A 72,089-nucleotide genomic window follows, 5' to 3' on the forward strand; every position below is an offset into this window, starting at 1 on the left:
AGAGTGTTTTTCTTCTGAGCATTAACTTCCAAATAAGCTTTCCTAATCCAAAGGAGTTAGGTAGAGCTGCTATTATCATCTCCACTTTACAGACGAGATAATGGAGACCGAGATTTCACGATGTCTCTTTCATCATTCCCAGTGCAAATGTTTTACATAAGTGAGTCATGGATCAGTGATGTACGTACGTGACTGAGATCGAGGTGAAACCATTCAAGCTTTTGTCATGGCATTTTATAATCTCAAGGCAAAAAGAAAATGCTTTTAGAGTTTTCTTTGGCTGTTGAAAGAGTGTCCCTTTGGAATCTTTTTAGGATGTTTTGTCGACCTCAAATTTGAAGATGGCCTGTGCTGAAACTGACATACGTTTGAGGAAATGTAGTTATAAAACCATAGTGGTGTACACAGTATCATTCTGAAAAATAATGTTAAAAAGTACATTACGATTTATCTGACCCATGTCACCTATGGCAGCAGTCCCCAACCTATGGTGAGTTGTGTAATTATTTCATTATATATTATGATGTAATAATAATAGAAATAAAAAGTGCATGATAAATGTAATGTCTTGAAACATCCTGAAACCATCCTCCACCTCCCCAGTCCGTGGAAAAATTGTCTTCCATGAAAACGGTCCCTGGTGCCAAAATTGTTAAGGACTACTGACTTCTAGGGAGCAGCTGATTGTCGCAGTTCACTTACTGTGCATTTTCAAAAATAATGGGAGACTTATTACTTCAAAGCTCAGTCACATATTATTTTCTCACCAGAAGGATCATATTCAAAAACTGTCTCATGAATCGTAGGTATGGTAAGAATTGCCACAAAGGATCACGGCACCGACAGGCTGCTGTCTGAGTGACGGCATTTGCAATCTCGACGCCACCCCCCAAAACTGGGCGACTGTTACTATTATCTACGACTTTTCCTTAGTGACTCATTGAAGTCCTATTACCCATAATTGTGGATCTTAAAGTATTTGGAGTCATTTTAGGAAAATCAACATATTATGCCTATCTACATAATTTGTGTTTTTTATGCTTTTCAGTTATGTCTTTCTTTTCTTCCTCATCTTTTACACCTTAGGCATTTATTTTTATTTTTTTATAGAAAAATGAGATCGTTTCCTCTTGGCATAAATAAGGAAGCTTGTCGGCTGGAGGGAGGGACGGCCTTATTGGGAGCATGCAGCGTGCTCTGGGCTGGGTCAGCCCTGCAGGCAGCAGAGAAGAGAAAGGGGGAAAAACCCTAGTCTTGAAGTTCATGCCCGGTTCCAGCCCTGCTTCAGTCTAATCTCCTCTAGACTCCCCAGTCATCTAAGGCACAAATTCCATTTGCCATCATGGAGACAACAGCAAAGGGGCAGCAGCCACAAATTTTCCTGGTTTTATGTAAAACTGGTACTATTCCAGCTTGTTAAAGCTGAGTCTGAAATGAGTTTTTATAGAAGGACTAGTACCATTTTATTTTTCTGGTGCATCTTTTATGAAGTCTAGCACTTCATGAACTGGGTTTTTTTATTTATTTATTTTTTTTATTTTTTGCCTGCAGTTATAGCTAAACATTATCTTTTAAAAACAGGCTACAGTGATTCCTATATTTTTTTATGACAGGCCAAAGCCCATATATTTTGGATTATTTTTCGTAGTTGTTGACTGTATTCTACATTTGGAGAAGACAAAAAGTAAAACCTAAATCAAAATTTGTGTTCTAGTCTTATTGGGGAAGGCCACAAAATAATTCAATTACACACACACACACACACACACACACACATATCAATGTTGATGGTCAAAATGATATTAGTAGGATTATTAGTAATATCAAGGATTGAATGCTTAAGCTGATAATGCAGTGGCACTCAGCATTCTGAAATTGTGGGTGCTCATTTCTCTGTGATCACTTGCTAACAGGTTCCATCACCTAAACAGTGTCCTGGGACCAAGCCCCCCACCTGGGGAGGAAAAGTTCCGTGATTGGCATGTCCATATCTCCAGGTAACTTCACCCAGAAGTTATAAAGCCAATGATTCATCACTGGCCACTCCTTCCTCTCAAGCTGTTCCCTACACAGACACTCCCTGAATTAATAGGGAAGGAAAACAAAAACATCATTCATAAGTTTAGCAGTAGTAGAATATATACTTGTGTATACAAACAAAAAACTTATTAGACAAAGAACATAACTAGAACTTCTTTTGAAAAGAAAATAATTTCAAAATACCACCACCATAACAAATTTCTGCCTATATTCGATCACAGTTTTCCATGGTTGTTATCCTAGAAGAAATGTAAATTTTATATTCTGTGTTCAAAATAGCGTTATATTATGCAATTTCTCCTGGCTGCTAGGTGATGTGTAGGCAGGACAGGAGGGAGTGAGGGTTAGCAGCTGAGAGGCTGGGGTGTAGGTCTAGACCACCTGAGTTCAAAGCTACCTCTGCAGTTTACCAACTGCGTGACCTTAGGCCAATTGCCTAATGTCTCAGCTCCTCAGGAACTCATGTGTAACATGAAATCTTTAAAAATCTTCCCTTTAGAGATGTGCTTAAACCAAATGGTTCATAGCAGATGCAAAAACCCTATATCATCATTTATCTTGTTACATGATATTGGTATTCATTGGTTGGTGAATTCTATGAGGAAGAATTAGAAGTTGGCGAGAGTTGCAACTTCAACCAAATTGTTTCAGCAGATTCTGATGGTTCTGATGAAGTGAAATGTCCCATGAACAAATTATTTATGGAGTCTGGTGGCATAGTTTTGAGAGCCTACTGGTTCAAAGTAGGTAAAAGGAAAGTTTAACGCAGTGCACCTGGTAATATAGAGTGGAAAAAAGTACTAAATAAATTAATTTTCTATCAATGTGTCAAAAAGGATCGTTGAGTGAATAATATAAGGCAATTACATAGTACCTAACTAAATGTTCTAGGAATGTTGGCTATTATTATATTTTGTCATATGTACTAATTACATTTTATATAATAAATATAAATGTATTTTATAATTTAATGTATATATTAATATAATTTTTTAAAGTATACTTGAAGATATATACTTGATGATATATTACGTATGGAGTCAATGGCAAAGCCTATGCAAATTATATTCAAATCATAATCAAATATAGCTATGTCCTCCTGTACCTGGAGGACAGTGGTAGTAGATACTATTGTTTTAACAATGAGGAGCATGAAGGTGTCAGAGATGGTCCCTAGAATGTAGCTGGGATTCATTATGGATCCAGAGGGAAGAACGCCACCTACTGAACATCAAATTTCAAAGTTTATCTCTTGATCATGAGAACTTAATGATCATAATAAACTTAATAAGATTTAACACTTTATAATCATTAATTAGTTAATCTGCAGAACATCTTTGTGAAGTAGAAAAGGGTCATTACCCTATAATTATTTATTATGGGATTCTTAGATAAAACCCTTGAGACTTAGGCCATGTCTATGCAACAACAAATGTCCGACTTCCTTGGGTGACTCAGGGAAAATTTCACCTGGTAATAAAGATTGGAATTCAATGTTTGTGATGAAGTCCTTCAGACCCTCACGATATTTCACGTTCACTGATTCTGTCTACCTTAGAGATCTGTAGAGCCACTCATCTCAGTTCCTATCTGGTTCCTCCATTCAGTGCTTACCAAGATAAACACGACACTACAGGAGAAATGACTTTCCTCTCTACTGTTTGCATGGAAAATCCAAGAAATCATGGATGTCTTTGGATGGTTTCTGTATACATTCTCCCATCTGTAAGAAGGTAATACACCTTCCTACTGCTCCTTCCTGAAGGTAAAAGAATTTGATTAACTTCCAAATTCCTTGATATTTTGCCAAAATTCACTGTCATAAAACAGGTTTACCCTAGATTGCTTTACTTTGTATTTCAGGTGTGTTCTCCTCTAACAGGTTTAATGTAGAGGACTTAAAATACTCGTTCCTATTGCTGCTGTCTTCATGTATGCCCTTGCCTGCCGCAGTAAATACAGAAACATCGGACCCCACATTATTGCACTAACATTGGTATCAGTAGATCAGTGGGTAAAATTTACTTTATAGCAGCTGATCTGACACAAACTCTGCTTTCTCAGAACTGTTTTTAAGTCCAAATTTTAAAGCAATTTTTACATGTACCAAAATCAAAGCAGAAATATTTAGAGACAGTGTATTTGGTAAGTTTAAGATAGCCTGGTTTGTCTTCGTTTAGTCTTTTGTCAATAAACATATATTAAAGGCCTTGGTACCTGGATATGTACCAAATATGAAAAGATAAAATAGTAAGTTCAGCTTATAAACACTTCCAGAAGGGTAAGGATGGATGGAGCAGAGTAGTGGTTGAGAAGATTGGTTTAAGGCTCATGGCAGTCTAAGTTCAAATCTCCACTTTGCTATATACATGTGTGATGTTATAAAAGTTGCTTTGTCTTCCTGAGCTAATATTCGTCGTCGTAAATTCTCTGTCATGCTGTTTTTGGGAGGGTTAAATAAAATAACAGAGGTAAAGGCATTAATGTATTGTTTAAAACACTGCAGAATAATGATGGCTGGCTGTTTTATAAAATAAGGGATTCCCTTTGGATTGAATTTATAGCACTTGGAAACACACCTGTTAACCTGACCTGGTATATCTTCAAGCCAAGATCTTCGAGCTCCCTCTCTACCTATGTCTAAACAAAATTTTCTGAAAAGAGTTTGTTCAGTGTTGATTAGACAGTAGCCCGAGACCCAGAGCTGTCTGCTTTCTCTTCTCTTGCTCATTCAGCCTCATAAGTTTTCCTTTTCCCTATCAAGCCTACGCCAGGGGATGCCATGCAGTTCTTGAACCCTGCCACACACAGAAGGGACTCGCCTGACACAATACCTCCACGTTCCATATCCTCATGGATTTCTTTCTAGTTTGCCAAGATTCCTAATGGGAATGACATCACAACTGGCAGCAATCCTGGGGCCACCCCACCCCATTGCAGATTTTACTATTAGAGCATTTCCTTCTGTCCTTCTAGGAATACTAATAATTTAAAAAGCAACTCACTCGCTATTATCATTCCCAAATGTTCAGTAAAATTAAAAGTGTTTTTTTTTCTCACGGTTGATTGATTCATAATTGATAGAGCCTTTTGATTAAAAGAATGCAAATAATTTAGTAAACTTAGAAATGTAGCCTACTCTTAGTTCTGTTATTCCTATAGCAATGCGGTAACTTGTTTTTGCCTTCTTATCATTATGAGAAAAATGAAGAGCTTGATTCTAATCAAGTTTACTATTTTGTCAGAAGACATTTATCACAGATTTGTCTATTTTGTGTTATAAAGTTAAAAACAGTAATCCCTCTAACTTGATGAAATATTTTTATTATGTGTATATGTTTCCTTAGTAGATCATGAGAGACGGTGTAGCACAGTCTAAAGAGCGTAGGCCCTGGAGCAACAATGTATAGATTTTAATCTTGTCTTCACCAGTTCCTAGCTGCATGAACTCTGCCGAGGCACTTAATCTCTTCTTACCTCACTTTCCACATCTATAAAACGGGGATAAAACAGCTCTGAGAATTAAGTAAAATACGTCAAAGTGCCTGAAATCGATTCATAATGGGGCAATTTTCGGTTGTGAGATCCATGTAGGAAACCTGTAAGACAAACTGCATAAATGTGTTGCATGGCAGAGTACCCGGTCGAATTTCTGTGGGTGGTGGCCCTTGCTATTGCCTGTATCCAGTAACAGTATTGGAAAAACTGGAGTTTATTGTAGCAGGACATTTCTGGATATTTTCTGGCGTAACCTGTCCTGTTGTCGAGGCTGTTCTAAAAAACGATTAGTTTAACATCTCTGTAGGCTCAAGTGGTAGCAGCAGAATACAGACCCCTGAGTATATTTCATTATTCCATCATTTCATTGACAAGGAAAGTAGGATGCAGGTGGGGACTTGCTGGTTACTGGTTCGGGCCCCCGCACTGACTTTCGCCATCCATTCAGGTTCCGTGAGCGTTTTCTTATCTAGGGCAGCAATCTCATCCGTCATTTTGCAATACCCAAGGGTGTTTCCCTCTATCCTTAGGGGCGTGGTAGAGTTTTCAATTGTATCAAAATGAAGTTACTTTGTATTCATTCCAGTTTCCCAGTGAAGCTATATATGGCATATATTTAAAAGGGTAGAAATAAAGCAGTTTCTCATGCTTGGCTTGGTAATGAGAAGGTACAGCTCACGAGGTGGACAATTATTGATTGAAAAGCTCATACTTCAACTCAGTGGAATGAGCTCCGTTCCTGGGTCAGGGTTTTGAAAAGTCTCTGCATCTGAACACTACTTTGTATGTAGTTACTGAATAGACTAATACAATGTAGTTTTCATGCTTTTCATGCTATCTGACCTTGTACTTATACTTTTCTCCCCTAACTTCATCCTTTTTTCATACATACAGTGGATGGGTAAAAGATGGACTAAATGACTTACGTTACTGTCTGGACCTCTTTTGAGTAATTGCGTTCAATTGTTGTTTTTGGTGGATTTCTCAATTTTTAATTTTTTTAGTGACAGAAGCTCTGAATATGTTATATATTTCAGTGAAATTGCATTGAATGTTCTTTTTATGGAAATAGTTTGGTGAAGTAAATGATATTAAGTAACTTGCTTTACTATTTTAGATGCTCTTAGGAAAACAAAAGCAGCAAACATAGTGATTTTTCTGCAAAAGGAAGTTTAGCATATTTATTTGTTTTTGGTCTATTCAAGCTCCTTGTAATGTAGTATTATCCTAAGCAGGCATGATCTTATTTATTTTTAATTTTATTTTCCATGGAAACTGTCTGTGCTTAGAAACAATTTGGCAGTTAATGCCACGTTTTTTTCCTGCTACTCTCAGACATGTAAAATCATGATAGAGGAAAAGAGGGAAATTTGTATGATAGTCTCTGCAATGTTAACTGGTTGCTGAGCAGAGAATTAGATCTGTACTGAGTTTCTGTAAGCTTTCAGGGAGTGTTTCGCTAAGCTGTAAGGAGGTTGCAGTTGGAATTCCATTCCATTGCTGTCTAAGGCTAATTGGCTTTATATTATCACAGAGCTATATGTTCACAACTGAAGCCACTTAGGAAAGGGTGGCACACACAATGCTGCAAAGAACTCTATATAATTTATTAGGGATAAGATCTAAGTGCCAACTCCATAGTACTTCTAAATTCTCTTCTAGATTGATTGAGGATTGAATCTCTTAATTTTTCTTACTAATTGATGGACTTAGCTTAATTGTTATAAGTTTAGATTTTGTGCAGGAGGCAGGAGTCCTTAAGGCAATGTACGTGTCATAAATCAATCATGCACGTAAATCAGTGTGACATTTTTGAGCAGCCTGCGTTCCCATGATGGCCTTGGGTTTGGCAGTCTCATTCTGTGTTCCCAGTTCTTGGTGGGAAGAATGGCTGAAGAATGACCAGACACACCAAAGTAAGACAAGCGCAAGGTGAAATCTATTGGTGGGGGGCAAGATAGGATTATAAAGCAAGAGCAAGATATGGATGGACCACTGGACCTCTTGTAGCAAAAAAAGAGAGCTTGGTTATGGTCTGTATTTATACTGTCTGGATTGGGACCCTCCTCGTGGCTCAGATGTCACCATGGAACCACTTTGATTGGACAGTTGGGAGTTACATGACCTGAGTCTTGCTATGCGTGTGGATCTCCCAGGAGCCGCTCTGAAAGCCGGTTGTTCTAGGTCGCTTTTCCAGACTGTATCGTACCTGTGCTGCTTGGCCCGTGCACTAGAGAGTCCTCTGCATTCTTTTGCAGTTGATGCGCTAAGTTCAGGTTGCAGATTCATGGGGTGTTCCCTCCTCCTCCAGGTGTGGCAGGCAGTCACTGGGGACAGGATTAAGACCCACTTTCGTCCCTAGGGGACCTGGAATCCCTTGGTATCTACCTAACAATGGCACTTCACCTGGGCCATCAAAATAAAGTGACATCAGAGGAACAGTTCATTTATTCTCTCCCAAGAAAGATCCCTTGTCTTAAAAAGTGATTGAATCAGAGGCAAATCTGTGCCCACTCAAGACCATTTCTTCTGCTTTTTCATCTTTTTAAAAAAATTGTTTTAACCTTGCATGGCAAGTTTTGGGCAATGTTCATAAATCTTGTCCTATTTTCTCCTTGGCACATGGCCATGGAAATGGAGAAAGGCTTTATTGTGGAGAGCCATCAGGCTTTGAGTTCAGAAGCAATAAAATTCCCTTTCCCGAGTTAGGTCTGGGACTCCATCAGCGCTTCCTGCTCTGTGGATGCCAGCACCATCCGCAGTGCGGCACTCCACATGTGATCCTAAAAGGCCGTGCAGGACACCAGGAGATACCTGGGCGGAATGGCCCGTGCAAGGTAGATCAGAACAATTCCCAGGACGGCAGGGCCCGTGGTGGATCAGAGCTGAAGTATCCCGCTGCATCTGCTGCCGGCAGCGTGGAGGGGACGGGCCTGGTCCTTCCGAGGCAGGCTTCGCAGACGGAAGCAGAAAGACACGGAGCAGTTAGCTCTCCTCTTTCTCCCTCTTCCTCCTGGCTCCAAGTCACTCTCCTCCCCAAGAAGAAGCTAACAATGCTGGGAGACATTGTACTGGGGCACTTTTTCTATCATTCAAAAGCAAAGAGGGAAACAGAACCTCCAAAGCTGGAAAATGTTTTTAATTCTAATGGTCATTGTGGTTCACGTGCCACTAAGGACACATCCTGTTGCCATTTGGGGTCATCTGGAAAGGAGAGAAAAGTACCTTGCATAGAATAGAAGCTTAATCGGTATAGCTGATCGAGTGACACTATTTTTACTCCACTCCTTTAGCTTGCTGAAGCCACGAGAATGTGACTTGGGTTTAGGGAAGGTAAGTTCCCAAGATAATTTAGCAAAAATAACTTCCTCAGTGATACTAACCTATGAAATGAACATTCTCTTACCCCTTACGAAAGTGCTAAGTATTTCGGTGTACAGTGCTATGAGTTTTAGCGCATGCATAGACTCTTGTAACTACCACCACAGCCAGGATACCAGACAATTCCCACCACCCCCATTCCCTCATGATGACCTTTTGTAGATAGATGCTTCCTCCCCTCTTTCATCTTTGGTTTTGGCAAAGAGGTGTTAGATACGGCACCGGAAACACAGTGCATAAAAGAAAAACAATTGATAAGTTGCATGTCATCACAGTTAAAAAGTTTGCTTCTTGAAGAACAGAGTGGAGAGAATGAAAGTGCAAGCCACAGACTAGGTGAAAACATTTGCCAATGTTCAAGGCTGTCTGAGCGAGAGAAAACTGAATAAGGCATGATCCTTTTCCACAACAAGCTGTAGTTGAATACAGGTAGAAATCAACGTGTCAGTGTGTGATAAAGAATATATGAAGGAGAATGGGGTTGATGCTAAAATAACAGTAGTCTACCAGGGGTGCAGCAGCCTGGCTTGCGGGGTGCACCTTATTCTAGCTTGTGGAATCCAGGGTGGTGCTGTGGGGCGTAGAAACAGGTGCAAAAGGGAGTTGCAGAGGAGGAAAGCCCTGTAAGAAAGGCCACAGAAGCGGGAGAATGCTGGGCATACACGGTAACGCTAGAAGTCTACCTGGTGAGCTCCGAGTATCACCTCTGCATCACCGATGGCAAGATGAGAAAGAATATATATCTTCTCATATAAGCACGAACTCACATCTCAATATTTGTACCTTCTAAGGGCTGGAAGGAAAAATAGCACTTATTAGTAAGTGAAGATTATCTCCAAGAATGGACTCATTGGTGGTGCTGAGATGTAGAAAACCATTAAGGATCATTTAAAACCCACTGAAACGTCAGGATGGTCCATTGGAAATGCAAATGATAACTGCAAGCACAATAAACAAAACAATGAAACCAATTAGGAAAGTACTTTTGAGAACTTCAGGCTTTGATTAGTTACAAAGGCAGAGAAAAAAGACCAGATTGTTTGATCTTGTTTATCTGTAGGTGGAGTCAATAATCTGAATAGTTTTGAATGGTCCTAAATGTTTTGGGGCACTTAGACTCCTGCCTGGACTCATTTGTCCTTAGGCAACCTGCAAGTGGACCGGGTCTCCACAGTCATTTTTCTTATGTACAAATGAAACATTGGTGTCCATAATTCTTAATCATCTTTTCTTCTGGGCAAAATTCCTGAAAGAACAAATTCTTTTGCTGTTGGTCAACTGCTGAAATTGGTGTAAGATCAGCATATAAACGATATTTAACAATTAAGAGAGTCAGAATATAAACGTATGCCACTTTCCTTCTTATAGACACTTGCCAGGGTTAAAGATTGCTTTTTTTATTCAGTTTTATAGTTTCTTTTATGAAAATAAGATTTTATGCATGGGAAAGCTTTGATTCATGTCAACGACATACAGTCGTCCCCCACCCCCCATCCCGTCATATTAGTAGAGGTGAAAGAGATTTTCTTAAGAATTGACATTCACAATTTTTGGTGTGTAATTCAATATATCTTAACAAGTGCATAGATTCTCGTAACTACCAACGCAACCAGAATAGATCGAACCCCAACACTCCAGGTCCCTCATTCTAACCCTTCATAGATTAGCCCTGTTAAATTAAGTTTAGACTAAAGCTGCCTCCTTATATGTTTTAAGTTTAGCCTAAAGGTTTCTCTGTACATAGTGAATTATATAATCTAACTAGATGTGTAAACAGGCTGTAACCTACTCTTGTGCTAATCACCGAGTCTTAGCCAATCAAAGGCGTCCAGCTATTCAAACCGCGTTCAAATAAGGCAAACACCGAGCTGTAACCAATCCAGCTGTTTCGTACCGCACTTTGTTTTCTGTAAGTCACTTTACTTTTTCAATCTGTAAACCGTCTTCAACCATGTGGCAGAGCTGGAGTCTCTCTGAACCTACCTGGTTGTGGGGTTCCGTTATTCGAGAATTGTTCTTTGCGCAATTAAACTCTGTTACATTTAATTTGTCTAAAGTTTTTCTTTTAACAGCGCTCTCACCATAAAGGAAAAATCGACAAGTTGGATTTCATCAAAGTTAAAAAAATGTTTGCTCTTTGAAGAATGCACTTAGGAAGCTGAAAATGAAGCTACAGAGAGCGAGCACGCCCAGAGAAGCAGGTGCAAGCACAGTAAGGTCGTATGACGCAGCCTTGGATATTTCACAGTGTCATCTGCTCACTGCCGTTGTGCCCCAGTTTTCCTTTAAAACAGTGACATGCCCCTACTGTTGTGGGTAGGGGACATAGATCCCACCTCTTTATTGCGGTAAGTGTCGAAGAAGTAGTGGTCATGTTTTAGAGCTCCTGCCACGCCACAGCTGCACCTTTCTCCAACATCTGCATCTCACCACCCAGATCTGTGTCTCTAGCCTTGACTTTTCCCCCGAATGCTGGACTCACAATTCACGTGTCTCATAAACGTTTTACTGGGATGCACCAGCATCGAAACTGAACAGAAACAGACCCACCCAGAATACTATTTCTGAACATCTGAGCACCTTAAGAAGAGTACAAGAATTTATCCAATACAAAGTGATTTGCAATAGCAAAAAATTACAAGCAAGTGAAATGCCCAGCAATAAAATAAATGGTTAAGTCAGAGCACATCCACTGGGTGGGGTGGAAGGCATCAATGAAAAATACTAGGTGTGAAGGTTATACAGCAGTGTCTTCAAAACAGCACATGACGAGGAGAACAAAGCATGTGCTGTGCATTTGTACTGTGATTGTAAGCAAAAAGATGTGTATAAAAATACTGGAAGAAAAAAATTGAGGATAATTGTGCTGAAATGGTGACATTATGGATACTTTATTACCCCTTCCTCTTCTCCTCTCAACTTTCTTTTATATTACTTTAATAACAATAAATATATAAAAATTATATAACATTTAAAATAACATATGATATATAGACATATATTAACACATACATTTTACATAGTGTATGTTAATGTTATATAAAATGACTAATAAATATAGTAAAATATACATTTATTTATATTGCTTTAATAACCTAAAAATGTATTTAAAAAAATCAAAAACAAAGCAAACTGTACCAAACTGAACTTGTCATTTCACGCCTCCTGCTTCTCCTTTGTTTATTTTCTTTCTTCCTTGGACTCTCAGGTAAACATGGTGGCATCCTCTTAGTGGCCCAGACTAGAAACTTTAGAGTGGTCATTCTGCCTTCTTTTTTTTTTTTCCCAAATAGTCTTTCTATACAATTAACTTTTTTTTTTTTTTTTTTTTTGAGACAGAGTCTCACTCTTGCCCGGGCTAGAGTGTCGTGGCATCAGCCTTGCTCGCAGCAACCTCAAACTCCTGGGCTCAAGCGATCCTCCTGCCTCAGCCTCCCGAGCAGCTGGGACTACAGGCATGCGCCACCATGCCCGGCTAATTTTATATATATATATATTTTTAGTTGTCCAGATAATTTCTTTCTATTTTTAGTAGAGATGGGGTCTCGCTCTTGCTCAGGCTGGTCTTGAACTCCTGACCTTGAGCAATCCTCCCAAACTCAGCCTCCCAGAGTGCTAGGATTACAGGTGTGAGCCACTGCACCCGGCCTACAATTAACTTTGAACGCCCTAAATTCTACTTTTCCAGTATCTCTGCAATCAGTCATTGTTAAATAAGTAATTAAATGGATGTAAAATTACCTTTAAAATTACATAGAACTATACCGATATCTAGCAGGTTCCATTCTTTCTCTACTGTACCATTTATTACCTGAGTGAGCTTGGGCAAGTGTCCCAATCATTCTGGACATCAGTGTCCTCGTATGCAGTGTGAGGACAGCACACTTGCCTTGGGTATGATTTTGTGAGGATTAAATTGTACCGTATATGTAATCCCTTGTGCAGTACCTGGAAAATAGCAGCCACTTAATAAATGCTAGTTACTATGTGGAATGTAAGAATCTTTGGATGAAGCCATTGATACTCATATGTTGTTCTAGAACTTCAATGAGAAAAACAAAACACAAAGAAACACATATTTAAAAGCAGGATTCTGTGTTGAAATATTGGAATCTAAATATATTCTCGCTGCTGTCCAAGGAAATGGCAAACCATCCAACCAACCCCAGATGGCTGCAGAACAAGTTCACAATCAGAAATAAGAGGCAGAGAAAAATCAATGGCTTTGTGTTCAATATTAATCTCCCTTCAATAGAGGCCGGTATCTTTGGCTCTTTATGGTAATTGCCTCAGTGATCTGCTTAAAGTGCTTAAAGTGCTTAGAGGGCCCTGCTGATAGCGTCTTATCAGGGCTTGGAGAAGCTGTGTCGGGGAGCACCCAGGTGTCCGGGCTGGTTCTGCCAAATGTCCTGTTTAATTTGACGAAGGGTCCTCGGGTATTGCAGACACGAGGCTGCGATGGCCAGTGGCTTTGCCATTGGGTCTGTCCTCCCTCCCTGCTATCTCCGATGAGGGGAGCTATCTTCTCCTCCTCCGAGGCTTTAAGGCTTCAGTGAAATAAAATAGGCCTGGGTCGCTCACCACTTAAGCCGGTGTCCTAAGGAATTTCATCGCAGGTGCTCTGGAAGGCCTTTTGACAATACACAAATTACTCCGCTGGCAGCAAAATAGAGCACTCTTCTCCTCGGAGGTCTGTTACTATGCACGGTTAGAGCTTATTGGCATAGAGGGCCGTGGTCCAAATAGCCCAATTTCACTTCCAATAAAAGCCCATTCTTCCTGTAGAAATTTTACTTCTAGCAAGTGACTTGCGTTGTTCTCCAAATTAACGTCGAGTTAATCATGTAGATCACTCCCAGTGGGTTAATATTGGCTCAAGATGCTTTGCAGAGCATGAAGACATGGCTTGCAAGGGTCAATAGATTGTCCCTTTAGTTCCCTGTCCTTCTCTTACAGCCAACCCCCCCCCCACCCCAGGACCATCTGTGGCACTTGGGAAGCTATTAGCATCCTTCCTGCTATGGATGCTTTCCATAATAAAGAAGTACATTTATTTTTGAAGCCAAGAACCCATGTGAGGCATCTGTAATTGAACAGCAGGTCCCCAAGTTGAGCACACATGTGCACGAACACTGGTGTGAGAATTTAATGTCAACGCATGTGTTCATTTTCAAAATTGTCCTTCCAACTTTGTACGGGCAGAGTAATTCAGAAATTTACAAAACACCTCACTTTCCATCACGCCTATAGTCTATTCCAGTTGGTCGACCCCATCCCTTTTCATATTTTACCCTAAACCTTCCCAAGTGGCACATGCTGTTTGAAATCATAATGACAGACATCACTTTGATGTTACTTTTTATTCTTAGCCATCATTCACAGCTGCATCCGTTTCAATTGAACAGGCACATGGGAAAAAAAAAGATATTATATAAATTAAATTTTCATTGCTCTGTAACGTATCAAAAGATTGCACCATTTCTGATTTACTGTTAGGATTGGAAATTAACTTCAAAAGACAAGCAATGGAAAAGTGAAGGCATGTTCTTTCATGGCTTATTACTGAAAAGGGAGAAGTGATGTAATGATAACAAAAAAGGTTTCTCTTGAACAAAAGAAGGAATATCCTTTCCTCTTGTACCTGTGAGTTTATATTCATTTATAAGCTTTGTCTACCACTTAGCCCTTTGGACTCATAACTGTTATGCAAGCGACCCCTATATAGTGATTAATAGGCACCGCTGATAGAACCAGGCAGTGACAGCCATTAGGGCTTGGAGATTTATCAAGGGCTTGAAAGTATACTGTCTCTTGCTTCTAGGCAAACGCAGGATTCATGGAACCATTCTGGATGTGACACATTTCAGAGAATTCATCTGTCCAAAGTACACCTGGTGAGTGGAAAAGGAAAGCTAGAACTAAGTCATCTACCTTTCAGTTTTGTTCTCTTCCTGGTATTGCACGAGGACCTAATTTTGCAATATCTGTGTGTGAGAGGGCTCGTTGGGAAATACCGGATTTGGTGTCCCCAATTTCGAGACATTCTAGATGCCTTGTTTATATTTCATGACTACTTTGGTAGAAAGATGAATCTAATCTTTCATCCTAAAAGGTTTTTGTCCCCCTCTGATTTTAACCCTTTGGACTCATAACTATTATGTAAATAACCCTAATATTGCACTGATGATAGAACCATGGCGTGACAGAAATTAGAGCTTGAAGACAGATCAAGGGACAGAAAGAAAATATCCAGCCTGTTGCTTTTAGGTGAACATAGTAGTAATGGAACCATTTCTGGAATGGGACACATTTAAAGGGATTAAAACATTTTTCCTGGACCCCTAAAATTGTTGTAGGCAGTAGGCTCTGTGCCTACCTGATAAGTCGGTGCTGAGGTCAAGCCGCAGAAAGGTGCAGGTTTGACCCTGTTCAGAATTAACTTTAACTGGGTTTTAGGAAGCAGCCTGGCAACCACTGTTGCCTTCTCCATTCTCTGTGTGCGTGTTCGCAGACGTGACTCGCCTCCCTGCTTGCTTTCTCCTTTGCAGAGAAAATTAAACGCACCCTGCAAGGCCAATTATCTCCTTTACTTATCCTTAGGCTCTGTCTTTGTTTCTTTCTTTTCTTTCTTTCTTTTTTTTTTTTTTTGAGACAGAGTCTAGCTCTGTTGCCCGAGCTAGAGTGCCGTGGTGTCAGCCTAGCTCACAGCAACCTCAAACTCCTGGGCTCAAACGATCCTCCTGCCTCAGCCTCCTGAGTAGCTGGGACTACAGGCATGTGCCACCATGCCCAGCTAATTTTTTCTACATATATTTTTAGCTGTCCAGATCATTTCTTTCTATATTTAGTAGAGACGGGGTCTCGCTCTTGCTCAGGCTGGTCTCAAACTCCTGACCTTGAGCGATCCTCCCGCCTAGGCCTCCCGGAGTGCTAGGAGTACAGGCGTGAGCCATGGCGCCGGGCCACAACTATTAAATTTCAAGTAACAACTTTAATTGGATAGAAGATCAGTAGTATCTAATTTTAGGTCTATTTTTATGTATCAGTGATATTCAATACTCTTTTTACACATGTCAGGCATTTATGTTCCTTCTTTTACAAATTGCCTGATCATGCTATTTGTCCGTTTTACCATTTGAATGCTGGTCTTTTATTTATTGATTTAGGAACATGTTATATTTAAGATTGCTGTTGTGAATGGAAAATTCTTTCTCACATTTTTTTACTGGTATGTTTTTAACCACCCACCTTACTAAGTGTTTTTGTCGAATGGTTTTTGAGTTGATTCTGTGTAGAGAGATGTATCTCTAAATAATAATTTTATCTTTTCCTCAATATGTATATCTCTTATTTATTTCTCTTATCCAATTTACTTGTCTCAAACATTCAGAAAAATATAAATAATATGTAATATGAAATCACATAATGCATAAAATATCACTTAAAGAATATTTAATAACCCAAGGAATGCTTATGATATATTTTCATTTTAACACAGTAATACTTATTGATTGTATCAAAAATGAAAATAGAAACCAAAATCATCCAGAAGACATATTATATGGATAACATCTTATATACTATTTTGTATCCTGCTTTTTTGTACATCATGTCCTATTGTGAATTGATGCCAGAAAAATATATGGTTAAAATTAGTATCTATTTCTGATTTTATATATAGAAGAGAAGAAAATATATATGTACATATATTTTGTATTCTATATCAATACATATATAGAGTGGAAGAAAATCTATTCATAAAATCAGAAATTATGTTTATTGTGTTAAAAATGAAAATATATCACAAGCCTTCCTTAGGTTATTAAATATTGTGTAAGTGATATTTTGATGCATTATGTGATTTCACCTTACATATTATAATTCAAGAAATTGCCTATTAATGAAATATTTAATTTTTTCTCATATAAACAAAGCTGCAATGAACATCCTTACACATAAAGATTTATGTGCCTTACTGATTCTTTCCTTAGGACAAGTTTTCAGAATAATTTTACTAAGGAAAAATGTATAAATCTTTCAGGACTGACTAGATACATTTGCGATATTCCCTTTCAGAAATGCTATAAATTTCCATTCCTACTAGCAGTGTGTGAAGATACCTGCTTCATTTCACCTTTGCCAACATGGGAGGTTTTTCTTTTTAATTATTCCTTTAACTTTTGAGGGATCTAATGGGTGAAAATAGTTTCTCATAATTGTTTTCTTTGGCCTTTCTTTCATTTATAGTGAGATTAATTACCCTTTTAGATGTTCATTGGCCACTTACATTTTTTCCCCCTAAATTGCCTAAATATATTCTTGGCTATTTTTCTTTGTTTTTATTGTTGGTAAGTTCTCCCCCACCCCACCAAAAAAAAAAAAAAAAAAAACAAACAAAAAAAAAACACCAAAAAAACAAACCCTAAAAGAACCCCTATTTTCTTCTCATTCTTTTATGTTTTTGTTTCTTACATTTATTTAAGTCTTTTATTGAGGGGTGAGAATTTTGATAGGTAAATGGCGTGACTTAAAGAGAGACTGTCCTATGGAAGAAAGAGCACACATCAAAAACAGCACGTGGGAATATGCAAAATATCTGAGGGCAATAAAAGGAGCTAAATTGTATAGAGAGGGAACAGCTGATGTCAAGGAAGAAGTGATTAATGGGAAAGAAAAATACACAGCCTTTTAGCACGAGGGAAGAAGATGTTTCTAGATCTTTCTAGTGAGCTTTTAATCTCCATCCTCAACTACACTTCTGGTACATCTGCATGGCTGTTCCACGTTGTGCTGGTATAAACACTCAAACTCTTATTCACACTCAAACTCACACGACCCAAACTGAAAACCCACCGTCTTCCCCAAGCCTACTTTTCCTATCCCAGTACCAAGGCTCTCCAAGTGCTGCCCAGGCCAACAGCTTCCATGCTGTCCTCGAGTCTTCCCACATCACAATCAGACCCTTCCTCAGTAGCTCCTGTAACGGTCCAGTTCTCTCTGCGGTGCCCTTGCCTTAGTGGAGGACCATTGTCTTAATGCAGATCCCTTTCCTTTCTCACCCAGGCTAAGGCGACGGTTCCTACCGGGTCTCCCTGTCTCTAGTCTTGTTCTCTTCCAAGTCGGTCTTCTCAGAGCAGCTGTGGCGAATATCTAAAATGGAAACCTGATCACGCTTTAAATTCTCATTGTTACCAACTTCCCTTAGAGTAAAATCTCTTAGGTCTTTTCTCATCATCCAATCTAACAGAGTCCTCAGTTAATGTTCTCTGTAGTACTTACTCCATTTTACATGGGCTTCTTTTCCTTCCTTCCTTCCTTCCTTCCTTCCTTCCTTCCTTCCTTCCTTCCTCCCTTCCCTTCCCTTCCCTTCCCTTCCCTTCCCTTCCAATTCTGTGCTCCTTTTACTATGAGGCTAGGGCTAAATTTCTTATTCATAACTTTACCCCACCATGTAGAAAGATGACTGGCTCACAGGAGATGCTCGTGAGTATCTGTTGAAGGCTTTGACTACAGCAAACAGTTCCTGCTACTTACAGCTATTAGGATTTACGTTCCTGCTTCTCTAACCCCAAATCTCTATTCTCTTTTAATTTAGCTAACAATGATTGATCCTTGAGGACTCAGCTTTGAGGTCACATCACTAGGAATCCTGTTGGGATCACCTTCTCATCACTCAGTGTGTCCCTGGCCATAGGATTGACCATCCTGTGACATAAATGTCCACCTCCATTTGGTGTCTGCAGGTAGGTGGCAAGCTCAGCAATATGTTTGGCTCATTGCAGATGCTCGATACATGTTCAGTGAAAAATAAAGTTATAATATCTCATATTTACATGATCATTATTTATAAATGTATTTATAATACTTAGTAATCATAATGTCCATTATGAGCAACTGAAACAAAAATGGCTAGATTTTTTTAAGAAAGTAAAAAAATATAAAATACTTATAGGTAATATTTGGAATGCAAATGGTTAAAATAACAGAAGTGTAAAGGGATAGGCTTCAATTATCTGGAAAATTTCTTGACAATACTGGCTAGCTAAGTGAGTATGTAATATAATTCATGTGATTATTGTCTTTTGTGGTGAACATTATGTTGGCTCATTTCTCCATTTTTCCCTGAAAAATAAGGAAACCAAACAAGGATTTCTGTGGGGGTTGGGGGGCGGGGAATGCTATAACCGAGAAGAACTTGGCTGTTGGAAAGACACTTTCTGACTGCCGAAATTCTCTTGAAAATGGTTTTGTGCATTTTGAGATTGAGTTATTTCTGTGATTTAGCTGCAGACTTTTTTAAAAGTCAGGATCTCTGTTCTGGAAACTCATGGCCTATCTGGTTGGTGAAATTTGGTGGGATCTTGAGCCAATGAACTTGATCACATTGGTATCGTCAGCTTTATTAGAATTCTGCTCTGTGTTGGTCAGTGAAGCCTCTCTTTGCAAGGCAGGCAAGCTTGGACAGGATGTTCACGTAACCGTTTGGGGTGCCCTTCATGATAGCATGGAGTTACAGTCCACAGGTCTACGTAACAATGCAATCAGTGGCAACGGAGATAAACGATGTCTAACAATTCATTCACACCATTCCATAAAACCATGATCACTGACGTCAGGTTTTTAAGATATGTTAAAAATCCGGAAACAACCTCATGGGCTGTGCCCATATATTCTTTGCTTTTTTAGAGAAGTTTTCCATCAACCAATGGCGTAGGCTGATGATCTTCGCTTATCTCTAGCTTCATTGTTTGAAATAACTAATGTGCCTTCTATTTCAACAAAGGGGAACTCTTCCCCCATCAGAGATATTTATTTATCAACAGTTTACTTATTGGGAAACCAAAATGTTCCTTGTTTGTGGTTCTCCATTTGATTTAAGAAGAAATATTGGGACAGAAGATAGATAAATAGATTGATAACATCTTTTAAAAATAATAATTGCATTCATCAAAGGTAACATATTTTGACAGGTTGGGATATTAAAAGCCATTAAAAAAAACAAAAAACAGCTGTTTAGCTGTAGGGAATTTCACTCTTAAACTGAATCCAAAGATGCATGTTGGTATTTATTCAGTAATCAATCACAGAAAGAAAAGACCTCGAATTTTAGTTGGAAGTTTTTATTTTTATCCTTTTCCTTACTCCTGGTCTTTAAACCTGCTCTGAGGAGAGCTATACATACCAGGGTAGTGCTCCTACAAAAGCAAGCAATCACAGCTAAATCAGCATGCAAAATGCCACTCAACCTTGGGCCTTTATTAAAATTTGCTGGGACTCAATTTGAGATAGCGATCATTCTTATTAAAAAGCAAAATGTAAGATAGTTTTTTTATATAAATCTCTGGATGGAATGGAATTGTTAATCAGCATAGGCTGATGTGATTTCTCTGTTGCAAATCCTGCCGAGGGCTCAGAAGTGGCACATTACCATAATTCGTAGGCTAGAGCTGGCAGCTTGAAAAAGACCTGCAAGAATCTTTAAAATGCTTAAGCAAAGCTGCAAGTCACAGCAAAACAACACAGGCAGAGCTGCCACCCGGTTGTTTCTCCTGTTATATAACGAAGTTGTGGCCTCCTCCTCATCACTTGCTCTTCCTGATGCGCCCCTTGTTTACGTGGCCGGGTGTTGTTTATAAACAACCTCTGCACGGAGTGTTGCCGTGCTGTAAAATCCGTCCATTTACAATGTTCTTGGTGCACGGCCGAGGTTGCATGAAAGAGCTTGCGTTTTTCTTTTAGTCCTGAAAGTGGAGCCAATCAATTAACCACATGCACTTAATGTATTGTTTGTCTCTCCTGCTACATCCTTTCTCCCCGTCTGACATTGCCCTCTGTAATTTTTGTTCCCAAAAGATTCAGAGCAGCTTCCAGAAGATATAGAACTCTTGTGGGATACACAATGGCCTGCTTAGGTAAGGCCTATTTTTCATCTAAAGAAAATATGGTTCGATTTGGGGACCAACCCTTAAATGGAGTAAAGTCGGGAACTCTGTATCATTTTTTTCCCCACGAAGGGAGGGTTGCGTTGGCTCCTTCACCGGAAGACCCATGGCACTTCCGCTAGGAGAGCTGTCAGCATAAACCGAAGCGAGTGTGGCTCAAAATGCGGCAGAGAGAATATTACCGACAAAGACACTCAACTTTGAACTGATGGCAAACTGACCTCATTGTAAGAAGCCTTTACAAGGAACACATGCATTCATAGACGCAACAAGACGATACAAAACAGTGCACACATCTTTCTTAGGAAAAGCCCAAATGGCTTGATCATGTGGAAGTGAAATTGCTACCAAATACTATGTCTGCTTAGGAGATTGGGTATGGGAGGAAGAGAACAAACTACCCACGTGGAGATGTCAGATGGGATGGAGAGTCTCTCTCCCCATCTTTTGGATTATAGCTTCAAACTCAGGAGTCTTTCATTTTCATATTAAACTATAAAAAAGCACTGGGCTTAAACTTTTAACCAGGAATTCACAATAGGGGTTAATGATAGAGTCAAGCTGGTTTAGTCTCAGTAAGAGGTCAAAGGGTAGCCCTCTGCATCTGGGACTGTGCCCGTAAGGTGCTGGGTGGACCCTCAGTAGGGAGTTAGCATTTTTTAACGTGTAGTAGATGCAGTGAACAAGCACGTGCATTTTAATGAATATCATTTGTCCTCTTTCCTTTCGTGGGGACCAAGTCGTGTCACCTTGATTAGAGCCTGCAGTGATCCTCAGAGCTCATTAGCCTTTGATGTCGCACGTGACGTTTAAAGTTCTGTTAGGAAAGCTAAATTTGTTCATGTTGGAATGGACATCTGTCCAGTGTGTTGAAAATTTATCAACTAGTGGTCGGGAAACCTAGTGGGCAGATTTGAGCTGTGACACATTTGAAATGGGCACAAAACTAGACAATACCCCGAGGGGAGGACGTGAGCCGGATTCAAATAGCTTATTCCACCTGACGTCGCCTTCTGACATCCCCTCTGAATCCCTTATTAAAGCCAGAGAGCTGGAAATGGTTTTCTAGTTAAAAACCAGCAATAAGATTAAACAGATTAGACCATGCACATTTTTTTTTTTTAAAGTCCAAAAACACATGACGAGGGCATTGTTTCCGAACACGGGCATTGGGGGCGCCAACGCCCAGTGCCTGTCCCCTAACGTCCTCTTGCGGTTTCCTCCCCCAGAGCCCACTGCGGTTGCTCAGCCAGCGCACAGCTGGACTTCACACCCTCATTTGCAGCGGAGGCTTCATCTGAAATGCTGGTAGTATTTGTCAGCCTGGAAGTGTCTTGAGGCTGCTTCTGAGAGATACAAGGAGGCAACTGATAAGAGCGCATCAGAAGGGCAGTTAATTGCCTGCAGTCTCTCGGTGCCGGGAATATTTAAAATCTATGGGATTAAAGGCAGATTAAAAACTGTGGAAGCAGGGGCCCAATAGCGCTGAAAGATCGCAATCGGCAAGGGTAATGGCAGAGAAAAAATGAATGTGGCAAATAAAATGACAGATAGGAAATTCAGATCCGCTTCTAATGCTCCAAGTTCCATCTTGTAAGCACAATTCATCTACGTGTAAATCATTTTTTGGCTTCAAGCTTATCAGCCAATCGGTGAATTAAAAATGCTCTTTCCTTGGAGGATTAAAGAGGTTGATTGAAGTCAGTGTGAAAACTAGCTAATAAGTCTGGAAATGTCAGGAGGGGGCTTCAGAGGAACTTGGGTGTACTTTTTTTCCCCCTCTGTCTCTCTCTCTCTCTGTCTCTCTCTCTCTGTCTCTCCCTCTCAGTGCTGGGAAATAGGAAGTTTGCAAAGCTGTGGAGTTCTGTGACTTTTGCGAGAAATGCTTTTGTGTTTCCTGTGGCTGACAAGTGTCAGGATGGAGTGTTTGGATTTGCAAAGTCAACAGGAATATTTACAGTTAAGATGCATAGGTAGGAAAGCGTGGATGGAAACCATGGCTGCTTGTCGAAATATGTTCTCCAAAGGGAAGTTTCTGGAAACCTGGGGCCTGTGAGGTTAGAGCTAATTGTCTATTTTAAGTTAACACGGTGACAAGGAGTATTTTAGATTTTGAGACCATCGGTTTAATTGGACAGTATATGTTTACTTGGGCTCCTGGATGAAATGTTATGCTTTAAAGTGTTAGAAAGAAATAGTACCTTGTTTCTCAAGCATTTGCAATACTAGAGATGGAGTAAGTGTTTCCTGTACTGGAGACTTTGCAATATGCAGGCATCTGCTACTGGATTCAGATTCTTCTAGAAGGTGGTATTGGAGAGGAGACGCCCGGCGGGTGCTGGGCTTCAGCGCGATTCCAGCAGAGGTAACTCTGTGGTAGCCAGGAGGGCAGGGTCACTCGGGGGCCAGAGGGCACCCTAAATGCAGGTGGTTCCCTTTCCATTCCAGAGGCCTCGGTGAGCAGGGACCTTCCTAGCAGAAGGACCAAACTGGGACAGGTTGCAGGACTCTGAGATGATGTTTTGACTTTTCCATAGTCTTTTTATTCTCATACGCCAAGAATTGGGCACTCACTCTGTGCCAACCCCTGTGCCAAGCACTTGACATCCTGTGTCTAGGACGCCCCGATGGCGTCATGGGACAGGTTTTGTCCTTATCTTACAGCCGAGGTAAGTTAAATGACTTGCTCAGCGTGACCCAGGAAGAAAAGGAGGGGGCTGGATTCTAACCCAGGGCTGTCTGGGGCCTATAATCTTTCCTCTCACTAAGCCACAATCACCGCCCACCCCAGCCCTTTTGCATTTTGAAGTGTAGGCAACATACACACACACACACACACACACACACACACACGCACACACGGTCATGCACACACAGCCTTATGTGGAGAGGTGGCCTTAAGGTACGAGGTTGACTGATACTGGGACTCGAGGGCATACCTGAAGTGACAGATCCATCACCTGACTGGAAGAGTCCTGGGAAAGTTAATTCTGCCCTTTGCATCCTTGACTTTGGAATGCTATCATTAGCAATTCCTTACTCGATGTCAAGATTTTCCTGTAAACCGAGCACTACTTAAAAAATACTCTCTCGGGAACATTCTGTTCCTAATACTTCAACATGTCCACGTTTATGAGATGGGGGTCAGAGGTGGCAAGGAGTGCCAAGGGGGTGGAAGGCTGGTCTTCCCCCATCCCCTCTGTCACCAAAGTAGTCACCACAGACTGGCCATCTTGACTTATCCGTGACTCTGCAAACACGTGCTATCTTACTATTAAATGAGGTTACTTCTATTTGCCTTCCTGATTTTACTCTGTAACTTCCACAGAAATTATAAGAATAGGCAGAAAAGTCCATTTAGCACTTGTGTTTTGAATGTGTATACTTGGTTGGCTACGGGCAACATTGGGTAGTAGAGTTGTGTTTGCTCTTCCACATTTTCCCTCGGTAGATGTAGAGAAATTCCTCCTTTTTTTTTTTTTTTTTTTTTTTTTAAAGAGATGAGGGTCTTGCTATGTTGCCCAGGCTTATCTCAAACTCCTAGGCTCATGCGATCCTCCTGCCCCAGCCCCCGGAGTAGCTGGGATTACAGTCAAGCACCATTGCACCTGGCTTGATGTAGGGAAATTCTTTTCTGGAACTCATGGTTCAGTTCTAATCTTGTGTCAGGCATCTAGAAGTTTGCAGAAACTTCTTTCTTAGTTCTTTCTTAGTTCCTACAGTCCCTTAACATTCTTAGTCTTTACACATCTAGTATGGAAATTGGTGGGTACCGACTACGGGCAAAGGAAGAACATGGAGATCAGTCAGCTTTTTTCTACATATGTAATTCCTTGCTGAGATCACTACTCCTCTATTTTTTGACTAAAATGCTGGTGATCAGTTTTTATTTATTTTTATAACATTTAATTTTTTTTTCCATTTTAAAAGCTCTAGATGTTTGTTATTGAAGATTTGGAAAGTTTATAAAAATATACAGAGGAAATTAAGAGTCCCTGCAGTTGTGTCGTGTAGGGATCATCATGGTTAGCATTTTTGGAACATATACATTTTGCTATTTACAGTCATATGAAAATACATTTACTTTTAGTAAAGTAGGAATTAAATTTTAATGCAGCATTATTCTTTAATTTTTATATATACCCTACCATGGGTATTTTCTTATGCCAGTATACACTTTTCAACAATACTTTTTAAAATTGTAGGTGCGTAATTCTAGTACATGGGTGAACCATACTTTATTAAATGATCCCTATTAATGTTTTCTGTTTCCAATTTTTTTTGTTATTGTAAATAAAATACAAATCATCTTTTTACACAAAGTATTCATTAGTCCTTTATAAATTGTTTTGGTAAAATTAATATTCATTGTAGGAAATTTAGAAAATGTGTAAGGGAAAGACATTTAAAAGAATTAGCCATAATTTCCACCACTGAGAGATAGTCATGAACATTCATCATGTATTCTCTCAACCTTTATTCTGCAGAGGTATGTGTGTGGGTGTGGTTAAAAAAATGGACCATGTGGTTAGTTCTTGATTCTTTTTTTTTTTTTTTTTTTTTTTTGAGACAGAGTCTAGCTCTGTTGCCCAGGCTAGAGTGCCGTGGCATCAGCCTAGCTCACAGCAACCTCACACTCCTAGGCTCAAGCAATCCTCCTGCCTCAGCCTCCCAAGTAGCTGGGACTACAGGCATGTGTCACCATGCCTGGCTAATTTTTTCTATATATGTTTTTAGTTGTCCATATAATTTCTATTTTTAGCAGAGATGGGGTCTCGCTCTTGCCCAGGCTGGTCTCGAACTCCTGAGCTCAAACAATCCACCTGCCTTGGCCTCCAGAGTGCTAGGATTACAGGCGCTGCGCCCCGGCCTGATTCTTGATACTGACAAAAACTAACACCTAGTCTTTGTGTTTGTGGTGTGCTAACCTAAGTGCTTCACATAGGCTAATTTATAAAATTCTCTCAATTGTCCTAGGAAGCAATACTTTCATTATTCCCATTTTATAGATGAGAACACTGAGGTACAGAAAGTTTCATTTTGGAAGTAGCAGAGTCAGGATTCAATTACAGAGCCCCACTCTCACCCACTGGGTGTGGGGCTTTAGACAGTAGTCTCTGGCTCAGAGAGTTCATACCATGCCTCAGTTGGACTAGACTAGGAGCCTGACTTCGGCTGAGAGTTTCTGGGGTGAGAATTTCCAGCCTGGAAGCATTCCTGTGACCCTCTCTCCCTGGTCCCTGAGGAAAGAGTGTTTAGTCTCCTGCCCCCTTAAATCTACCTGTCCCTTGTTTCTCTTCCTCCCGGCTATGCTTTGCTAATCTGATAAACTAATGGGAGCTAATGCTCAGTAATGGGTTAACTGCAGCCCCTCTGGGGAAAAGCATATCTACATGTTAAAGGGGGCTTTTTGGAGACTTCTGTATTGCGTAAGTACTTGGGAAGCTGGAGAGAGAGTAATTCTGGGGCAGGTGTTTTTGTGTGTGTGTGTGTGTGTGTGTGTGTGTGTCCCTGAAATAGCACCATTTAACTGACAAATTCCTCCAAAGTCTGGTCCTTATATACAGAAATAGATTCTATTAACCCATAAATCTTCCTTTAAGATATGCACTCTTTGGATGGCTTTTGCATGGGTAAGTTTTGTTTTGTTTTGTTTTTTGGATAAGAATCAGGAAGTGTTCCCAGTAAATGAAAGTGGTATCTTAAGAGTAGAAGCGTTTATGCTTAGGAATCTTAACAATGGGTTCAAAGTTGGAAAAAATGAAGTGGGGTGCAAAGGGTATTTTGGAATTTAAGACTATGCAAACAAACACAACACACAGTAGGTTTTCTTAAAGAATAGAGTCTAGGAACTCAATACTCCCAGCTCCTCTTCCTTGTCAATGCCCGTGGGAGATTCATAATGGTTATTTCTGTTTGGTAAGTTGTGAATATGAGCTACTCCTTGCTCAGGCAAATGGGGAATCTTTCTCTCCAATGATGGATATGCCTATTTTACAATCATCAATAAGGTTGGTAGAAACAAGCACTAGGAAAAATTCAAACAAACTCCCATTCTCTTCACTCTCATTCAATTGTACATTTGAACTTGAGCTTTTGGAAAGGTCCGGGCATTATATAAAGTAAACAAGATTGCAGAATGTCCCTCTAGTAAATTGTTCTCACAGCAACTACACCTTGCTTTGCATTTGCATTTAATTATAACCTTCATTAGAAGGGCAGGAATTGCCAGGGCCAAAAATTCTGTGGCATTTGCGTTACAAAAATCTCAGTGTGTCAGGAATTTTCCTTTTTTAAAATTGTTTTTGCATTCTGGTAAGTGAGGTTCTACTATGCTCCCAGGGACCAAGTTCACTGTTCGTTTCTTTTAGTCCTGAAGGAAAAATCCTCAACATGCAGTGGTTATCTGAGAATGGAGAAATAGCATCCAAAGTATAAACTTGGCCCCAAAAAAGAGCTCATTTTTGAGTTGAGTGCTGTGTTCTGCAGTTGCAAGGGGACAGCTGACTACCCTAATGAATGCATATTGAAGGAACACCCTTGTGGATTCTGCACCCTGCTCCAAATTCAAACTGTTGCAGGTGCTAATGTTACGCAGATAGATACCTGGTTTATCTGCTAGGAGGTTAAAATAAGCCCTCTGTTAACCACTGTATGACTTTCTCTTCATTACAAACTCCCTAAGAAGGAGATTGTTACCTCCCAGCCAAATCAGAGTGCCTATCCCCATCTCCTCTCTCACTCACCGAGCCCAGATGGAGGATTGCAGGTGCAGAGAAATCTCCCCTGCCTCCCTCTGCTTCTTTGCAAGGTGCCTGCTCAATCAGATGCCCTGTGATCCCAGCACAGGCTCCGATGATGGGCGTTAGGCATCTGGCTGCGCCATCTGAGTACACTGCAGGCTGTGCACCACCCGCCTTCCCTTCTTTACTTGCAAAATGGAAATCTCTCTAAGCTCTATCATCTTTGACATTGCCGTCAAAAACCAGTTTTAGTGATAAGATGAACCAGGCAGAATGGCAGTATGGGATAAGTGGCGGGGATATATTTTTGACCCCATATTTTAAAACTTTGGACGCAGGAGACATATCTAAGTAAAGTTGCGCCTTGCCTGCTAAGAGGGAAGATTAATATCCAATAAATTACTCCCCCGAGTCCTTAGTCCTGAATTTCAGTTCTGAATGCACAATACTGTACTCCATCATGGAAAATCAATTCATCTTCTTAAACTCTATTTTTCCCTCGGTTTTATTTTTTTTTTTGATTAATGTGTTTTTATTTTTCACAAATGTCTTGAAGATCCTTGAATACTATGACATTTTAAATATATCATTGATATTTGAATTTTTCTAAACCAAAGTCACAGAATTTCTCTTTCTGAATATTTAAAAGTAGAATAGGGTAAGGGATTATCATTGGAGAATTATTTTGATCCAATTCTTTCTGGAGGCAGTAGAATTAATTTGGCCTTTAAATGTCTACTTCAGATCTATGCTTCTCTAAAAACATAATCTGAGTCAGGTAGGGGAGTGCAAAATCTCTGCTAAAGTATGACACCGCACATATAGGAGGTACTTAATAAAAAGACAAAATAATCTTAATTTTAGAAGTTAGAACCCAATCAAAATGAAGAGATATTCCCCTTTTTTCCTTTTCATATGTCCTGTATTTAGGGTCCAGTAATGAATACATAATACAACTGAATGGCAGAATGTGGTTTATTTCCTAATTTGAATCTTACTTTGTGATCCCAAGAAATAATTTAGTTTGGATGCCTCATTTCTTTATCTATCAAATGGTAGGGAGGTTTTGTGATGTCATAGAAGGAACTTGAGTTTTGAAGTCACGGTTATGTGAATTTGAGATTAATTTTTTTTTCGCCTTGATATCTGGGTAATATTAGGCAAATTCCCTAATAGCTCAGAGCTTTGTTTTACTCACCTGCAAAATGGAAGAATCATATTTTGGTCATTAATGAGCATATGTTTGTAAAGCATCTGGCATAGAATAGAACAGAGGCCCAGCAAACATCGCTTTCTTTCTTCTACTCTTTCTTCTCTTAGATGGTTGCATCTGATACCAGTTTGGACATGGCAATGTTAACAGCACGTTTGCAGCACTTACGAGGTGCTAGGTAATGTGCTAAGCATCTGATAGGTCTTACTAACTCATTCGATTCTCACAGTGACCCTATGAAATAGATGATATTAACTCAGTTTTACAGAAGAAACTAAAGTGCAGAGAGGTTAAATTACATGGCCAAGGTCACAAAGTTAGGTAGTAGGAAACTATAGATTTGAGCCCGGCCTGTCTGGTTTCTGAGGTCCCACTTTCAACTACCACCTTGTAGGGCAATGACAGGCAAACCTGGTCCACCTGACTATGGATGGAGCCAAAGTTGAAATGCCATTAGAAAAAATCTTGTCCAGGGCTGCCCAAAGCGTTTTGAACACACAAAGGATTCTTGGTAAAATATGTTTGGGAATCCCTACGTGAAACAATTAAATTGGTATTTGTGGTAAAACTTTATTAGAATGTCTCAAGGAAGCATTTGATATGCTAATGTTTATTGCCAATCTCCAAGAACGTGTGCACGTGTATGTAATATTGTGATCCCCAAAAATTCTTTGGCCACATGACTCTTTTTTAGGGAACACTTCATAACATTTCTGAGGTGCATGGTTTAATGTATGCACATTCAATCCAAGTGTCTCGTGTTACAGATGGAGAAATGGATGGCCACGTATGGAATGGAACTTGGTCAAAATGGCAGATGGTTAGTGGTGGCAAAGTTGACATAAGACTCAGGCCTTCAGCCTGCAAACTGAGCACTCCTGCCACTAGCCACGGAATAGTGTTCTAGACAATAGTGCCTGAGATAAGCCTGTAGTCTTATTCGTCCAATGCTCTTACCCAATTCATTTAGTACATTGAATAGAACTGACACGTGTCTTTACATTGTAATATTTTAGTTTTTAAAAAAGGAAACAATGCTACTGCTAAGTGCATAATTAATATAATCCACGATGGCATTATTTCCCTGTAACCCTGGCTTCTGGAACTGTGTGTGGACTTCTTAAAAGCCTCAGAGCCAGCTCTCGGTTGGTTATTGTGCTCTCGAGTGCCTGAGATCACATCTCTAAAGTGCTCTTCAGATAAGTGGGTCAGGCGAATAAAACAGCTTTGGAACACAATTCTAAAATCTTGAGAAATAGTTTACACCCTGCCAGAGATTTGAATATTGCATCTGAGTAATCTAACATACGGCATCATATAAATGATAACAGGTGAATTCTGGGAAGAGAGTAGATGGGAAAATGTGGGCAGGCGAAAGACAGAGGATGTGAATAGAATTACAGTGGTGCTCATAGTTTTGTAAATCCAACTAATTCCTGAAAGAAAAAAAAAAAAAAAAAGGACTTGATTTGAATCACTACCCGCCATCAGCCTATTCCTAATTTAGGGACAAAAAATGGTTTCAAGAAAAAATATATGGAGTCAGTTAGTATATTTGAAGTCACATGCATTGTTCTAGTGTCATTTAATTCTCTGTCATGACAATGCATTTGAGTTGTGCCACCTTAGGATCTGCTGAAGCATCCTTAGTGGCCAGGTGAGGTTTTGACAACAAGGAATTCTAAGTGTAGATGTTGGAGCATTGTGTGCTGTCATTTTCATTTCAGTAGAGTAAGTACTTAGATTAAAAATCAAATACATCCGTCCATCCATCAAAGGTTTGAAAACAGGACACCCAGAAGACGTGGGTTTCTGGAGGAGATCTTGGAGGAGAGTCGGGTAATCTCCTATCTCATTCTATTCCTGTAATCGCGGTGGGTTTACAGATGTTTCCCTGTCCCTCCAGTGGGCACCTCATTCTGCGACTGTCTGTGGGGCCAGGGCTGTGAGAGCAGCCTGCTTCCAATGATATATTTGATATGCAAATGACAGGGCATGAAATGGAGCCACAGATAAGACTCACGACCCATTTCAAGTGAGGGTCACAGTGAGGGGAAACACAATGATCAAATTCATGAATTAGACTTCTGTCTCCCCTTCCTTTGTCAACGCGAAATATTTATTAATTAAACCAAGGAAAGCTACTGGGTACTGATGAGAAAATTAGCACATCGAAACCTTGGAGAAGAGTTCCCGAGACTAAACCTGGCCCTGGAAACAGAAACGAGTTTACAGCGTGTTTGGATACGAATCCAGTAATAGTCAAGTCGATTGGTTAAATCACAGGGGAAAACTTCCCGTAACAAAATCTCCGTTAATCAATTTAAAATGATTTTTAACTTTTTTTGCTCTTCTGTTTGCCAGAATGATGGCAATAAAAGTATGGAGAATTCAGACCAGGAATGTGTCGTAATGGCCATCGGATTATAATGATTTCAACCCACCAACTCTCATAAGAATTATACACAAATTACAATAAAATCTAAAATAAAAACAATAAAAATAGTCACAAAATGTGGTTAACATGGTGAAACTCCTTTCTAGGGAGATTCCCTGACTTTCATAGTTTCCAAACTAGCCAGTTGTGGAATTTCAGACTTTGTTTCCCTTCCCTGCCTCTCCCCTGCTTCAGTCTTTTAGGGAGAAGTTTTGTAGATATATTTTTCTCAGGCTGGCTCTCTGGTGTACACACAGTCGGGCGATAAAGGATTTAAGTGGGATTTACATTTTCACAATCCTCACCCTTGGCAGCCACCGAGCGATTTCTGCTGTTGCTGGCAGTCTCCCTTGCTTCTCTCCACGATACTTTTATCTTAAATTACGTACTATTTCTTGCTGCTTATGTTACAGCCTTTTCTTTTGGTCGTCTTGGTCCCAGACAGAGGCAGAACGTGGGCCAGTCACTTCTCTCTGCAGGTTTCTATTTCCTCATCAGGAAAACGAGCTTTGAATCTGTGATTCTCAACATCATCTCGGGGATTTGGAAATCACAACCACAACGACATCCCTTCCCCCAGAAATTCTAATTCGGTTGTTTGGAGGTGGAGCCTGGGCATTAGTATGTTTTTAAAAAGCTCTCAAAAGGTTTTAGTATACAGCCAGGGCTGAGCACTGCTGACTTTCTACAGTCTTGCTACTTGAAGTGTAGCAAATGATTCTTGGTCGTGAACTACACTTCTAAATACATTTACATATCTATAGAATATTTAAAACGTTCTTTGAATTATTGGGAAACACATACATATGTATTCATTTATTGGTAACGAATCCTAAATTACCTTCATCCCACATACTCCCTTTATTCAACTATTAGATCAAGTAGCTGTCATTCCCCCAAATACCACCTTTTGCAAAACTGTAAGATAAATTTTATAGTTCATTAAAAACGAGGTCATACCCAAACAACCAATGTGAACTGTGAGAAAATAAGTTTCTGTGGTTTAAGCCACTCAGTCGACGGTATCTTGTTATGACAGGTCTGAGCAAACGAATACACTTGCTAATAAAAATTATGTAATCAATAACTGTCCACAGGGAAGACTGTGGTCTCACACTTAATGTTTGTTATGGTCTAGTAGTGACATTGTGGGTAGGAGCAAAAATTACCTTAAACATTTTGAGTGGCTTCTGTTATTTATCAAAAAGAACACGAGGATAGTATAGGAAAAGCTTAGCTTAGAGCAGTTCACATAAGGATCATGGAAGAATAATGACTTAAGATTAGCTTGGGGAAGTTAGTAGGTACCCGGTCATGAGGGCCAGGTTGAAAATTAATTTTAACTATTTTTTTTCCAAATGAAAAGCTCTTCTAGGTTTCTGATCAAAGAAGTGACATCACCCAGTTTATGCTTTATAAGATTATGACGGTTAGTATGTGGAGAATGGATCGGCTCTGGTCAGGCATCTGTGCAGGATGCCAACAGTGGTGGAGACAGAGGACAGATTAGAAATGTGTTTTGGAGACAGAGTTGTCAGGAGTTGATAATGCATTGCCTGAAGATGTTAAAAGCCCATGGACGTCAGGAATGACTCCCAGGTTTGTGGCTAGAGGAGATGAATGGGTGGAACTGCTGTTTACTTGGAGGAGACAGGCAGCTTGAGCGTGAAGAGCCAGAGTTCAGATGTAGACTCCCGATACTTGAAATATCTACGAGACATGCAAACATAGCTGTCCAGTGTGTGTTTGGATATGTGACCATCATTGGTTACTATTGCTTGCACCTGAGAACCCTCATTGATTTAAGAGGAGGAGAAACTCCCAAGGGATGGAAAAGAAGTGGCTAGAAATAGAGGTGGGAACCACAAAGCCAGGTATCCCATAAACCAAATAGTGGGTGGTCAACAGTGTGAAATGGTACTGAGAACTCCAGTCACATAAAGACCACCGTCCATTGGGATTTATTAATAGTGAAATAATTTGTGAGCTCAGTAGGAGACAATCCGCTGCTGAGCAGGAGGGCTGGGAGATGAGCAAGTAAAGAAAGGCCACACGGACAAGTGTTTGGAGATGCTTGGCTGGAAAGGGGACGGGAAAGACAAGGTAGTAGCTTACGAAGAAGATGAGGTCCAGGGTGGGTCTTTGTATTTTGGAGGCGGAAGAGGCTAGAGCATCCTTAAATGTGGCATACAGCAATGTTCGGTAAACCCTAGAGAATGAATGAGTTTGTGGATGAATGGAGCTGAGAATTGAAGGATTGGAGGCAATTCAATGGGAGAATGAAGCAGAGACAGACTTTCTAGGGACAAACACACAAGATTAAATTTACAGAGGCCTGTAGGATGTGGGTAATTTCATCCACTCAAGTGCTGTGCTCATTTTGTGTTCCTAGTGCCACATATATTTTGGTTCCCTGAACATGTTTGTTATAAACCTACCAAGTATGAGATGTTTGTAATGGAAATAACACAAAAAATAACGATACACATTCAACATTTTCAGCGCAACGTTAGATCCAAATAATAGCTAGAAAAATTTTAATATTTGTAACCATCACTCGCCCATCCATTTAGGGTTTATAAAGGAATCTTTCTATGTGTTCTGATACTTAACTCATGCAAGAAATATGCAGAAACCAATAAGAAACATCTCAGTTTGGGTTCCTGTGAAGCAGAACCTGAAACAAGAACTTGGAGGCCAGCAGTTTATTTGGGAGTTGATCCCAGGAATCGGAAGTGAGGGAGTATAGAATTGGGGGGGGGGGAGGGGACAAGAGAAAGGCCATGTTAAACCCTGTCCTACTTGTCCTACCAGAGAACGGGGAGGAAGGATGTTTATCCTGTGACTTCTGTCTCCCATTAGCTTAGGGTCGTCCAGGGAGGGGACATTACCTCCCTGCACTTTTAGGCTGTGCTGGTGCGTGAACTGAGTAGCTTCCAAGACCTTCAGAGAAAGACAAGAGGCAGAGAAGCCTCAGATACAAGGGCTTATGTCTAAGGTAGGTCACCTTTAAATGTGTCCAGAACTGTCCCTCACAGATGGACCTCGGGAATGTGGTGTGACAAGCACCTTCTCTAAGGCCAGTCCTCACTTTCAAGATGAGACTCACGTTCAGAAAGGATCACGACTTTGTCAAGCTCATGCAGGAAGGCAGGGTGCCAATTTTAGTGGCTCTCACACCAAGCACTGTGTTGTCTCAAAGCCATCATGGAGAATCCACAAGGCCAGTGTTCTTTACTGCATTTAATATGGTTGTCACTTGTGCTGACATCATAGATAGGATGGCAGGATGTATATATATCACTTCCCATCAGAACATAAAACCTGTGGAATCTGAAAACAAGATCTCCTAGCATTTTGGGGAAAATACACTGATGAGTAGGAAAATATTTTTCTCTCCTATTTGACTTTATTTCTGCTCTGAAAGGCCTGGAGACTCCCGATCACCTTGGTTCAGCCCAGGACTGTGGAGTGAGAGAGCTCCTTTTCTCAGATCGGCAAGCCCACCGAAACCCTGTTGCCAAAGGCATCGTTTCATTTGCCCAGCTCCTTGGCGGTGTCTCAGGAAAAGTCTGACTTTGCGGAGATATCCTGCCTGATGCCCAGTGAGAAGGGGTTTATAGCTCTCAAACAAACTGCCACATCTCCTTCCAAAGCCGACTCCGTTTGCATACTAAGAATCCTTTGGGATTTGGTTAGGGCTAGCTGTCCGGAGCATGTGCGGTAGCTGCTATTCCAAATGAAAGAACTAGTTTGTTTGTGTTTTAATTATCTCTTCTTACAAGATCTACCCAGCAGTATTGCTCCACATGGCTTGAAAGAATTTAATTAAACAAACAAAAAAAAAAAGGGCTTTGCTTTTGTTGTTGTTGTCGTTGTTAGTTACTGGAATGAAATCAGACTATGATTGTGCCAGTGCGTGGAGATGTTTTTTCTTGTTGTTATGAACAAACTGCTATTACGACTAAGGCCATAAACACTTAGCAGCACAATGCATTTTTTTCCTGCTGTGTGGAGGGTTTCCTTCTTTGCAATTGGCCAAGAAAGAATGCAACTTCCAAGAGATGAGATCCTTGGGTTCCCTGGAAAGGACCAGAACTCTGTAGGCTAATTGAAATAGAACTGGAGGACAGATGGGGAACTCGAGTGTATTTTTAGTTCTCCAGAAAGGCCACATAGAAATAACAAAAGATAGTTGCAGCAGCACTGAATATCAGCCCCAGAAATACCTTTGAGACTGTCTGGTCCAGCTGTTTAAAGGGACAGTGGAACAAAGCGTCAGACCAAGAGGGTAAGCCGCCAAGATAAGTTAGTTCCTCAGCTAACAGTGGCGTGACATTTTATTAATAAACAAACACACCATTTTCTCCATAAAGGTAAGGCCTGTTTATTCCAGAAAAGTTAGAAAATGTAGATAAACAATACATGAAGATTCTTCAAACGCTCCTGTTCTATCATCTAAATACCTAGAAGATCTCACTGTCGGAATACTTCTCTTTTTGTCTCGTCGTCTTTTATCTCCTTTTCTAGCTTTTTCTGCACCCTGGCAGAGGAAGAGAGAGTGGATGAAAATCAAAGCGGACTCTGACGGTCGTTAGCAGTTTAGATAAAATGCTGCCTGGAGAGCAGGGGCGGAGAGAGCGCGATCCGGCGCCACACGCCTCTACGACACACGTGCCCAGTGCAGCTCACCGTCCAGACTTTGCAGGCGTGAAAAGAAAGAGTAAGAAATCGTGCCTGGTTGCCTTCATGGCACTTATAATCTATTTGGCTAAATTGGCAGAGCACTGTATATCAAATAATACTTATTTGAGATATTTTTCATGGTTTAGAAACAGAAGGTGGTGAGCGAATCTTTCAGTTTCACATTCTACATAGGAAAGGTTCCAGTGGTCTTTAAGAGGCAAAAAAAAAAAAAAAAAAAAACCCCACAAATATTGCTGTGGTGTCCCCTTCACCCTGGGAATTGCGATTTCTCTTAGTTACTCATTTATTTCTTATGAGATTCTCCTCTGTACCACCTCACTGGAGATAGCAGCATATAGATAATCATTTCTTTACTGCGGTAGATTTTTTTTTTTTTGCATGGCAGAAATGTGATTATAGGTCAGCTTTATTAAGGTTTTGAGAATTGATAAAGATGTATTTGATATGTTCATTAATTTATTATTCCTTCATTCACAAGATATTTATGGAGTATCTACAATGTTTTAAGTTCCAGGTATTTAATAGGGAACACAACAACAAAGCCCCTGCTCTCGTGGAGCTTATATTTTATGAGCGATCCTCTGCATGGATGTAGGACAACTGAGAAGTTATTTAAACCTCTTGCGTAGGGGGATTAGTGTACTCTTCCTATGTGATGTTCTCGGAAGAGTACTTTCAGGACCCTTCCTTAAAAACACCTCCTCGTTCCATCTGTGGGATGTCCCAAATTCCACGAGCTTTAAAGGATATGAACGTCTTTGAGACAGACAACCACTGAAGACTTAGCAGCTTGTGAGAAATCAGTAAGAACCCGGTAGGCTCCGGACCAGTCAGGTGTGCAGGATGGAAGGGTGATGCCAGGTGGCAGGGATGGGGAAGGACGCAGTCTTAGAGCCAGAATGATGATGAGTATGAGACTAGGGGACAGTATGAGGAGAAGGAGCCAGAAGTCACCGAGTAGAGGGAGAAGGGAGGCTGGAAGTACAGTGGAGGGCAGACGAGATAAACTTTGTCGTCGCTCACCGCGATGCCTCAGTGCTTTTCCGTCAGACCTCTCAGCCACTGTTTCTGTAGGTGGCAGGGAGGTTTGCTGCAGTAATTTAGAAGAAACCATAGCTGACTGGTCGATCTCAAGTTATAGTTGGAGGCATCATGTGACAGACCTGTAGCTGCAGGTGAGGAAATCGCTTCTGCCCTGTTCTCTACATAAATGTTAAAGTATTGACCCATTTTGCAGTTTCCAAGCATAATCATACTTAGATTTTTGGCTCCAACTATTTGACGTACAATCTGAGCATTTCATTTTCACTTGGGCTGTGGCATACAGTCTTGAAGTGCAAAATATAAAGGCTCTGGGATATAATTTACTGCACCTAGGCAGGTCATTGGCATGCATCTTTAAAAAAGTTCCAAGAAACCGAACTACCCCACTTTCCAAATTTGAAGCTAGATAATTATTATTTTGTTTTAACAGATTGTGCACCCTGGAAGCACGGGCTTATAATTGAAATGTTGACACAATCTTAAAGCATCCCAACGTGAACAGTGTTGTTCTAATAAATCTCGTCCCTAATCCTCGGAGAGGACCTAAAGAAGAGATTCACTTTCTATATCAGGTTTCATTTACTGAAAGGCTTCTGAAGATAAAGCTCATAAACTATGAAGGGAGAGTTGCAACATGGGCTAAAGGGTTAAAGGGCTGCAGAAAGCTCTGTAATTCTCAGAAATGGGAAACAGATGTTGTTTGACATTTTGAATCGCAGTTTCCTTCTCCTTTGCACACTTTTCTGCTATCACGGTTTTCAAAGCAAAGATGTATTACTGTAAATGAGAATTGCTCAGCAATGAGTTTCCTGCTTAGAGAACAGAGGGACCTAATATTAAGACTAATTTTTATTTAATATAGTGTCTTTTCACATAACTGAATCACAAATTGCGTTTGAAAACTGAGCGGCGTTGGTGCAGTTTATCATGAAACCCAGGGAATTAAATAACACCTCATGAAAATGAGTAGATATAATTGGAAAGAAACATTGCTCGAGCCTGGAACTCGCCTACATATTAATTTTTGTTGCTAGAGGAACTGGCCTGATTTGCAACCTCAGTACAGATAAACACCTGTAGCTTCACACCTGCAGGTAGAAGCAGGATTCGGGACTTGGTATTATGCTTCAGGAAAGAGGTGAGAAGGCTTGTGGTGCTAGTTAATGGTCAGTCCAGGGACCAACACTCATGCAGACAAGATCCTCAATGAAACAGTGACCAGATAAAGGCCCCGGCGACCAACAGGCCTCTCCAAATGGCAGCTGAGAGCGGAGGGGAGACTTTTACTGCCAGAATGACTCACTGATGGGGAGGGACCAAACTGAGGAGAGCCACTTAACGAGCAGAGGCAGTGTGGTACTTTACAAGCTGGGAAAGTAAACCTTCTTTCTGTCTGTTCTATGTGTAATCTCTGCTACTAGGAATGACAGCTATTTCAGCTGATGGAGATATAAAGCATGGACGATTGCTAGGTGGGCTCTTTTCATGGGTTGGGGGGAAGTCGATTGGCTCGAGGGAGGTGTCAGATCAGAGAGAAAGGTAACGAGATGGACCGAGCCGTGTGAAGCATTGGCGGCCTGGGGTGGATGTTTTCCCATGGCTACAGAACACCCTATTTACATAAAAGGTGTGAATTTTATGTATCTTATAAAGTCCAGCTCATGAAACTATGCTTACTATACAACATGCAATATTTAGGGGACTAAAATAAGCAAAAGAAACAATATAAGCACTGGTATTAGTTTTCTAGATAAATGTAGCTAATTATTTGGCAAAAGCTACCATACCAGGTGGATTAAAAAAAAAAAGAGAGAGAGAGAATGGTTTTATTATGGGGAGTGGACCAAGGTGCCAAATTTTCAATTGCTCTGCTTTCTGTCGGTGATGAAATAAAGCCACACCCAAATCTGGAAGTCCGGCTTGAATCCTGCCCCCTTCCTGAAGAATTCCCAATCGCCTGGGCCCACCACAGCTTGCCTGTACTGTATTATTGTTCGTGTTGCCCATTCGATGATCAGAATATTGTCAAAATCAAGTGCAAAACAAAACAAAAACAAAAAAGAGAAACAAAAAGCACATCCCAAAACATAGTAAAACGACAAGTAAAAAAATAAGAAAATACTAACCACAAAAGGGGAATACTGGTAATTTATCTTAGAGAAGTTGATCAGGATAAATTACCATCAGACACTCAAAATTTAAATGTTATAAGCCCACACATGCAAATATAAGATCACTACTTCGAACGTCATTTTGGCAGGTCTTAAAATTGTTTAAGCAGAAGTGATCAAACTCCCTTGGAGGCCTGCAGCCCGGACGTAGCTTAGCTTGGCCACAACGTCCTTCGCAAAGCCCTGTTCCTTGGTTCTCTCTGTCATACCGTTGTTTTTGGTGTTTGGCCCTGTTGCTACGTTTCTGGATACACACTGAATTCTGGACATGTGGATTTGCTTGACGTTCTGTTTGTTCTTCAAGAGCAAGATCTTTGTGGACTCCAGTGTAGGATTTGGTCAGTTCTTCTCGATCCTTCTCTTTCACTTAGAGATGTTTACACCGATTTCCAGACTCTTTTGCATGCTGAGCCTTTTTCATGGTCAATTTGAGTTCACCTACTTAAAAAAAATTTTTTTTTTTTTATAAAATTAAGAAATCCTATGATGAAAAGGTATCACAGAGCACTGTCACATGCGTAAGGGAAAAAGTCACACATCTTTTCCCCGAGTTCTCCCCTAACCAGCCCAATCTGCTGCAGTGTGCAGTTCTGAGCTTCAGGAATATTAATTCTGATTGCAAGTATCGTGTATATCTCCCCTTCTTTTATATTTTCCTTGCACTTAACCATTCTGTTTTGATTAATGCATCATCTCTAATATTTTAAATTATTTGACGTTAATTGAGGACTTCTCAATTCATCACATCAGTTAGGATTATATATATAAAGGGTATAACACAATGTTTTTGATACACATCCACATGGCGAAGCTATTACTGCAGTCAAGCAAATTATCTTACCTGCCACCTTCCACAGTTTCCCTTCTTTGTATGGTAAGAGCACCTAAAACCTCCTTCAGGAAATTTTCAGTATATAACACAACGTTATTAGCTATAATCCTCAGACTGAGCCCTAGACTCACTCATTCTCTATAACTGCAAGTTTATACCCATTGACTACTTCTCCTCATTTCCCTCCCCTCTCACCCCTGGCAACCACTGTTCTACTCCGTTTCTACGAGTTTGAGTTTTTACATTCTGCAGGTAAGCGAGACCATGCGGCATTTGTCTTTCTGCGCCCGGCTTATTTTACTTAGCATAATGTCTTCCAGGTTCCTCCACATTGTTGCAAACGGCCAGTTAGGATTCTATTTGGAAACAAATAACCTGAAATAACAGTGGTTTAGGCAAGACAGAGGTTTCTGTCTCACAAAATAGAAGTCTGGAAGCAGGTGGTCTAGAACCGTACGGAGGTTCTAGAGATTTCTGAGAGTCGGGCTACTTGTGTCCTTTTCCCCCCGCTTCAAATCATCCACAGCAGATAGATTCTGTTTCCTAAAGTGGCTCCTGGAACGTGAGCCGAATGCCCACGTCGTAGGCTGGGGAAGGAAGATACGGGGGCCACAGGATGCACCCACAGTCCGCTCCTTTCGGGGACAGCTCCTTGGAAACCCACAAGACACTTCCTTCTAGCTCATTCACTGCTCAGACTGTTAAATATTATTATTGCTCTTTGTGTGTTGTCTGTTATGAGAAAAATAGCCTCTGCTTCTGATCCTCACAGGACACAAATGGTCTAATATTATTAATGATCATAACAGCTACTGCTTAGTGATAGTTTGCTCCATGCCTCGGATTGTTAAACATTTTATCTAAATTGAATTCACTGTGACTCCCGACACCCCTGTGAGGCAGATACCACTATCTCAATTCAGAAATAAGGAATTAAGGTCCAGAGACATTAAGTAAGTTGTCTGTGATTGTTACGCGATCAACTCAGGATTCGCCCCAGGTCTCACCCTAACTCTCTCCTCGTTCCCTGCGTCGCAATCACTGTGCACTTGCTCTGCGTGAAGTAGGCTGGGGAAGTTGTCTCAGGGTCTGTTTAGTCCCAAATGGGATATGCCACAGATTTCTCAAATACCTTGCATTTGTATAGTCCTTTTTTTTTTGCATTGTGAAATTACTTTAACATGAGTTCGTTCATTTTCTGTTGTATAAACTGGAGTTCATGGGCATAGAAAGTATGTAAGTCTTTGGAGTAGATAAGAAAAATTCACTCAAGGCTTAGTTAATATCTCTGAGTATTTTTTTTTTTTCTCTCCCCTAGCTCTGACCTATAAATGGCTCATTTATCAGTGTGTGGAGCTGGTAACTTTCAGCCAATGGGCTCTGAATGAAGTCTGTGACCAGTGGTGTCCGTGGACAGGGAGAGAGAGAGAAAAAAAGTGAATGGTAGAAAAAAACGAGGCAATCGATATTTAAACAATAGTTCACCATCAGCAAAAGAAATCCCCCATGTGCTTCCGCCTTCTTTGTGTGGGAGAAGCCAGAGAGATCACAGCCACACACTGTCTCATCTCCTTTAAATCTGTATTGGCAAATTAGCTACCCGATGGCTTTCAAATGCGCGAGGGCGGCTTGTAGCTGTAATGACTGACAGGCTGGGGAAACCTGGTCCTCTATGGAATAATGGTCTTAGAGAAGAGAACAGAAAATGTTCTGATTAGATGTCACTGAAGCCTTTATTCGTACCATCCACAACACTAAATTATGAGGATCCCATCCTGACCTAATCTATTAAAAGGGCTTAAACGTGCTTGGGAACTGACAATACAGGTTCTTACACAGCTAAGCCTGCAGTGGAGCTGGTTTTCATCTAGGTTGGCTTCAGAGTGGGAGAGGTTAAGTTTAGAGTCAGGGTTGAGCAGAATGTGGTACCGTTCCCAAGGCCCTAAGAGAATTTCTAAAGGGTCTTAACCCCAGATATCTGTCATTATTGTCTTTTTTGCCAGTTTTCATTTCATGTCCCCTTTAATAAACTTAAAACAACTTTTTTTTTTTTTTTTGGTTAGCTATTTGGGGAAAATGGACATCAAGACTTCGTTTTGTCTCTTCAGAACAGGAAATGACATTTGTAAGGCATCCCATACATGATTACCAATATTCCAATCTGAGAAGCAAAGATTTTAAGACCAGTGAGAGGATACTATTTAACCTCCTCTCCTGGGACGTGAAAGGTTATGGAATACGATGCTGGCAATGTTTTTATTTCAGTTGTGGCACATTTTGTTTCATCATCTACACAGTAACCATGGTTGACTGCATAGTATTTTTGTACTTAGCTCTGAGACTCTTTCTTCATATGGCCTTGCTTAATAGAATCTACACTATTATCCGACTGAAATGGTGCTACTTTAGCAACCAGAATCGCACACTTTAAAAATAGGCTGGTTTTGAAAGTATTACGTACTGCTTTTCATTTCAGTGTCTCTTATATATCACATTTCCACAGTCATGGTGCATCAGGTGACAATACTACGGTAGAGTGATAGTGACTTTTTCAGTATTTAGAGTTTGCAAAGCAATTTTACAGGCTCTTTCAATAATAATCTAAGTGAATTGCTAGTCCCAGTCTGCAGATGAGAAAGCTGAGGTTGATGGGGCAAGCAATTTATTTAATATGAAAGAACTAGCAAATAGACACAATTCAAACCCAGGTTGTAAGTCCGGAGTCGAGACCTTTCATCCTTGTATGAGAACTGCAGAATGGGGGATGTCGAGTTGTTTTGGCAGATGGCCAGACAACAGGGCCAGAGGCCACTAGAACACGAGGCACTTTTCCGCCTTCCAGGATAGGAATCACTACACAGGAAGCTGTGCACTCCATTCCAAATCAAATGCGGAGGACAAAGCATTTTATTCATAGATGAGATCCAATTGCCTACTGTACTATTCCTCTTCCTTTCAAATCCTTTTCTCTCTCTAGTTAAAACTGGATGGATAAGATCTTTACTTCTGTGTTTCAAGTAAAAATTCAGATTTTTTTTTTTTATGGGTAAATCTCTTCAATATTTCACACGGCTCCCTGGTTTCTCAATGAAAGTTACATAGCACCTCCTTTGTTATTGTCAAGTGGCATGCTTATAGAGATAGATAAACCATAAAATTATAGGGTAGAGCTATAATTACCACTGCTTTCTAAACCACAGTGTAGGATTCTTACGGCACTTCCTCTAGAATGTGATAAAGTTAATTGTTATTACTATGTTATCGCGCATTAACTAACAAACCCAGCACACACCTACCCAGTAATTCAAGGGTCATTGCGTAACATAGAACCCGGTGGCTTAAACTGTGATCAGCGTTCATGAAACGTGCAAATTGCCGTCGCCAGGGTGGTAACCCATCCAGCTGTTGTTGCTCGTGCTTCCCTGGGGATTATAGCTCTCATGAAAGCCCCGGGGCTAGCTTAGTGGCTGGAGCCTGAGGTTTTGAATACCTGGGACTTCACCTAGGCTCAAAGCCCTAGCGTGGTTGACTCAACAAATGTAATGTCACTCACTGCACCATTTGTGTATGTTTAGGAAGAGAACTTAAACCTGGAATTCTGTGTGCACCTAAGTGGACTCAGGGCGTTCTGAGAAAAGGTATGAATATATTTATGTTCAATCAACAGGCGAGCCTGTTGTACTGGTAATGTTACGTAGTAAAGAAATAGAAGAACTGGTTTGGAAAAAGTGAGGACTCCTGTTTTTCCCACTCCCTCTCTGACCTATCACCCAGTTTTTAGAAATGTCTGGAGCCAAAGTTTGGAACATCTTCTCCCTCCTTGTAATGCACGTTTGACTTCTGGAATAACAAACAGGTATCCTTCCAGTTATACATTGTACTTGGATCTGTGAGTCCATGTACCCTGGTATCAGTCTATCTGTGTATCTTTCTATCTATGTATATGTCTATTTGTGAACTTGTGTATCTCCTTTTATATCTTTATGGGGCATGTTGGCATGAAGAGGCTCAGATTACTGACTCCAGCCTGGAGTTCATGGTTAACAAGAGGAAACTATTTAGAGGAAAAGGGCCTAAATAGTTTAGAGCCCCAGGCTCTCTCGCTTTCCAGAAATCCTGCAGCATCCCCCCTCCACGCCCCTCACGTTGCTTCTGTGATGTCTCCTGTATCTGTCTGCTCCTCCTGCTACCAAAGCAGCTCAGTTCTTTATTAACTAAGAGTTTTGTCACCAGGCTCCCTTCTTCTCCTTGTAACTCGTCCTAAACCACACAGCCCATCTCCTGGTCAGATGCTTTCGGTGGTTTCGTACAGCTCAACCTGCTGTTCAAAGTCCTCCGTGGACTTCCTTCCAGCTCCCTTTCCCGCCTGTTTTGTCGTTCTGGCCTGGCCAGCGCCCTTTACTGAGTGTCACTGCAGTGGTTGCTGTTTTCGAGATGTGTGGCATCTTGCTTGTTCAGTACCATTTCTTACGCTAGTCCTAACAAAAATACTCTTTCTCTCATGTCAGCATTGGAGCATGTCTTGAATGTCACTTCTGATATGAAAAAAAAGTTTGATTTCCTTCAAAACGAATCACCTCAAATAGGCCCTAATATCCCCTAATTGACTGCAGTGCTGTTGTCATCAGGGGCCGTCTCGATTTTACAACCCGAGTGTCTCTCCAAGGTGGACCCTCCTCTCCACATCCACTGCCCTCGCTTTCCGTAACAGTGCAGATGGAATTCCTCAGCTCTCCTCTTCCACCAGCCGTCCACGCACGTGGCTCCCCTGGCGATACATTTAAAATGCTAACATTACCATCACTCCTTGTTCGTCTACTTAAAGTCCTGTTGTGAGAGGAGGAAGTTTGGGTAGATGGGTGAGAGGAACTATTGCTTTATACTTAATATTTTTTATGAATGCACAAATTCTTTTCATAATAAAAATAAATCTTTTCATTTTTCCTTACTAATTGCAGATTAGAAACCAGTGGCTTCTTCACATGACGTGGAAGTCCCTTCGTGCCTGAACAGGCGATCCTGCTGGACAAACTTTTTAGTGTACTGATGTCCAGGATGTACTTGGACCGTTGATGTTTGCATTGTTTGTGATGTGAATATCCTCTGGGGCTTTGCACGTGCCCTCCTCCACCCCTGACAGTCCCCTTTTCAGCGAGTTCCTCACAAACTTCACACTCAGCTCGTGGTGCCTCCTGTGAGTAGTTTTATCTCATGTTCCCAGGCATCATCGGATCTTTAAATATGCCTTTGTTAGAGCACTTACCATGTGACCCTGCATTGTTTATTGTTACTTACTTGTAGCTTCCTAGATCCAAAAAAGATTGAAGGCACATTTTTAGATGTTTCCAAGCCCAGAAACCTGGTACTTTGAATTTTATATCCTGGTGTATTAGTCAGGTTCTCCAGAGAAACAGAACCAACAGGGCGGAGATATATTTATTACAAGATATTAGCTCACATGATTATGGGTGTTGACAAGTCCCAGTCCGCAAGGTAGAGACCCAGGACAGCTGGTGGCATAGTTTGAAGGCCTGAGAGCTGGAGAGCAGATGGTGTAGATTCCAGTCTGGATCTGAAAGTTGAAGAACCAGGCATGCCAAGGGCAGGAGAAGATCAATGTCCCAGCTCAATCCGTTGGGGAGAGAGGGAGAGAGAATCCTCCTTTCCTCCATCATTTTGTTCTATTCAGGTCCTACACCAACTGGATGAGTCTCACCCACATTGGTGAGGGTGGCCTGCTTTACTTAATGCACTAATTAAAATGCTAATATCTTCTGGAAATACTTTGCAGACCCACTCAGAAATAATGTTGTTTAACCAGGTATCTGGGCACCCTGTAGCCCAGGCAAGATGACAAATAAAATTAACCATCACACTTAGTCACCTAGGTCATGCCAAATTAGAGAAGTATTATTAATTATTATTATTACTTAAATAAGAGTTTGGGGCCGGGCGTGGTGGCTCACGCCTGTAATCCTAGCACTCTGGGAGGCCGAGGCGGGTGGATCGCTCAAGGTCAGGAGTTCGAGACCAGCCTGAGCAAGAGCGAGACCCCATCTCTACTAAAAATAGAAACAAATTATATGGACAACTAAAATATAAATATAAAAAAAAAATTAGCCGGGCATGGTGGCGCATGCCTGTAGTCCCAGCTACTCGGGAGGCTGAGGCAGTAGGATCGCTTAAGTCCAGGAGTTTGAGGTTGCTGTGAGCTAGACTGACGCCACGGCACTCACTCTAGCCCGGGCAACAAAGCGAGACTCTGTCTCAAAAAAAAAAAAAAAAAAAAAGAGTTTGGGAACTAGCAAAAATGAAATCATAAAAGAATTGAAAGACTAAGTAGTAGTTATACAAACGTTTTGTTATGCACCTGAGGAGTCTAAAGTCATTTGTAGTCTCCTTTGCCACCAACACAATGTCTTGTATTTGGAGGATTTAGTATGTTTTTGCTGGATGAATGTTACTAACAATTAGTGATTGTTTTATGGATTTGTCTATTTCTCTTTGAAATTCTATCAGTTTTGGCTTCATGTATTCTAAAGCTCTGTTTTTAGGTGTATAAATATGTAAGATTTTTATGTCCTCTTAATGAATTGATCCCTTTATCACTATGAAATTACATTATTTATCCATGGTAATATCCTTTTCTCTGAAATCCACTTTGCCTGATATTAATATAGACATTCCAGATTTCATTAGTGTCACATGAAATATTTTCTTCCATCTTTTTACTTTTTACCTATTTGTGCCTTTATGTTTAAAGTAGTCAGCATATAGTTGGGTCTTATTTTTTATCCAATCTTATAATATTTGCCTTTTGAATACGCATTTAAATTATTTGAATTGAATGTGACTACTGATATGATTAGGTTTAAATACATGACCTTGGAATTTGCTCCTATTTGTCCTATCTTTTTTTTGTTCTCTCTCTCTCACTCCCTCTTTCTCTTACCTTTGAATTAATTAAATATTTTTATTTCTTTGTTTGGATTAATTAAATTTCTTTATCATTCTATTTTCTCTTCTTTGTAGGCTTATAACTATACCTCTTTGTTGTGTTTGCTTAGTAGTTGCTTTAGGATTTATAATATACATCTTTGTCTTATTACAGTTTATTTTCAAGTGATCATGCTCTACTCCACATCTAGTATAAGAATGCCACAATAGTAGGCTTCTATTTGTCCCTCTCCCATCTTTATGTTATTGTTGTAATAAATTTTATGTTTATAGAGATTATGAACTCTATAGAGATTGATATTATTTTATCTAACTAGTTGATATTTTATAAAAATTTAAATAGTAAGAAAAATGTCTTATATTAATATATTTACCCCATTATTACCTTTCTAGTGCTCTACATTCTGTTGTGTAGAGTCATATTTCTATCTTGTGTTATTTTCCTTCTGTCTGAAGGACATCCTTTAACACTTCATGTCATATAGGCTTGTTGTGGATGAATTCACACAGCTTTTACATGTCCAAAAAGTATTATTTCACCTTTATTTTTGAGAGACATTTTTTGTTTGGTATAGAATCTACCTTGGCAGATTTTTTTGCCCTTTCAATATTTCAAAGATGTTCTCTTCTGTCTTACTTGGACTGTCTCTGAGAGGCAATCTGTTACTACCTGTATCGGTGTTTTTTTGTATGTCATGATGTGTTATTTTTCTCTGGCTGTTTTTCAAGTTTTCTCTTTATCACCAGTTTGAACAATTTGATTATATGTGCCTTGCTGTAGTTTTCTACGTGTTTTTAGTGCCTGAGATTTGTTGAGCTTCTTGGATCAAGAGATTTATAATTTTCATTAAATGTGCAGAAGTTTCAGCCATCATTTCTTCAAATAATTTTCTCCCCCCTGCCACTCCTTTACAGACTCTTCTGCTTGCCACAATGCCTGAAACTTCATCATTAAAAATTCATTCTTTTGGGATGACACATTTGACTGGGGTTATCTAGACACTTCAACTTGCTATTATCACAAAGACGGCAACATTATGTTCTTGACAGAGAGGAGAACAGAGCATGGATGAAGTGGTAATTTTACATTAAATGAAGAGGAGTCACATACTATTTGGGTAGAGAGCACAGGACCTTTTATGGGGCGGGGGCGTGAGGATTCTTCCAAGTGGCTTGGACGGCCAGGGTGCAGGGTTGGAGGCAGGTGAGGGTAGAGGCAGGAGGACTGAGAAGATCCTGAAGTGAGACATCTCTGCCTTCTTGCTATTACTTAAAGCCAGGCCTCATTTAAATTAAAGGTGTTGGATTAGACACAGTCCTTTTCAGTCCACTTGATACTCTGACCCAGCACCTCCACCCAGGGGAGCAGGAATGGAGAAGAGAGGCGTGGGTGTGCCTGTGGGTGGCATGGAGACTGGATCCCAGCCATGGTCAAAGGAGAGCATGCACTCATCAGTCCTTCTTATTTTTGCAGACTTTTGCCTGCCTTGTCTCTGGTTGGGGGTTGAAATCCTAGGCTATGTACGAGCCAAGATCCCTCCATCTCTAGAACATGCTTGGATTCTATAACTTGTTTTCTGTATGATAGTCTTCCATGTAGATGTGCGAAGTTCATCAATTTGAAATTTATGACCATGATTCTTCCCTGCAACCTGAAACCACCATACAGGTATGTGTGTATGTGATGTGATAAATTGAGTCAATTATAAACACAACTCTGGAAAAACAAACACAAGCAAAATTTAGGGCTTCTGCCTCACTTATCTCTTTATTTCAAGTCCCAGAGGCTTTGGCGTCTGAATTATCTACATGCATTGTCTCAGCATCCCCCTTCAATTTCTATGCAGAGATAACTCAAATTATGGCCAATATTACCGTCGCCCCAATCTCTTTTTGGCTTCAAGATAATAAACATCTCCTAACAACTTAAAAAAAAAAAAATTGAGATGCCCTTTTCACTTTGACCATACAGATGGAAAAATTGTAAATAACAGATCCTTGACACTCTTCAGAAATAAAATGTGATGAAGAGGTCAGTTGTCTGATTAAATTCTCCCAATAAAATCTCACCCAGCCTATTCTTACCCGAGGGATAAGGACCGCGCACACAATGGACATTATTTTTCTTTTGAACATACTCGTATCTTGTCAAGATGTCATCAATACAAATACTTTGACGTTTTTAGTGCAACGATTGGGAAGCAGGTTGAATTTTTCAATCCTCCCAGCCAATATAAGTCAGTCTGAGATACTTAATTTCTATTTGAGATCCTTCCTTTCTATTATAAACAGATCCCGCAGTGGGAGATAAATTTCAGGGTAACAGTTTGGACTTTTTTATGAACCACCTGCAAGTTTTCTGCAAACAGCATGTTTTATGGGAGCTCAAGGCAATGTTCACCCATCAAGGCCTGACAGTAAGAGGAGGATGGATGAGGCCTTATCTCAGGCACACACGTAACCTTCGCTGTCCCCTGGCCTGACCTCCCTCTGCACTCATTTATGAAAATGATTCATCTTTAAAGAGCTTCCTCGCTCTGCCTGCAGGCTGTAGATCTTTTTGCACTGGACTTGTGTAGGCTGAGGTTATAAACTTCAGTGCGTAAGCCATTTGGAGGGGCTTAATTTTGAATATTGGAAAAAGAAAAGTGTACAATACGTGGACTTCCTTAAAGGAACAGTCTTCTTCCAGGACTCTTTCTATAGAAAGATGGTCCCAAGAGATCTCACTGCAAAAAGCATCCTTGGGAATCAACTTTTGTTTGTTTTGCTGAAGTCTTGCCCCATTTAGCACATTTACGTAAGTAGTGGTAGCGCTGTGCTGACACCGTCATGCTCCTCTCTCGCTACGCAAAGAAAGTGGCTCTGCAGGACACATTTGATGGCTGCGGAGGGCACTGCAGAGGGCGTTGTTTGTGTCAGGACTGGTGGAAATCACTAGGTTCCTGTAGCATATTCCTTTGAACTGAAAGTCTTAGGACGTAAAAAGTAGTAAGTACAACTAAAGGGGATAAAGATCTCAACAAAAGCAGAAATAGGAAAAGGGAGAAGATGACGATATGAATTGGTTCCTTCATTCAGGCTGAATCTGTGAGTCCTTGGGTGCTGGGTCTCACGCTGGAGATACGGCAAGGCAATAGGTTTGCGAGTTTGGAGTTAAGAAAGAGAGAGAAAATAGTAAGTGTCGATAGAATGGCTTTTAAAATTCATATTTTTGTAAAACATGGTTCAAGTAGAAATGAGATGACCTGGACCGGGATAGGCAAACATTGTCTGCAAAGGGCCAGATATTAATTTTTTTAGGCTTTGCAGGCCTTAAACTACTCAATTCTGCCATCGTAGCACCAAAACAGACATTGTCAACATGCAAATGACTGGGCATGGCTGTGTTCCAATAAAACCTTATTTATAATGACACAAGGCTGCCCGGATTTGGCCTGCTGGCCATAGCCAACTGATCCCACCCCAGACTACTCTGGCTGAACATCAGACCTCAAAGAGGCCTGAGCCCCCTTCCAGGTTCCTAGGCTGAGACCAATGACAAGAGGGCAGCAGTAACGGAAGCGTAGCACTGTGCTACGTAAGAGCAGGAAAGATGAGTCTCGTGAAAGCCAGTGTTCTGCAAGAAGGTAAGTGGTGGTGTTAGAAGAAGATTTCTGTGGTTAAGTAAGTTTGTTAAATATGGAAGAGTCTTCTTGGAACTTACAGTTTTTAAAATGCATTGAAAATCTCAAAGAGTAGTTGTAGGAGACGGTATTTCCCAAACCTGCTCATTCATAGAAACTTATTGTACTCATGCCTATTAACATCTTTGGTGCGGGGGGAGAGAGAGAAAGAGAGAAAAAAAATTTCCCACAAATCTTCTATATCTTCTGACAGGGAATGGCGAATTGCATTTCAATTATCTGTTAATTCCTTGGAAGATTTCAGAAACTTGTGTTTAGACTAGTCACTAATCTCTCTTACTACGCCCCCGAAGTTGAGCGATGGCTGTGAACCAAATGGCCGGATGCAAGTAGACAGAGCGTCAGGAGGTGGCCTGTTGGGGTGAGGTGAGAGATCCTTGGAAGAGTCCACCTAGGAAATTTTACCCCCACTGTTGTGTTATCAATATGTGCGATGCCGCTATTACATATTTATTGCTTTGTGTTAAGCACTATTTTTTTAAATAAAATACCAGCACACTCCGGCACTGTCTTATCTGTGTTAACTAAGAGGGATGTGGAACAGGAGAGCTCTCCCAAGAAAGTGACTGTGAGGAACGGGGAGGGAAGGGGACAGTCTGTTTGGAAGTCGGGAGGAAGGGCTGCACTAGAGGTAAACTGCCTATTTCACATTTTTCCTAAGATTGATCTCCTGGGGAAAAAAAGAGACAGAATTCGGTGTCCGTATGATCTCTCTATTTATTCCTTAGGGTTCTTAGCTTTACAATCAAATCAAGAGATTATCTGGGCCTAATTAGGTTCATCCTTAGGTCTTCATTGAATAACTTTGTGGTTCTAGGAAAAAAATTAAATAAAATATTTGATCAACAGAATAGTCCTATATATACTAACTGGTTTGGGAAGCAGAGAAAGCTCTTACCTAAACTAACCACTCAACAAAACGGAGAGAAGATATTTGGAATGACGGGGTCGACCCTAGAGCAAGGAAGCGGGGCGTTGGTCTGCTGATGTGTTCGGAATAGCCTGGGCTCGCTCCAGACGCTTCCACCTGAGATACTTCATTGTCACAATCATCTCGGTGACAATTATTAGATTGTGTATCCACATGCTTTCAGACTTACAAAGAACCTATTTCTTTCTCAAAAAGGGCCAGGATCCTCCCTGTTGTTGGGGACCACGAGAGCTAACATCTGGCTCCAGGGGTGCGGAAACCTCAGGATGATAGCTCAGGCAGGCATCTTCGGGGAACTGTCGCTCACTGCTTTCCCTGATGAATCGTCATGCCCTTCTGAGAACATCACCCAGCAGTCCTCTGAACCAGAGGATCAGATAACCAAGTCATGCTCAGCTGATTTGCCAGCCGATAACCGTGAACTTTATCGGGGCTACCTGCCCACAAGTCTTCTGAGATGAAAACGGCCAGCGTGTGAGATAATAGACGACTTTGTGACTTTTAGCACAGTCATGGTTTCCTCGGCCCACACAGCCATCGCCGTCACTTCCATCTTCACCAGCATCCCGTTTGTACATTTCATCCATGGCAGCCAATGCTGCTGTACCAGAAACAGTGACAGCACTCCTGGGTGCCAGAGACACAGCAAATGGCCAGTAAACACAAGAGCATGAGGTGAACGGTGATGTCAAGAGCCATGCGCGCCGGTTTAAGCAACTTGCTTCTGCAGACGTGTGGCCTTTGCTATGAACCCACAGTAGCCTTCTGTTAACACACACGGATAGCCCGATTAAATAAGATAACGACGTGGTGGTCCAGAGAGGATTCATCGTGAAGGTTTTGTATCTTAGTGTTCTTACTGTGACCCATGAGCATTGCAAGTAAATACTAAAAGAGCTAAAGAAAGGGGAGTGACATGTTGGCAACTCTTGCAGACTAGCACGTAGCTGGTTTCTTTGGGACAGCAGTCTTGAGGCAAGTAGCAAGCATTCTGTTCGGTGCTGTGCCTAGGAGATACTTTTTCTGGAATGGCCGTTTGGGGTGTGCTAGAGTGACAGTGGAGCAGAAACCGTGGGAAGGAGACTTAAAGGATTTTTTTTTTTTTTTAATTCACCTTCTAGGTAGAGGATCTGGTACTAGGGAATTGCAGAAGCGAACTTCAGGGAATGTGCTATTTTAATTTTCCTATCTGGGGTGATGATGTTGATAATAGTAGTGGCAGTAACAATAATAGCACTTGTAATAAGCATTAATATTTATCAAGAGTTCGCAGTGTGCTGGGGAGCTGTGAACGTTGCTTCACATGTATTTCATTTAATGCCTACAACAACCAGACCCATCGGGTAACTGCTGTTACTACAACCAGGAAGCTGCGGCTTAGAGTTAAGTGAGCTGCCCAAGGCCACGCAGCTTGTTCAACATGGGGATTTGAACTACATTCTGGAGCCGGACTGTGTGGGTTCAGATGGTATCAAGACAGTTTAAGGTTCAGGTCGAAATAAATACAATGTGAGAACGGCAGAAAGATAACGCGAATCACATTTCTCTCCAAATGTCTTTGCTTTAATTTTATTTCAGTCCTTTTGATGGAGGGTCAGCAAACCATGGCCTGTGGGTTCAGTCTGGCTTGCCACCTGTTTTCATGGGGACTGGGAGCTAAGAATGGTTTGTGCATTTTTAAATGGTTGGGAAAAAATCAAAAGCATTTATGTAGACACATGAAAACGGTATGAAATTCAAATTTCAGTGTCCATACATATAGTTTTATTGGAACACAGCAAAGCCCAGTAAGTACTAACCATAGCTACTTCTGGTCAACAAGAGTTAAGTAGTTGTGATGGGAACTATATGGCCTGCAAGGCCTGAAACATTCATTATCTGGCTCTTTGGAGAAAAAGCTTATCCTCCTCGGCTTTTGATCATTCATAATAAAGTGGTTAAGAACAAAGGCTTTGAAGTCAAACTGCTGGGATTTTGTCTCCCTCTCTTGCTGTATAAACTTGGGAAAAGTTGTTTAGCCTTTCTACACCTCAGTTTCCACATCTGTAAAATGGTGATAATAGCACCAACCTCAAAGATTTGTAGTAAGGATGTTAAATGAGAGAATCCACGAGAAGAGTGTAGAACAATGCCTGACACATGGTTAGTGCTCAAGCAAATGTTAACGTATTGTCCTTAGGATGCCAGTAGGTTTTTCCCAGGATAGGTGTTTATCGCACCTGTTAACACCTCGTAGCTCCCGCACTGATTAATTAAGGCAGGTGAGTGTCCTCTTGACCTACTTTGCTTTTCCCTGATCAGAGCTGCAGTGGTTTCCCTGGCTTCTCTTGCCCCAGGTCAGGAGCAGGCAGGGCACACGTGGAGCCATCCCCCCACGTGCACTTGGCTCTATCCTCATCGGCCCATGGCTGGTGGAACTCTTTGGTGGGTGTGAGCAAAGCCCTGTGGACTTGGAGACGGAAGCATGACTGGGTAAATGTGTTCATGATCTCCAAAGGCTGGAAGCCTCAGAAGACTTAGCTTGGGTCTACAAACAATCCTGCAGGCAATGAGCCGTCTTGTGACTGAGTGGCCTGGACAGCTGTTTCTTGACTTGGTGGGGCCTGGTCACCAGCTAAGCCATGTCAACGCTATTGACCGTCCTTCTACCTTCAGGGGCTCCTGACTTCATCAGCATGACAGGGGTGGGGACAGACGGAAGGGATAGCCAGAAGAAGAGTGGAACGTGGCACCCAAATCCAGCTGTGCCTGTGTTAGAGTGTTGCAGGGCTTGCCATGGATTCTGTACTCAGACTGGGTCTAATGATGCAAGGTAGGTTAATTATGTGAATAATAAGGGAGCCTACTATCAGTTGAATATTTTCGTGTAGACTATTTGCTTTACATTCTTTTGATTAAAGAGTTAAAATGTGAAGTCAAGTAGCATACCTGTTTGACAGCAAGCTACATGACTTTAGGACTAGTTTTGAGGTTTGGTTTTTCCCCTCCTGCCAGGCACTCAGTAGAAAAGCTGTAGAGATTTTCTTTCTTATCTCTTGCCTGTGAGTGCCAAGTGAGTGAGCCTCCCATGAGCTTGCAACTCAGGGTGAGTGTGTGGCCACGTGGAACTTGTGATTGTGTATTGGTGGAGGTGGGAGTGGGAAAAAGGGAAAAATATAATTAATTGTTACCAGAGGGAAAAGTTGAACTGGGTGGAGGTTTAGAATGATTCACCTGGATCTTTGACTCAAGTGCCTTAATGAGTTTCTGCAACGCCTTCTGATAAATGTTTGGCCGAGGAGACTGTGTTTTGCCCAGGGTGTAACCACCTCAAGCTTTGATTACTATTTGGAAGCAGTGACTTCCATTTTGCAAAACGATGATTCAAAGATTGGTAAGTAAAGGGGAAAGGCCTCACCTTAACTGGGTTGGTGGTGCAGGATTCCACATGGCACAGGCTTTAGGTGATTAACCCACCAAGAATAAAAAAATGATTGAAAAATACCAGAGGCTAAACTATGTTCTAAAAGCCGGGCGAAACAGCCCAGAAGGTAGAAAAACAGATCAAAGGAGGGAAAACAAGCCTTTGTTAGAAAATCATCCAAAGCAAACAACTAAACCTGGCTGTTGGCAATCACGGAGTTGCCTTTCGATGAAGATGATGGATTCAACAAACATTGGAGAGTTCACAACGAGAAGTGTTAACTCGCTGTGCCTCTTGCTGTGCCTGCAACCACATAGTGTACTGAGCTTGGGGACACCCTCTGCAATTGATTTTTATGCTGATTTTTTTTTTCTATATCTAATTTCATTTGGTAAATGTCCAGAAGAGGAAAACCAGGTGGTCCTACCTGCTGGAGGTGCCTTTCTAAAGCAAAACAATGGTGTTAGGACTTTTCTTACAAGCTCCAATGGTTTGTGAAAAAAGTCCAGATGTATTACCATGATGTACAGAATCATTTACAATGTGGTGATGGCTAGTTTTTCACTTTGTATCTTATCACTTCTTCCTGGGAACTCTGTACTCCAGCCACACTGGGATAGGTGACCTTCCCAGGCCACCATGAGAATCCTTAGGCTTTTGGCCTCTATGCACAGAAGGTATCGGTGGTGCCCTGGCCACCTTTAGGATCTTGACACAGCACTTAGTGCATAGCTGTGGTTTATAGATTTGCAATATAGGAAGGAAGTAGTAAAGCATCATGGTGAACAATACACGGTCTCATCAATAGTAAAATAAATGAAAATTAGTTAAATTTCAGGAATCTTCATGTGACAATTAACCTAGCAAAGCAAAGGGACATAATTTTTAAAAATCACCGAAGGCCAGGATACAGGAGAATGCATTTATAGGTGACGCCACTGGTAGAATTTATTTAATTTTGCTATCCACAAACGACAATGATGGAACAAGAGCAATACAATTTTCTAGACCTGGGTCCTTTCATTCAGTCGTTAGGCATGTGCACAAGAGAGATTCGAGTAAAGTTATTCACAGCAGAACTACCTGTAGGGCCCTTGTGTTTTAAGCTATTCAAACACTCCCAAATTAGGAAATATATAAGCTAGCTACAGTATTATGGCATAAACGAATACCGCATAGATTAAAAATGAGAATAATATGACTGTTGTACAAATATATGAAAAGAGAGATCAAAGTGATTTAGGATTTGTACGTTTCTATTAACCTTTAAAATTTGTAGCTACTTTAGCTTGTCATTTCACAATATATTTTCAAAACTTATTTCCCCAAACAAACATACACACACACAGTTGTACTAGCTGCATCATGACTTACATACTATCATTAAAGAAAGATAAAAAGAAATCTCTTGGTGGTAGCTGTAGTTACTCCATCAAGTGATAGTTCTGATATTAGGTAGATAGTGGTGTTGGAACAAGAGAACATTTGGCACACAAACCACACCGTCTGATGTCATGGCTGAGGCAGTGACTATCTGTATACAATCAAAATAACATGTAATCAGCTTCACAGATTTTTCAGTTCAACCTCCCATCCGCTCACACCCTCTTTTCGAGTATATATGTTGGCTTCAATTACTGGACATGTTGTACAGAATTGTTTGAATGAATTTAATTAAATATGCTTTTTTTAAAAATCCACAAATACAGAAAACAATAGGAATAAATGCAGTGTGCTTTCTTTGAAAGGTTTCATGCTTGGCTGAATATTTGTTTTCTATTTGGTTTTAGGTCTTCCACATTTGGGGGAGAGTACACTAGTTTGGTGAGTATTTATCAGTTCAAATTTCTTCTCCATAGGGAACACTGGAATGATATTACCTAGGAAAATTCATGCTGAGGGCACAGGCTGTGTGGAAGTGAAACTAAGATACTTGGTACTCGGAGCTCCATCCTCTCTGTCCCCTTTCTTTAAAGACATGTTTCAACCATATCCCAGAGATTTTTCTCTGGTATGGTAAGTCAGTTTTGACTCTCATGGATTGAAGGCCAGATCAGATCACTTTTGTAATACTACCCTTGCATAGAGCCAGTAGAAATGTTATGGTTCTTCTGCTAACAGATGAAAAGACTACAGTGTTGAAAACAACTTGTCCAGCATGAAAGAAGGAGCCCTAGATTGAGGAGAAGCGCATCTTTGCTCCTAAGGTCCTGGCTGGCTTTCGGCAGGGCACACTCCACTGTGCCCCTCTGTCAGTGAACACTGGGGCTCCTTGCTAGGTGGCAACACAGTGAACACTCTGTCAGTGTTATGTGAGAGTGAAGAGAGAAAGATGTGCGATGAACCGCGATTCACAGGAGCTTGGGATGTGAAAATGGGAAGGGAGGATGGCACACCCTAAACAGCCTTTAATAAGCATCATCTGACTGTTAGCGAAGGCAGGAAATCAGGGGTAAGGAAGTGTGTCGCGTACCCCTGGAGTTTGACGTTGATGTCAGGAGACACTGTACACATGCCTCAACCTCACAATATTTACCTACAACATGCCCAGGAGTGCGAGAGGATACACACTCACTTAATAAATTCATTCAAACAGATGCAGACGAAGGACGGACCAGAGCAGACGGATTTAGGAAGATCTCCTGAAACAGACATGATTCTGATATCTCACAGAACAGAAGAGGTAGAATATTTTTGGATGAAGAAAAGTATGCACAGAGGAAGGGAGAGTAAGTTGTCTTTTTTTTTTTTTTTTTTAATTTATTGAGAGTGTATAATGTGCCAGACACCATGCACACAGCACCTACAGCACTCAGGGAGCAAAGGTAACAGACAAGTCGGTGAAAAAAATGGTCTTGTCATGAGAGACATTTCAAGCTCCTGAGTGCACAGGCAAGTGGAAGACAATTCCAAGAGGGTGGGGAATGTTCATTTGGGCTAAGTGCAGGGTGCTAACCAGTTGATTATTGGGAGCGGGTTAATGGGAGACTCTTTTAGGAGACATTGACAACTAAGTTGAGGCTTGAAGGAAGGAGATAGACGGTCTGCGGAGGGGAGGATCTGGTTGCCGTGTGGACGAGTGGGGATGCACATTTCACCTTACATCCTCCTTGCAGGGGGAAACGGGGAGCTGATGGATGATTGTAAGCCACAGATTTACAGGATTAAGTGTTTGCAGGTTCAAGGAGTTCCTCTGGTTACAGGGAAAAGAGACAGCGGATCTCAGAGAGGCAAACCGAAGGTGGGGAGTGTAGTTAGAAGACTGTTGCTGTGATCTAAGCAGTCAATGGCTGAGCCAAGGTTTCCGACATGGAGATGCAGGGATGCGTATGAATCGGCGAGTTGGATGGGAGGCAGAATTAGCAGGGATTAGCAGGGCTTGAGGAAGAGCGAGGCCAAGGCTGACTCCTGGGTTTCTGGTTTTGGCCGCTGGGTGGATGGCCCTGCACATGCTGAGCTGGACAACACGGAATGAATCGCAGGTTTCAGGATGGGAGGGGTGAGAGAGGAAGGGGCAATACGTTTAGTTCTGGAGATTCCTGGGAGACATCTGCGTGGAGATGTCTCAAAGGAAGTTAGCAATGAAGAAATGGCCAAGAGCTGAGCTTCTGAAAAGGGGGCATGAATTAAATGTGAGAAAAATGAGTCTAAGGGAAGACTTTGAAGAGATACAGAGCCAGATTCTGGATTCAGGGATGTGATTTATGCGAATGTAGGGTTCCTGGAATTATAGAGAAGAGAGATTGATAGTATCCGTGCCTTGCTTTATGTTAGTTCTTCAGAATCAGAACTTTAATGAGGCTTAAAGAAAAGTTTAGGAAGAAGCAGGGTGCTACTAGCCTTAAAGCTATCAACGAGGACAGGGGTGGCGTCTTGTTTTCGTGCTGTCATTAATTTTACTTCAACCATCAGCTTCTAGATAACTTTAAACTCTCATCTATAAGGTAAGGATCACAATCTTACCCACAGCACTGCTTAAAATTGATCATAATATATTTTAAAACTATCACCAGTCTTGATAATTTGGGGAGTTCTTCACTACATTTGATATGGGGTTTCTGAAAGTAGTGTTTCTTCTGCCCAACTGTGACCATTCCTATTTGTAAGATACTTTGTACAAATATCTCCAAAGACATTACATCATTTCATTCTCACAGTAACCCAGTGAAATAGGTAAGGAAGTCATTTTTATTCTTTCAATATTACAGATGAAACAACCGAAGCCACAGGAGGTGAAATGATTGTCCAAGATATTAATAAATCACTTTCTAGTAAGCAGCAGATTTAGAAACCTATTTCAGGCATTTGGGCCACTAATATGGTTACAATTTTTACAAGTATTCCACAACAGTCCATCCCTTTATCTTTGGATTCAGATTAAATGATGGAACTAGATCAGTTAGACTATTCAGCTAATATATCAGAGGTCCACAGGAGAGAGATAAAGACAGATACATGACATTGTTGGGAACTGAAAATCTCCTTGAGGCATATAGAATAGAAGTGCATGGTCATTTAAAAATAGTAATAAAGATACAAAATGATAGAAACAATCCAAGAGGTCTTACAGCACAGGGAACTTTCAACTATAACCGGCAACAGTGGGATTCAGAGAAGACGTCATTTGCAAAAAAACTCAGGGAGGAGGCACGACATGAATTTAGCCTAGGAGATAACCACAGAGAACAAAATCAAAGCAGTTCAGGCCAGGACACACAGGAGACAATGGCAAAGAGAAGAGAAGGTCAAGATATGCTTGGCAGTGAGTAGACCAGGTTGGCTGTAATATTGGCGTATGCAACAATGAATGCCATGTTGCAAATTCTGTAAAGTGGGCAGATACTGAAGAGCTTTGAAATATCAACCTAAGGGAGTTAGTAACTTTTTTTTTTTTTTACCTGAATTATTTTATCAGATTAGTTTTTTTTTTTTAAAATCACATGGTTAATTCAGTGGAAGATTTCTGAAATTTCATCATACTGACTAATTTGGTAAAAATGGATAATTTGTTTTTGTTCAGCTTCTTAACCACATTTAGGGAAAATCTTCCTGCTCTGTCAGAGATCAACTACATTTCAGTAATTAAAGTTTAATACAGAATTGATGTGCTATTTTCTACCAAATTGCTAAGGTTTTCAGAAAGCAATGTGCTGAGGACCTTTGGAAAATGTTTTATCTGCTACTGGAGACACACCCTTCAGACTTTTCCGGGACTTTCCCTTACATCTCATTACATTCACTGGATCGAGCACTAGCACATTGAAAATGGCAACTTTTCCCAACAAGGTAAAGCAAATGTCAAAAGCTGACAAAGTCAGAAAGTGTGGCAAGTCTTTGGCATATAGTTACAGAAGATTATCACATCCGGCATTTAAATTCACTTGTTTGAAACACACACACACACACACACACCCCAGCACTTAAGGAAGCTAAAGGTGAAGCTACTTTAAATCTTATCAAAACCACTATCAGGAAAAGATGACAAAAAATACTGTATGTTTACTGATAGCTTTAGTCTTTATTAATGTTTGACAAATTATATAGCCAGTAGACAACTTTGGGTTATCTCTTGGAGATATCAATGATATTACAACATTGGAGATGGCTTAGTCTGAACAGTGACAAGAAGCTAAAAGCTTCTGTACTGACACATGATTATGTAACATTCAAGGTGTGCCAAAAACTTCTAATCAGGATGAATGAGTTCTGAGCAGTGAAAGGGAAGATAAATTCCCTGCGCTGGCATGGACTCTCAGACACGCATCAGGAAACGCTGTCATGGGCTCATGGGAGCTCTGTGGTTCTCCTTTTAAAGGAGTTTACTTCCCAAGTAGACAAAGGTTTCACTATTACTTGGGAAAACTGAGTCAGGGGCTCTTTTGCAAGTAAAGTGAGGTAAAGCAGCATCCATTTAGACAAATGGCTATTCTTCCTCCTCCTCCCATGTTTTGGATTTGCAGTTTTGTGAAACAGTGAGTTTCCTTGTTATTTAAGCAAGTTTCTGAGGGGGCTTTCTGTCACCTGCTGCGGAAAATGTCATCATAGATATTCCAAAGCTGCTAGCCAAGTGTGAGGACAGGTGTGCTCGCTCGTTTTCTCTTCTCTGTTTCTAGTGGAAATCTGCAGTGCAGGCAGGAGCATAAACAAATTGTTATAATAAAAACAGTGGAGTGGCAAAGCACTGGTCAAGGAGGCAGAAGCCTGGATTCCAGCCTGATGTATTTATGGGCTGGGTGACATTACACAAACCACTTAACAGCACCAGCTTCTCCTTTTCTCTTTTAAATGGGTATAACAATACCTGCCCCACCTATGTTAATAGGGTTTCTGTAAGAACAAAATAGGATAATTTGAGAGAGACTGCTTTGAAGACTACAGGCCCAGTATAGGGTACTGTAAGTAAGTGTTCATTACCTATTTCTATGAGACATTCTCTTTAAATATGTATCTTAACTAAATCCTCATGGCAAATCTTACAGGCAAGTTGTGATACCCCCAGTATACAGGTGGAAGAAGGGGAGCCTCAGAATGTCTAAACAATGTGCCCCTGAGCCCACACAGACAGTAGATGACAGAAAGGGAATTCCAGTCTGGGTCTTCTGACCCCAACCCTATTCTTTACCCATTATGCATCCGATGTGGTGTGTCGAGCTATGGTTGGGAAGACCTGTCAAATCCTAGGTGCAACGAAGACACCCACCAGGAGTGACTATTGTACTCTGCTCCTACGAGCTCCCTCCCTCTCCCCAACAGCCCTGGGAAGTAAGGCGTTATTACGCACAGGATAGACGAGAAAATGGCGTGCACAGATATTCAAATGTCTTGCCCAGCGTTGCATAGCCACCAAGTGGCTGAGGCAGGATTCAAAGATTATTCTAGGTCTCCTTGAGTCTGAATTTCTGAACTCATTTTCTTTCAGGTGGACAAGACGCAGGTGACATGAGTGTCAAAGAAAGAAACCACTGCTACTGGGGGGGTAACACCAGTGTGGCTGGATGTCGAAGTCAGGTTTGTACAGGACTGTACTGCAGCCCCTGTTGGCCACCTGGCCTGAAACTCTCTTTACCCTGACCTCCCTCTCAGGAGGCAAGAACCGTCCGGGGCAGCCTTACGCTGCTTAGCACGGCCAGAGAGGCCAAGCCGGCGGACGGCTGGAGAGAGACCTCAACAACGTCCAGTGCCCTTTTGCCCCTGAGAAAAATAATCAGAAACTGATAATCCCCGAGCCTATGAAATGCTCATAATTTTTTGATAGAAATGGTTTACTAAATGTAATTCCAAAGCTTTTAATGACTTGGAGTCATGGTTGTGCACAGGTACATTATTCTGGGATAGCAATGGGCTACTCTCTCTTTCCCTACTGCCAGACTGCTGGCAAGCTCTCTGGCTCACAGGGTGTTTTCTTCCCACATTATTTTCCCTTCCTAATTTGGGTGACTAATTTGCTGCCGTCTGAGAAATCAGTTACGCACGGTCGTCAGAACCGCATGGGACATAGGACTCAGTGCAGCCAGCAGCGTGGGGGGTGAGGCTGCTGAGAGCTATGAGGGCTCGTCGGTGCTGCAGAGATGTGGGCAGGGTAGGCTGTTAGCCGCACCCCATGTGATAGAGTTTTCCCGAAGACTGACCTGGAGAATTCATTAGGTCACCGGTCTGACCCTCTCGTGCCCCCACATGAGGAAACGGTGACTCACAGCTCGTAACAATGGCTAATAGTCACCGAGCGCTTGCCACGGTCCACACCGTTCTTTGCACACATTGTCTCATTGGCCCTCCCCACAGCTTAATGGACCAGACACTGTTATTATCCTCATTTCACAGATGAGAAAACCGAGGTCCAAGAAGGTTAAGGAACTTGTCCAAAATTGCGTAGCTGTGAAGTGGTTGAGAAAGGATTCGTATCCACACAGCCTGGCCGAGCAGGGTCCTGTAACTGCCCTGGGCAACTGGAAGGGACCTGCAAACAGACCCCCCACCCACACACTTGTAGTCACACACAGATGGACGCACACATTATTTGGACACAGACATATGCAGACACACGCACAGATATGCACATAAAGAAAAGACACACAGACATGTGTGTGCCCACTCTATTATATCTGTGTTGGTCACTGACTGTTCAAATGAAAATTTTGTCTGTCTCGGCTGTGGGAAATGACAGTGGTAGACAGAATCAGGATGTATGAATTAGGTTATGTGTAATCATTTACCTTTTGCACTGTAATTAATTTTATATTCTATGCTTCATCAACAGTTTGTCAAACACCCTCTCTGATTGTCCCAGGAACCCAAGGCCTCTACCTGCTGTCCGTTCTCTAAAGGAGGGAGAGGGGAGAGGAGAGAGAGAAAATTAGGCTGGCAGAGGAGAATCCTCGGTAGAAATATGCTCCAATGGTTCCCAAATACAGGGAGTTACAGTTACTGGTTCATAAATGTATTTGGATGCATCTTATCTAATTATAACTACATGGCTGTAACTTTCTTCTTTCAGTCAGTGTGTCTATCTAAGTTTCCATCTCTGTATCTGCTCTAACAGATCTTTCTAAAATAACTTTCACCATCACATACAAGGGCTTCCTTTGAAACCTGATTATTAAGGCCAGGGAGTACTAGCTTATGTATTTGCTCTTTCCCGGTTGGAGTTCTGGTCAAGATATCATTTCATAGCATTGTGGTTTGTTTTGATGGGAGAGTGGGAACATTTGTTTGTTTTCTGAAGTGAGAGGAGACACCTAGGTGCAAGATAGATCTGATAGTGAGAAACACATGGAGAAAATCCAATAACGGTTATAAATAGTAGCTACCGCGTATTGATCATCTATCATACATCAAACTGTATGCTGTGGACTTTGCTTACATTATCCGAATCCTCCCTACAACTGTATACGGCAGGGCTGTGTTACTTCCGTTACGTGCATGAGGAAACTGGGACTCAATTCTTCTTGGATATGAAACATACGCTTTCAAATGAGGCTTTAGCCACAGAAAATTTGATACATGAATTCAGATTCTTAGAATTTAATGTGGATTTTGGAAAATCAGTCCTCAACCTCATTTTTTTCCCACAACTCTTTTGTATTTAGAGTTTTTCTGGATCAGATTTTATAAACGTGCTGATTGCAACAGAACTTTTACTAAGCAATGTTCCTTTATTGCTTGCAGTGAAACACAGGGGTTAAGAGTGTAGATTTGGAGCCAAACTATCTAGATTTCAATTCTAACGATGCCACTTACCTGCTCTGTGACCTTGGGCAAATCAATAAACGTTTCTCTGCTTTAATGGTCTGGTCTGTAAAATGGGTAATTATGTATAGCACCCACCTCACTGAACCATGATGAGGATTAAATGAGTCAACATGGGCAACATTCTCAGAACCTTGCTTGGCATATGGTAAGCAATATATTAGGTCTGTTATTTTTACTTTTACTCACAGTTTTTTGTTCCTTATTTCCTTACAAGCTACGCAAATGTCTCTCTTCCAAATGTAAATGTGAGGAAGGAAAAAAAACATGTCTTTGATACATGCCTCATTTGATTGACTGCTCAGTCGCTATTGAGAACACATCTCTTCATTGTAAAAGGAAGGACTAAGAAAAAGAGCTTGTGGTCCTAAAGGGCCCCTTAATCTCAGACACAGCTGATTAGCTAGATTATTGGGTTGAGGCTGTGAGAATAGTGGAAGCAACGGGAGTGTCCAGGGCCATTTCATTGCTTTTGTTAAATAGGATGAAAGTTGACCAACTAATAGCCTATGGCAATAGGTTAGTCAAACTGAGACTTGACTAAGAGACTGCTCATAATAATGTAACAAGAAAAACAAGCAAGACATTTGAATGGCGAGGTTGTGTGGGTGGCAGGCCTGTTGTTGAGGTAACTGATGTTATAACTTTATTGACTCTTACTTCAGTCAAGGGAAATATTTCTATGACAAGCCAAGACAGCTTGCTTGCTTGCTTTCTCTCTCTCTCTCTCTCTTTCCTTCCTTCCTTTTCTTTTCTTCTCTCTCTCTTTCTCCCTCCCCCTCCCTTTCTTCCTTGCTTTCTCTGTCTCTCTTTTTATTTCTACCTCCCTCCCTTCCCACCTCATCTATCTTCTCCCTTCCCTCTTTTTTTCCTCCCTTTTATCTTCCTTTTTTCCCTCCCCCAACTTCTTTTTTTTATTTTGGGAAATCAGTTTTTCTTTTGTAATAGCCATTGCAGCGACCTTGGTAACCCATGCATTGTGGGCAGTGACAAGAGTATAGGTTTCCATCTGCCACAGGGATTAAAAAGACATTGCTGTCAGAGCTGAACTGTAGAAAATGTATGGCGGAGAAATTGTCTGAACTCATTAAAGCAATGTTAGTAACAAGCAGAGAATTGTGGAGGACGTTTGGGCTAAAATAGCTACACATAACAAAGGAACTTTTTTTTTAAAAAAATGACAAGTTGAATGTAATCTTCACTTCTTCATTAACTTTGTTTTTACGAATCTGCACTGACTTGTTAGAACTACCACTACTGTAATATTGGAATGGTACACAAAGAAAAAACAGAGCGTAATTATTCACTGTGCTCAGAGATTTCTGACATGTCCTGCCTCATTTTTCCCGTAGAAGTCAGTAAATTCAGCCCCAGACAATCTGACAGGGAAGAAATAAATCAAACAAAGCAAAATAACAACATCTTTTAATGTTTGTTTCTATTGTCCCTTCCTCTACCATGATGACCTCACCTCTTTGGTTTTTCTTTAGTTAGAAAGTATTTTAAATGAATTAAACAGAGTCAGGGAACAACAAGATGTGGGGGCAAATTCTGACATCAGAAATAATGATTGACTCACCTCCAAACCCCCTCAGATCTAGAACTCAACAGCTATGATTTATTTCTATCCCAGTCATCTCAGGAGCCTATGATCTTACTTTTCGCAGAAATCCTGTCCGATGTATTTATTGCTATAGTTATTACTTAAGTTTTTTACCTCTCGTGGGTCAGGTTTTTGTCCTTTCTGGGCAAAGGCTTTCTCATGTTTAAATCTCATTCACTCATGGAGATTATAAACTCCTTGAAGGCTGGACTGTATCTTACACTGATATTTCTCCTCGTGGCAGTCTCCCGCATGTAATAATAGGTTCTCAACAGGTATCTGTCGCCTGATGGATGGTATGTTTTGAGCCTTTTTCTCACCTGGGTTTATACTCAGCGACAGAAGGGGAGTTTCTCTTTTATGGGGGCTGCGTGGCTGCCAGTAACTGGGCATTTTTTCTGTCCACAAAAGGAGGAGACGCCAGGGTCTCGTTTCTGATTCAAGCTTCTTCTTGTGCCATAACTTGAGCTATTCCCATATGGAGCGATTCCAGGTTTGTTTTGCTGGGGAGCCCAGGAGAAATCACGCTCATGTCTGTGCATTCTCACCGGATTTACAACCTTGCCTTGTTCACACTGGGGCACGGTGGGGGGAGGGTAGGCCGATGAGGATAGACAACGAATAAGCTTCTTGGGTTGTCATCTGGTCTCACTTCCCGCTCTCCTACAGCCAAATGCAGGGAAATGAGAAAGAGACAGACATCGCTTGAGGGTGAAACTTATTTTTATGGTGGGTGAGGCTCTCTGGAGGTCTAAAAACATTTTCCCTGTCTATTAGAAAAGAAAAAAAAATGGAGAGGCAGCTACTCCTTTTTTTTTTAATTCTTCACTTGGAGATTAAGAGTTAAGACGCTGCCATTGACACCAACCTAAGACTATCATCTGTACAGTTTTCCTGACTCTTGCTTTTAATTTTAAAGCCAATCTTTGAGTGGGGATGTTCAATCTCATAGGACATGGAGGTGACAAATAAGCAAACGGCCAAGGTTGAATTTATCGCTGAATTTTCAGGTCATGTGCTAACCGTTCCAGGTATCTGATTCCAAAGCAAATATATCTGATTCCAAAGTAAAATATCACATAGCTATTAGGATCCCCCTGAGGCATTTGAGTTAAGTGAAAGGGCAAGCAGTGATCTGTTGCACAGATTGCCACTGCAGTCAAAGCCACTAAAATTTCTGGAGGTAAAAATTTCATTTTGTGACTTCTGCATTAAATTATCCATAATGGTTTTTTCCTTGGGAATTTAATTGGATCTATAGATAAAACTAATAATTATGGTAATTGCTGTCCTCTCCATAATAGTTACTGGGTCTTCCTGGGATACTGACCAGACACAGTCATCTGGAAACACCTTCTGGCTCCTATGATGGTGGTCAGCTCCCTCTGCCTCAGTTTCTGTGCTTGTAGTAAGGTGATATGAAGTGACTGGTTTATTAAAATTAATATTACTAGCATTTTAATTGATTAAAAACAGACTTACTACAGCGAATGGTAGTAATGATTTATTCAGAAGACTTCCACGGGCAAAAGATCTAGAGTATTAGTTCCATGTTGAGATGAAACCTGTTCATCTATACCGAACTACCACAACGTATGCGTATTTGGTGGTGATGAAGAACGGGAAGGGGCATTTGACCAAGAAGACCTATCAGGTTAGAGAAGCTTAAGTCATAGAGATTTTATGGACTGACCTTCCTGAACTGATGTTATGCAAACTAGTGCATGGGAGGCCCAGATGACTTCATGATCTCTCTAAAAAATCAGAGTTATTAATCACTGGTGGTGTGTGGTATAGTTGGGTGCTGTTTTCTTAATCAAAAGGTAAAACAAAAATAATTTTTATATGCTATTTTTACTGGCATTTCCTGGCTTTATGATGAACATTATTTTCCATACAGAAGTAATAATTTCAGAAAATAAAGCACTTTATTTTGTGACTTTGCACTACTCCGCCTCACTCAAAGCAATACACTATGTTATAAGCTTTTATCTTTAGAAGTCACATCCTTGGAAGGCTATTCTACCTGAATACCCATTTTGCATAGGCTCAAATCTATATGACATATAAATTTACTACCCTGGGACTGATTTTAATGAAATGCTAAGTAGCTATTGGATAATGAAATATCATTAAGTGATTACATATTTTTTTTCTTGAATTCAGCATTATTTAACTATTTTTTGACTCCTATGTTTGAGGTTCTTTGGTTACGATTTTTGACCTAAATAATTCCCTAAAACTGTTGAAATAGCTTTTAAAAATGTTTTTGTGGGTGTGTGCTTGTGTGTGTTCAAATTGGACACCAACTGCTGGTTATTGTGCTATCTCTAAATCTGTAAACGGAGTGCTTAAATAATATCTGTTTTTTAAGGGTCTTATTTAGAGATTTTGGTCCCTTAAGTCTAGGGCAGGACTCAGGGATTCTTAGGATTGAACAGATTTGAAAACAGTGCTACTAAGACATTCTTGGAAATGAGCTAATAATGCAGAATTAACCAATGAATTGAGTCAGCCTAAAATAATTTTTTAGATAAAGAATTAAATATTTTACACAAATGCCACAACATCGGGGGAAGGGGGGGAATCATCTTCCTTCTGGTCTTGCAAAACCGTCCCTTCTCAGAAGGGTATCCATTTACAGGATCAGGAGCCATTAGACCATGCAACTTTGATTCTCCTTGGAGTTGCTATTGATGGAACAATCTCAGACTGGTTGTCAAAATGACCAAGTTCACTTTTTCACTTGCCTCATGGTCCAGATGTCTGGCAGAAATAGACCCATGACAGTTTTTTGAATTTCATCTGCTAGTACTCATACTTAGTTTGTTATTAAGAGTATGGACACGTTCTGGGAGGTTTGTTTGCAGAATTTTAAATCACTTCTGAAATTGTGGGTTATCGTGGCTCAGGGTAAAATGACTGCGACCGTGCCTGCATGGGGAACTTCGTGAACATGGCACTGCCGCTCTCGCCTCTCCTCAGCACTTCATTATGAAATAATGACCAAGCTTGTTTTTCTTGCCCGACTTTACCGCAGCCAGGCCCACGTGGCTGGAGACTAAACCGACTTCCTTAACGTACACACAAAAAAGTTTACTGTATGTTTCCTCCTCAATTTCCCCAACTTTATTGGTCTTTAATAAGTATTTTCGCAGAGCTTGGCAGTTTCCAAATATTTTAAAATCATTTTTACTAGCGGCTTCCACAGCACTCCTGTGGAGTAGGTCTGGGCTTTCGGTCCTGTTTTTATGGAACATGTATGAGCGCAAATGCCGAGGAGAGGCAGAATTTCACTTCTAAGCTCGGTGCCTTGCTCTAACCCACAGGGAGAAACAGAAAGGACTCGCCTGCTTATTCATGTTTGACGTTACGAGAGCGGGATAAGCGATGTGGTTCTAATATGCAGGTGCTTTGATTTCATTGTTTCTATCAAGAAAGCCTCCTCCAAAAGGTAATTTCTGGTAAGTTTGGGAAGGTGAATTCTCCAACTTACAAGAACAAATGCATTGCTCAAAGACAAAACTAAGCAACAAGGACAAACTTTTAAAAAGTCCTATGTCATCCTAGTTGTTGGAAATAAGTTCCACAGTGGGATTTTTCAGTGCAGGCATAGGACAAATTAGTGTGATTATATAATGACTTGTGTACATCTTTTCTTTACATGGAGGGTGTTTAATTGACTGAATGAAATACAAGCCCATGATTAAGATCTAAAAATTTCTGTTAAGCAACTTTCTGATTCTTCAACCCACTCCTAGAAGCAGTCCTTTACATTTGGCCTATCCGAGCTCTCATAACAATTAATTCTCACAATTCCATGTGAATTCTGAATATTTCCTTCTTTAACCCTTCTCTAACTCAATAACCTTTAGTCACTTGATTGTGTCACTTACTGGGCATTTGAGAACTCAAGGTTACAGACCTATTAACACCCTTCATTCCTTGCTTTTTCTTACAACTTATGATACACAGTTCTTAGGATATGGAGCTATTAACACTAAATTAATAAAGAATATACCCAAATAAAGTAGCTTCTCTAGTCAAATTTATAAGCTTATAAAAGGCACAGATGGTCTCTCTTTCCTAATCAACATTTAAATTAATTGGTAGCACTTCCTTACTCATTAAAAAATGTTTTCCATAAGAAGCAGTGTATTGTTAAATGAGAGAAAGACTCAAATTACATAAGGATTTGTTAAATCATTTTCATTATCATATATATTTATTTTTTATGTATATGATTTTTTTTTACAAAATTGTGTTATTTTTGTGATGCTAAAATCGAATTTATTCTGCCTTGATTAGACTAAATTTAACATTGCTTCATACACTTTATTTTTTATGGATAAGGTTGGAAAACAAAGCCACCAAATGGAAGCCTAAAGTCAAGGAAAAACCTCTAATACATGAAATGAATGAAAATGAAAAATATTTATTTAAAGTTAATAACTTTTTAATTAAGAGCGTTGATGTTCTTTACCAAAGCAAAAATAAAAATTTATATTTGGAACAATTTAGTTTCTCTTTTCCTAGTCACTGAGTCCACAGATCAAAAGTAAGCCAAATATATATTTTTGAGAAATATAAAATTATGTGCTCATGTATCCATATTTTGTATAAAATATGTGACAAAATAGGTTAAAGGAATTTTTAATGTAACTACACATAGTATATTAGTATGTTTTTTACTTTATTTACAAGTATACATATTAGGATGTTTTTATTTACTTCGTGCTGATACTATTTTTACTTCATACATTGTAGAAATGTTTTCTATTTACCTCAAATTATGGATTTCAGAATGATATAATAAGTTGATCTATATTTTGTAATTATTCTATAGAACAACTTTTGATGGTGTCGTTGTAAGATAAGATAATTTCAAAAAACACCAATAAACTTTCCTAAGTGGAGTTTGGTGAGACTTTCATCAGAGGCAAATTCATTCCACGATAACTTTTAGATCACGTATGCTACCCGGCGATTCACTGTTTCTTGTTGCCTGTCTTTCTCTTTTACTTAGTATTAATCGTCACCATCATCCTGCAAAAATTGACATTCCTAATATGTCGTCTTTTCACAGAACTCTCCTCGTGCATCAGTGGATGGGCCTCGGGCGCTGGCGACTGTTCTGCTGCTCAGATCTTCATGCGCACAGTGGCCCAGGCTCGGACGGTTTTTGATTCACGGGTAAGGACCGGCTTGCTACTTAGCATTTTCTTATGTGGCAAAACTTTCTAACTTATAATTTCACAGTAAACACTCAAGTAAGGGCTATTCATTCTTTCCCTCCAATTGACTGGGGAAAGAATGAGAGAAAGGAAAATGGAAGTAATTTTCTACCCGGTAGAAAATTGGTGCGTTCGGTGGAACTAGGATGGGCTTTTATGGGCTCCTTCTGAACTCTTCGTCGTACAGCAAAGATAAAAACTTTAGCTTTAAGGTAGAGATTTCTCCCAATATCACAGGATCTAATCGTTCAATGTATCATTCAAGAATGACAACAATAAAGATATAATTAGCCGTCATTGTAGTCAAATTTATTACTCTTCCTGGTAAGAAGCATATTTATGTCCTTTAGTATCTTTGAAACTCAAGTTCAGTCTGTGGGAGTGAACTGCAGGCAGATCTTGGGAATGACTGATCTTTTTCTGGTGCAAAGGGGTCAGACTTGGAGAGTTAGTTTACCTGCAGTCATAAGCCGGATGGGACAAATCCAAAATGCTAAACACGTATCTAAGGGACCCGGAATGCGAGGTGTAACCAGGACCGATCTGGTAGCGTACAGGGATTCGACACACACAGTAGCGGCACTATCCCAGAAACAAACACACTGAATCCTTCCTAAATTCCCTCTCAAGGCATGCACATGCAAACAAAGAGAACCCCAAGACTCACAGTTCATTTGAATTCACAAGGGAAAATGTTCGGGATGAATGTTGCTTTGACGTTGTCTTACTGACGCGGAGGGAAGCCAAACCTGTTTTTAATTGCAAAACCAAATGGTTTATGCATGGGCTCTGCCATGCCTGTGCGAACATGTAGCTTTTATAGCCCCCTCCCCCTCCACGAACGCGAGACGGGGCTTGCCAACGTTGTATTTGAACGTGGTCACATTTAACATAGAAGCCTCGCAGGGCTTTTTGAAGGTGGGTAGGGTGGGAGGGGGGATATCAACCTGTCAGAGATGTCACCCTAAGTGGCTCTATCTGCCTGTATGTTACCACTTGCTAATTATGGATTTGGGTGGTA

This window comes from Eulemur rufifrons, chromosome 25 (genome assembly GCF_041146395.1).
Source record: "Eulemur rufifrons isolate Redbay chromosome 25, OSU_ERuf_1, whole genome shotgun sequence".
Taxonomy (NCBI): Eukaryota; Metazoa; Chordata; class Mammalia; order Primates; family Lemuridae; genus Eulemur; species Eulemur rufifrons.